Here is a 71,373-nt window from a genome sequence, read left to right on the forward strand (position 1 = left end):
TTAAAGGATTTAGTAGATTTGGGCGAAGGTGCTGCTATGCCTTCCAGTGGGGCTGGTAGGACCGCTGCGGGCTCTGCGAACGAAGCTACCGAAATTTCAGACAAAGTGGGAGACTGGCTTTGGGGCATCTACCACTTCAGCACCAATAAGAATGACTTCCAGAGGAACTTGTTCTTCAATTTGGGACTTTGCTGCTGGAGTTTGGCTGGCCAGGAATTCGAGTTACATTGACCAAATAGCATCTCAGCCTGGGATGTAACCACAAAGATACACGGAACCCCTGTGCTGTACTCGAACCTTCCAGAAATAGAGCCTTCAATCTGTGACCATCACAAGACTTGCCCTGATGGCAGCTGAAGCTTTATTCAGATGGGTACTTTTCATTCCCTGCCTGATTTACTTTTCTTTGTTGAGTCCACTCAGGACACCCACTGCAGGTCAGCGGGCAGGCTTCAGCTAAAGTGTCGTTCTCTGTTCTGTAAAGTTCTATACAACAAGGGTGTGATCCCTGGGTCGGGAAGATCCCCTGGAGGAGGGCACAGCTACCCAGTATTCTTGCCTGGAGAATCCCATGGACAGAGGAGCCTGGCGGGCTATAGTCCATAGCGTTGCAAAGAGTTGAACACAGCTGAAGCAACTTAACACAGATACATAGTTCCTAAGTTTTGTCAGCGGATGATTGCGGGGGACTGCCCGTGAAGGGTTAAGTCTTGGGAGCTGCTCGGCAGGTATGCAGAGCCTTAGGCATTGTTCCTAAGCTCCCTGTCCCGCCACCCTTGAAGAGTTTTTACAGCCCTTAAGGTCAGGGTGTCCTGCAACATGTCATAGAAGATAGATTACTTATTATACTCTGTACACAATGGTAAGGGTCTAGTGATTGTATCCTGAAGTTAAAAAATAATCCTGTACATGTCTTAAGTCACGTACATTATCCTATAAATACTATAGCCTAATAAAGAAAGGCATCAGCCATTTGTGGTCTGATCCTCTCAACCCCATCTTTTGTCTCTCTCTTATTTTTCTTAGCGGGGACGCTCCGTTCTCTCCCTGTGCAGGTGCAACTCTTGCTTGTGCTGGCCGCGGCAGATGATCTTTGTTCTCGTCCTGAAGAATAATTTATTTAACAAAGACTGTACATAAAGACAAAAAAAAAAAAAAACCCACAAAGATTTAGAAGATTTGGAGTCAAATTCATGCTCCAGCACTTATATGCAATATTCTGGGTCCCTAAATACCTTATGATTTAACTTCTCTGAATCTGGGTATCTTCACATGTAATTCTCACAACACCACTGGTAAAACCCACTATGCTTGTAATGACTTAATAATGATGAACATTTATTGAGAACTTAATGACTTATTACGCTCTCATTAAACCATTGGAGCAACCCTCTTCAGTGGGTACTAGCAGTATCTCATTTGAAGAGAAAAACACTCAGCAATTGTTGCGGTCTTCAGCTGATGAGGAGCACTTTGAGAAACCCACTGCAACCACTTTGGTTTTATCCCCTGCACTAGGCCTCTACATATTAACGTTCCAAGAGCAACTGCAGGTTCCCTAAGTTGGAACCTTGGCCCATGGCCCTCTCCCTAGAAGTGCACACCATGGGCACTCACAGAGCTTTATTGACTTACTGCTTGATGATGCTAAGAGTGGTGGAAAGGACTTCCCTATTGGTCCAGTGTTAAGAATCTGCCTGCCAATGCAGGGGACACGGGTTTGATCCCTGGTTTGGGAAGATTCCGCGTGCCTTGGGGCAGCTGAGCCCATGTGCCACAACTACTGAAGCCGGAGAGCTCTAGAGCCCATGCTCACTGAAAGCCTGTGCACAGCAACAAAGACCCAGTACAGCCAAAAATAAATAAATTAAAAAGTGACAGAGAGCCACTGATTCACTTTAGTACTTGAGAAAATACAGAATTTTCTGAGATAAGCAGCTATGGAGGGGAACTGGAAGATTACTAGTAGTAGTATCTGCTATGTGTTTAATCCTCAAAAGGTCGTGTATGAGAGCAGCCACCTCGTTCAGCTGAGAGAACTGCAGGCACTGGAGTAGGCATTTCTCCTCTTCACAAAAAGGAATTTATAGAGTGCACTTGAGTCATCTTCTCAGTTACTCTGCGACCCCATGGACTGCAGCCCACCAGCCTCCTCTGTCCATGGGATTTCCCAGGCAAGAATACTAAAGTGGGTTGCCATTTCCTTCTCTAGGGGATTTTCATGACCTAGGGATCAAACATGTAACTCTTGCATTGTCAGGCAGATTCTTTACCACTGAGTCATCTTGCTGCTGCTGCTGCTGTTAAGTCACTTCAGTCGTGTCCAACTCTGTGTGACCCCATAGACAGCAGCCCACCAGGCTCCCCGTCCCTGGGTTTCTCCAGGCAAGAACACTGGAGTGGGTTGCCATTTCCTTCTCCAATGCATGAAAGTGAAAAGTGAAATTGAAGTCTCTCAGTCGTGCCTGACTCACAGTGACCCCATGGACTGCAGCCTACCAGGCTCCTCTGCCCATGGGATTTTCCAGGCAAGAGCACTAGAGTGGGGAGCTTAGGGTATTCTGTGTACTCACTTTCTGAGACAACTTTCGAGCCCCTTGGCTTGGATAGGGTTGGGGGAAACACATGAGTAACAGAGTATAAACTCTTGACTAGTTACTCAAAATGTGCTTTGCAAGCCAGCAGTCCTGTCTACCAATACCAATCCAACAAGAAAAATGATTATACAAATATACTCACTTAACAATAGAGGTCTAAAATACAGTGAAATGAAACCAGACTTAACTGAAAGGAGAAATACATAATTCAACAATAAAAGTTGAAAACATCATGTCCCACTTTCAATAATAAAACAACTAGGCAAAAGAAAAGCCAGGAGCTCAGTCGTGTCCGATTCTTCAAGACCCCATGGACTATATCCTACCAGGCTCCTCTGTCATGGAATTTCCCAGGCAAGAGTACTGGAGCACATTGCCATTTCCTTCTCCAGAGGATCTTCCCTGATCCAGGGATTGAACCCAGGTCTCCCGCACTGCAGCCAGATGCTTTACCCTCTGAGCCACGAGGGAAGCCACTGGCTAGAACACCACTAAAACACAATTCAATCCAGCAGACGCCTGTAGGTAGCATGTGGTCTCTTCCTGGACCAGATTGAATGCGTGTCCCCTGCACTGCAAGACAGGTTCTTAACCACTGGACCACCAGGAAGTCCCTGTGATTACTGTTTTAATGATTTTTTTAGAGGAAATTTAAAAATTTTAGAACAGTTTTAGATTTACAGAAAAATCGCAACAATAATGCACCTTGCACATATTCACAACCCAGTTTCTTCTATTAACATTTTGTATTAGTATGGCACATCTACAATAATTAATAAATGAACATTGACACATTATTATTGACGGAAGTCAGTACTTCATTCAGATTTCCTTAGTTTTTACCGAATATGTTTTTCTTCTGTCCTAGTATTCTAAGATATCAAGTTCTATTTCGTTGTCACATCTCTTTAGCCTCCTCTTGGTTATGGGCTTCCCTTGTGGCTCAGCTGGTAAAGAATCAGCATGCAATGCAGGAGACCTGGGTTCGATCCCTGGGTTGGGAGATCCCCTGGAGAAGGGAACGTCTACCCACTCCAGTATTCTGCCCTGGAGAATTCATTCCATAGACTGTATAGTTCATGGGGTCACAAAGAATCGGACACAACTGAGTGAACTTCACTTGGCTATGGCAGTTTCTCAGACTTTCCTTGTTCTTGATGACCTTGCCAGTTTTGAGGAGTGTTGTTCACCTTTTTGTAGAATGGCCCGTGTTAGCAATTTGCATCATGTTTCCTCATGATTTGATAGAGATTATGGGATTTGGGAAGGAAGACACCAGAGTGCCATTCTTTCCACATACTATCAGCACGGCTTATCAGGCTTATCACTAGTAATAACCTTATCTCCTGACTGAGGTGGAGTCTTGTCAGATTTCTTCCCTGTATAGTATTTTTCATTTGATTTCACTTGATTTTCATTTCAGATGAGATGGGTGAATGGCAACACCAATGCAATGAACATGAACTTGGGCAAACTTCAGGAGATAGTGAGGAACAGGGAGTCCTGGCATGCTGCAGCCCATGGGGTCACAAAGAATTGAACATGACTGGGCCACTGAATGGCAATAATATAGTCTTTTTTATTAACTTTTCATACTGTCCTCTTTGACAGTATGACACGACATACAGCCAGCCGTTAAAAAGTGGGGAGCTATTCATGTACTGGAAAGAAAACAACTTACAGAAATGAAAATAGGTAACAGGGAGAGGGAGAGGGGAAGGGAGAGAAAAGTCCATATGTATTACAGGGACTCAGCCACACAATATATCACTAGAGTTTAATTTCCTTTAATTGTAGGGTCAGAAAAGATACTTAGGAATTGATTGATAGCCTAGATCCTGCAAAACCTGCTGTTTTGAGGGGAAGAGGCATCTGTAAATTTCAACAAAATTCCTGGAAAGAATTAATGCAAAATTTTCTGAAGCCACAGGAAAACATCAAAAGAAGCATTAAAATAACCCTAATATTAGGGTGACTAATATTGTGACTATGTGGATGACAACACACTGTGGAAAATTCTTCAAGAGATAGGAATACCAGACCACCTGACCTGCCTCCTGAGAAATCTGTATGCAGGTCAAGAAGCAACAGTTAGTACTGGACATGGAACAACAGACTGGTTCCAAACTGGGAAAGGAGTACGGCAACACTGTATATTGTCACCCTGCTTATTTAACTTCTATGCAGAGTACATCATGAGAAATGCTGAGCTAGATGAAGCACAAGCTGGGATCAAGATTGCCAGAAGAAATACCAATAACCTCAGATAAGCAGATAACACCACCCTTATGGCAGAAAGTGGAGAAGAACTAAAGAGCCTCTTGAAGAAAGTGAAAGAAGAGAGTGGAAAGCCTGGCTTAAAATTCAGCATTCAGAAAACTAAGATATGGCATCTGGTCCCATCACTTCATGGCAAACAGATGGGGAAACAATGGAAACAGTGAGAGACTTACTTTTCTTGGGCTCCAAAATCACTGCAGATGGTGATTGCAGCCATGAAATTAAAAGACACTTGCTCCTTGACCAACCTAGACAGCATATTAAAAAGCAGAGACATTACTTTGCCAACAAAGGTTTGTCTAGTCAAAGCTATGGTTTTTCCAGTAGTCACATATGGATGTGAGAGGTGAACCATAAATAAAGCTGAGCGCTGAAGAATTGATGCTTTTAAACTGTGGTGTTGGAGAAGACTCTTGAGAGGCCCTTGGACTGCAAGGAGATCCAACCAGTCCATTCTAAAGGAGATCAGCCCTGGGTGTTCTTTGGAATGAATGATGCTAAAGCTAAAACTCCAATACTTTGGCCACCTCATGTGAAGAGTTGACTCATTGGAAAAGACTCTGATTCTGGGAGGGATTGGAGGCAGGAGGAGAAGGGGACAACAGAGGATGAGATGGCTGGATAGCATCACTGACTCAATGGACATGAGTTTGAGTGAACTCCGGGAGTTGGTGATGGCCAGGGAGGCCTGGCATGCTGCGATTCATGGGGTTGCAAAAGTTGGACATGACTGAGCAACTGAACTGAACTGATGGCATTGATATTTTTAGAATAGTATTTAAACATGAATGAATTTAAATTTCATGATAAAATTTTATAATTATTGCAATTGTTTATATTTTATATGTTGTTTAAGGTCTTTGTAAATGTGTTGCCGTATAAGTTACTTGAGAGAAATTAATTGGAATCATTACTGATGTTTACACGTTTAAGAAAACAAACTTTCATAGCCTGCCAGGCTCCTCTGCCCATGGGATTCTCCAGGCAAGAATACCGGAGTGGGTTGCTATTCCTTTTTCCAGGGGATCTTCCCAACCCAGGAATCAAACCCAGGTCTCCTGTATTGCAGGGAGAGTCTTAACCATCTGAGTCACCAGGGAAGCCCAAGGTATTTGAGAGAAATTAATCACAATCATTACTGATGTTTACAAGTTTAAGAAAATGAACTTGCATAGTTTTATCTTTTAGATAATAAATTGAAAATTAAATTACAAAAAAAAAGTGGGGGATATGTTGCATCTCCTGAGAGCAGAGTACTTGCATAAGTTATCTGGAATTCTTCTGAACAGGATACTTTCTATTACCCTTTATTTATTTATCATTTATTTATTAATAGTGATTTATGGATATTTATTTTATACTTTTGGTTATAACCCAATACTACATGCTTGTTTTCCTGGTCAAATTGTTTCAGCTTTGGAAATTGGAAGCTCTTTCTGCTGGCTCATGTGCACCTTATTTTTTCTTCTTTTCTTTTAGCTGTTTCTTGCTTTCTGTTTTAAATATTATTTGTGAATATACTGAGAAACACTTCAAATAACACTATAATTTTTTTAATATCAAGCATAATTTTTGATAAAACCCCAGTGGGAGGATAACCTATTATCTTCACCAAAAAGTAACCCCTTCTCTTACTCATTTATGTATTTTTAAATTTATTTTTGGCTGCTCTGGATCTTCGTTTCTGCGAGGGCTTTTCTCTAGCTTTGGTGAACTGGAGCTCCTTTCTGAAATGTATCTGTTGGAGGAGATTCTAAAAGTGGGTCAAAGAGGATATACAGCTCCTTCTGCACAGGGTTCTCTCATTGTGGAGCATGGGCTCTAGGGCTGCTAAGTCACGTCAGTCGTGTCCGACTCTGTGAGACCCCATAGACAGCAGCCCACCAGGCTCCCCCGTCCCTGGGAATCTCCAAGCAAGAACACTGGAGTGGGTTGCCATTTCCTTCTCCAATGCAGGAAAGTGGAAAGTGAAAGTGAATTTGCTCAGTTGTGTCCAACTCTTAGCGACCCCATGGACTGCAGCCTACCAGGCTCCTCCATCCATGGGACCCTCCAGGCAAGAGTACGCGCTTGGGCTTCAGTAGTTGCAGAAGCTGTGATTCATAGGCTTAATTGCTCCTCTTCATGTTGAATCTTCCTGGCTAGGGATCAAACCTAAATCCCCTGCATTGGCCAGCGGACTCTTATCCACTTCGCCAACAAGTCAAGTCCAAATATTAACCCTTTCTATTCCTCTTTTTTGCTCCTGACATTCCATGTTTCCTTCTGTTATCATTCCCCTTCTCCTTTCAAGAACTTCCTTTAACAATTTTTTTATTAAGTTCAGTAAGAACAAATTCACACAATTTTCCTTCATCTGAGAATGGCTTCATTTTATTTTCATTCCTAAAGTATATTCTCACTGGATGTATAATTCTGTTAACAGTTCCTTTCTCTTAGCACTTGAAAAATGTGCTGTTTCCTTCTGGCCTCTATGGGTTCTAATGAGAAATCACAAGAATCAGAGACATTCTGCCCCAGTAGACAATGTATCATTTTTCTAGGACTGCTGGCCACATTCAAGAGTTGGTTTTTTGTTTTTTCTTTTAGTTTTCAGTAATTAGATTTATGATGTTTTGGGGCATTATGATATTTGGGGGCCTATTCTTCTGGGATTGACTCAACTTCTTCTAACTGTAGGTTACCTTCCCCAAATTTGTGAAGCTTTCAATCATTATCTATTCAAATATTTTTTTCAGCCCTTTCCTCTTCCACCTCTCCTAAATTTTAGATCTACTCTTAATGTCTTACCAGCCTTTCAGATTATGTTTATTTAAAAAATTTTTTTTAATTTAAAAAGGCTTATTTGTGGAAAATAACATGTAAAATTTACCATTTAAGAAATTTACTATCTGAACAATTTCTAACTGTTCAGTTCAGTGTTAAGCATGTTTACAGTACTGTGAAACCAATATCCAGAAGTTTTCATGTGGGAAAACAAACTCTATACCCATCAAACAACAGCACCCCATTTCTTCCTCCACCCATGCCCCAGCAACCATCAGTCTACTGTCTGTTGATATGAATTTGATTTCTCTACATACTTCATATAAGTGGAATCATACAGTATTTTTGTTTTTGTGACCAGTTTATTTCACTTAGCATAATGTCCTCAAGGTTCACTCACATTGTATCATGTGGCAGAATTTTCTTCCTTTTTAAGAATGAATAGTATTCCAGGACTTCCTTGGTGGTCCAGTGGTTAGGACTCTGTTTTTCCAAAGCTAGTGGCACAGGTTTCCTTGGTCAGGGAACTAAGATCCCACATATCATGCCGTTGAGTTTAAAAAAAAAAAAAGAGTAGTATTCCATTGTATGTATATATTGTATTTTGTTTATCCATTTATCTCTCTATGGACACTTAGGTTGCTTACTCCTCTTGCCTACCATGAACAATGCTACTATGAATATGGAAGTGCAAATATTTCTTCAAGGTCTTGCTGTTTTGATATATATTCAGAAGTAGAATTGCTGGATCACATAGTGATTCTATTTTTAATTTTTGAGGAACTGCCATACTGTTCTCCATAGCAGCTGCACCGTTTCATATTATTTTGTGTCTAGTTTCTTTGAACATTGTGCTTGAGATTCATCCATGTTGTTGCAAATGTTTTGTTTATTCTCATTACTATGTAGCACTCCATTAGGTGAAAAGTCCTGCAAATGTGAAGTCAAGTGGGCCTTAGAAAGCATCACTATGAACAAAGCTAGTGGAGGTGATGGAATTCCAGTGGAGCTATTTCAAATCCTGAAAGATGATGCTGTGAAAGTGCTGCACTCAATATGCCAGCAAACTTGGAAAACTCAGCAGTGGCCACAGGACTGGAAAAGCTCAGTTTTCATTCCAATCCCAAAGAAAGGCAATGCCAAAGAATGCTCAAACTACCACACAACTGCACTCATCTCACATGCTAGAGAAGTAATGCTCAAAGTTCTCCGAGCCAGGCTTCAGCAATACATGAACCGTGAACTTCCTGATGTTCAAGCTGGTTTTAGAAAAGGCAGAGGAACCAGAGATCAAATTGCAAACATCTGCTGGATCATGGAAAAAGCAAGCGAGTTCCGGAAAAACATCTATTTCTGCTTATTGACTATGCCAAAGCCTTTGACTGTGTGGATCACAATAAACTGTGGAAAATTCTGAAAGAGATGGGGATACCAGACCACCTGACCTGCCTCTTGAGAAATCTGTATGCAGGTCAGGAAGCAACAGTTAGAACTGGGCATGGAACAACAGACTGGTTCCAAATAGGAAAAGGAGTCCATCAAGCTTGTATATTGTCACCCTGCCTATTTAACTTATATGCAGAGTACATCATGAGAAACGTTGGACTGGAAGAAACACAAGCTGGAATCAAGATTGCCGGGAGAAATATCAATCACCTCAGATATGCAGATGACACCACCCTTATGGCAGAAAGTGAAGAGGAACTAAGAAGGCTCTTGATGAAAGTGAAAGAGAGTGAAAAAGTTGGCTTAAAGCTCAACATTCAGAAAACGAAGATTATGGGATCTGGCCCCATCACTTCATGGGAAATAGATGGGGAAACAGTGGAAACAGTGTCAGACTTTATTTTGGGGGGGCTCCAAAATCACTGCAGATGGTGACTTCAGCCATGAAATTAAAAGACACTTACTCCTTGGAAGAAAAGTTATGACCAACCTAGATAGCATATTCAAAAGCAGAGATATTACTTTGCCGACTAAGGTCCGTCTAGTCAAGGCTATGGTTTTTCCAGTAGTCATGTATGGATGTGAGAGTTGGACTGTGAAGAAGGCTGAGCACCGAAGAATTGATGCTTTTGAACTGTGGTGTTGGAGAAGACTCTTGAGAGTCCCTTGGACTGCAAGGAGATCCAACCAGTCCATTCTAAAGGAGATCGGCCCTGGGATTTCTTTGGAAGGAATGATGCTAAAGCTGAAACTCCAGTAATATTACTTTGCCGACTAAGGTCCGTCTAGTCAAGGCTATGGTTTTTCCAGTAGTCATGTATGGATGTGAGAGTTGGACTGTGAAGAAGGCTGAGCACCGAAGAATTGATGCTTTTGAACTGTGGTGTTGGAGAAGACTCTTGAGAGTCCCTTGGACTGCAAGGAGATCCAACCAGTCCATTCTAAAGGAGATCGGCCCTGGGATTTCTTTGGAAGGAATGATGCTAAAGCTGAAACTCCAGTACTTTGCCCACCTCATGCGAAGAGTTGACTCATTGGAAAAGACTCTGATGCTGGGAGGGTTTGGAGGCAGGAGGAGAAGGGGACAACCAAGGATGAGATGGCTGGATGGCATCTTGATGGACATGAGTTTGAGTGAACTCCCGGAGCTGGTGATGGACAGGGAGACCTGGTGTGCTGTGATTCATGGGGTCGCAAAGAGTCGGACACGATTGAGCGACTGAACTGAACTGAACCCAAAGTCATTAAAATATCATGTTTTCTTCTAAGAGCTTTATTGTTTATCTTTTATATTTAGGTCTGCAGTCCATCTGGAATCAATTTTTGTGTATACTTTGAGATCTGCTTCAATAGACATTTCTTCCTCATATGACTTTCCAAATGACCCAGTACCATTTTTTGAAGACCATCCTTTCCCATTTCACTGCTGTATTTACCCACACCTCTGTAATAGCTGTAAAGCATTCCATTCTAAGGCACTCTCATAACTTATTCACCATTCTTCCATGGGATATTTGACTTATTTTCTGGCCTCTGTCATCATCAAACAGGGTGAATATATCTGTATGGACATCAAGACCTTCTTCTGAAATTGTTAAAGTAGAGTACAATTTCTGAGCCAGAAAAATATTTATTTTTTTGAAGAATTAATAAATTATATGGTTCACATTTCAAAAAATCCAAAGAGGCCCAGTGAAAAGACCGCCTCCTACCTTGTCCCCAATCCTTCTGGTCCCTTCACCAGGTAAGCACAATCATGAAATCTTGAGCATTTTCCAGACACCTTGTAATACATGAACAAGCATTATTTATATTCTTTTCTTCTTTTCTTTTTACACAGCCAGTGGCACTCTATATACTTTGTTCTTTGTCTTGTCCCTATGACTTAATACATCTTAGAAATCTTCCCGTTAGTGTACACAGAAAAGCACCCTGGTTCATTTTTAAGGTAGCGTAATTGATGTGTGTATCACAATTTAGACAGTCTCCTATCGATGGATATCTATGCTGTTCCTAAGTTTTTGCAATTCATCTGAGCTTCAATGACCGACCTTGCACGTGTCATTCCACATGAGTGCAATGTATCTGTTGGAGGAGATTCTAGAAGTGAGTCAAAGAGGATACACAGCTGTGATGTGATTATTTTATTATGATGTTAGTTGTGATTAGATTATTTTACGGTTTATCTCATCGTGTATGAGATTGAACACTTTTTCAGAAGTTTTAAAAAGCTACTTGCTTTTATCAACATTCTTTGACGGTATGCACGTCTTAAAAATCCCTCAGTCTGCAAATTCGTCCAGTGTTTCCTCATTAGAAGTCCTCAGACATTGTCTTTCTGTATCAGAGTTTGCACTTTTTAAAAGTTGTCTTTAAATGCTGCCATTTGACTCTCCCTCCACACCGCAGACCGGAACCCGTCTTGCTTCAATCATCATTGACTCTGGGGCTTAAAGGCGGAAAATGGCACCTGTATGTTTTCCTAGGTGGACGCTCTAGGTAAGGGGGAGGAGGGATCCTGGCCTTCTGGGGGAGGAGCCCGCCCCACCCTGCAACTTTTCGGCCACGCCCTCGGCGCCGCAGTCACGCCCCCGGGTGGACGGCCCCGCCCCTCCCCGTCCCGTGCTCGCCTCCTCCCTGAAGAGCGGCTCCACCCTCCCGCCAATTTAGCGCCTTCCCACAGCCTCTCGGCTTTGCCCTCGGGCTGCGTGGCCCCGCCCCGTTGCGTAACCTGGCATCACTGGTCACGTGGTGCTCGGCAGAGGCGAGAGGGATCGGCGGTGACCATCGCTCCCGCCCGCACGGTCTGCGCTCGGATGACTTCTGCTAGTGAAGCGCACTGAGGCGTGATGGCGAGGTCCTAGGGAAAGGCACTGAGAGGCCCGGACGCCATTCCTAGTTGCCCTCGGCCTCCAGGCGCGGGCGCTCGTTTCCGCACCGTTGCTAGGCAGCCGCGTCTGGGGCGGGAGCCGGGGCGGGCTAACGCGGAAGGGTCAGGTGCCAGGGACAGGCTGTGACTGCGCAGGGTCAGGGTGCCGGGAAGAGGGCCATGGAGCAGTACTGCATCTTGGGGCGCATAGGGGAGGGTGCGCACGGCATCGTCTTCAAAGCCAAGCACGTGGAGGTGAGCATCCAGCCCTTCCTCCTTCGGTTCCATTGAGATCTCCCCGTCTTCCTGACCCATGCTTGGGCCATAGCTTCTGTCTCCCGGTAGTTCATCCTGGCGTGCGCCCGCCTCTTTTGCCCGCGGAGGGGAGGGCTTCCAAGTTGCGGCCAGCTACCAACTGCTTTCAGCGAGTTCCCCTAGGAGCCTGGCGTGGATATCTCTGAGTTGTTTGCCCAGCTCTGCGCCAGTTGGCCCTGATTTCCTTCCAGCACGGGTTGAGGGGTGCGTTCCACCCCCACGAGGACCTCAACCCTCGGCGTCGCACCCCTTTTCCCAGCCGGGACGGGCTGGCAGTGTCTGCGTTCTGTCCCAAACAGACTGGAGAGATCGTTGCCCTCAAGAAGGTGGCCCTGCGGCGGCTGGAGGATGGCATTCCCAACCAGGTCCTACGGGAGATCAAGGCCCTGCAGGAGATCGAAGACAGTCAGTATGTGAGTGGGGCTGGTGTTCTGCGGGGCTGTCCCACCCTCCTTGCTCACTCCCACTCTGAGGGCCTGCGGTCAGTGTGTTTCCTTATTTGCATCCTCACCCCTCAACTCACTGCCTTTCTTGTCCACATTCATTCACCCAGTTATTTCATTCCTCACTCCTTCCCTGTTGTTCACTCATTTATTTCTTGCCTACTTGTTCATTCATTGACTGACTTATCCTTTTTCTCAAAACATATAATGATTTCTAATGATAACGATTATTGCCACCTGTTGAGCTCCTGTTACGTTCTGCAGGCTGGGTTAACTGCTTTTATGTATACTGACCTTCTGAGTTTTCTCCTCCATACTGCAAGGTGGGTTTCAGGCTCTCCTTCTCTCAGGCCAGGGCCTGCTCATGGGCACTCAGCTGGCTCAGCTTGTCTGTGGAGGCTTTGGCCTGATTGCAGAATCAGCGTTTTAACATTAGGGTCTCCCATAGGCTCTGCCTTCTGCTGGGCACCGGCGACACAGCCCCTAACCTGCTCTTGAGAACTGAAGTGTGGTAGGGGAGACAGACAAAGGCTACAGGGTCCACTTGGCGTGATTTGTATGTGACAGGCATGAGAGGGGCTGTGGGCACTTGGGGAGAGACACCTCACACACCCAGGCTCATTGCGTGGTTTTCTCTCTTGTCCATGTCCTTCCTGAGTGGAGAATGTACCTAACTTCCTGGGTAGTGACAAGGCTAGGCCCACGCACCCAAGAGTAGGCAATACTCTGACTTGCTTCTTATTCTCTAGAGATGTCCAGATATTTTGTGACAAAAGCATGTTTTAGAACTGCATGTGTCATCCTGGTTTTGTATAAGAATATTTAGTGTATATATACATATACATATATATATAGGCTTCCCAGGTGGCTAAGATGGTAAATAATCTGCCTGTGATACCTGAGACCTGGGTTTGATCCCTGGGTCGGGAAGATCCGCTGGAGAAGGGCATGGCAGCCCACTCCAGTATTCTTGCCTGGAGAATCCCATGGACAGATAAGCCTGGGGGCTACAGTCCATGGGTTCACAAAGTCAGACATGACTGAGCGACTAACACATACAACACACACACACACACACGTATGAATATGTGTCTGTGTATGCCATGTCTCTTGTAAAGTCTGGTGGGATAGACTCCTACTGTTGACTATAGGTGGTAGGATTTTATTTTTGCTGCGGTTTTTTTGTTATAATTTTGTGTATTATCTGAATCTATGTTTGTCCCAATTTGTAAAATGACTGTCTGCTACCATCAAAATCAGAAAAATAGCACTACGGCCATTCTTGTTTTTTGAGGACAGTGAAAGGGCTTGTGTGAGCTGGTTGGAGGGCCCATGGGAAGCTGGTGATACAGTCCTATGTCCTGTGTAGCAGGCCTGAAGGGTCTATCTTTAAAACACTGCAGATATTCCCCTGGCCCAGGCCATCCTCACCTCTCATCAGAACTACTACAAGAGCTCCCCGTTCCCTCCTCCACCTTCCCTGCCACTACTCCCACTCCACAGTCAAAAACTGTAGATGAATCCACTCCCCAGCTTGAAAAGCTCCAGCAGCTTCTCTTCACTCTGAAAGAACCATCTCTATCTGCTCCGGCTCATGCCAGCCTTTTCATTCATTCATTCAGCAAAATATCTTCCATGTCTCTCCGAAAACAGCACTATCAAGACTCCAGGAATATAGAACAGAGCAGCCTCCTTCCTGTTCTTGCCTTCGGGCCTTGTGTTTGCTGACCCTTGCCCACAGCTCCCTCCCCAATCCCTGTATAACAGACCTCGCCCCATCTGTTCTCTTCTGTTTTCATCAGAATACCCTATAGGTTTGTTAGCTTCTGTCATTTGTCCCCCGAGCTCCTTAAAGTCCTTGGGAACCCACTGGCCCTCCCTCCTGTTCATTGCTGTGCAGCCAGCCCTTGTGACCTTGTGGGCCCTCAGTTTATATGGCATGTCTTCTGCGCCCAGTGCTGGGAGCTGTGATCACCTGTGTGGATGTGTGTTTCCAGATGACTTTCCAGTTCGTGGGCTGGGTGGGGGATCAGACACTGCCCTATGTGGCCTTTCTTAGACCTCCTTTCCCCTGAGGGTTTGCTAGAGCTAAATCATTTCAGTCATGTCTGACTCTTTGCGACCTCATGGACTGTGACCCGCCAGGCTTCTTGTCCATGGGATTCTCCAGGCAAGAATACTGGAGTGGGCTGCCCTGTCCTCCTCCAGGGGATCTTCCCAACCCAGGGGTCAAAGCCACATCTCTTACGTCTCTTGCATTGGCAGGCAGGTTCTTTACCACTAGCGCCAGCTGAGTGTTTACTACAGGATTCCAGTAGGGACTTGCCTTCTTCTGGGAGAAGGGAGCAAGAGAGCACCCAGCTCCCTGATGCTGAGCTCAGGTCTCTTGTCACCTTCTCTGCCTGCCTGGTCCTCTGTTGGCGCCAGGGCTGAGGATACAAGAGAGTCTGAGCCATGTGAGTCTGCAGGCTGACGGGGTACCCCATTGCAGGTTGTGCAGTTGAAGGCCGTGTTCCCACATGGTGCAGGCTTCGTGCTGGCCTTCGAGTTCATGCTGTCAGATCTGGCTGAGGTGGTGCGCCATACCCAGAGGCCACTGGCCCAGGCGCAGGTCAAGAGCTACTTACAGATGCTGCTCAAGGGCGTCGCCTTCTGCCATGCCAACAACATTGTGCATCGGGTCAGTACCACCATGGACTGGGGTGAACCTGTGGATGGCTGGGCTGGGAGTAAGCCAGCCCTTGATAAAGGCCATGGTTTGGGAGGGGACAGAACGGATAGGGCCTGGGGACAAGTGACTGGAGTTGTGGCCCTGGAGGAGACCAGGTCCTGAGCTCACCCAGGTGCCCAGCCTGCCGAGCCTTCCTGTCCTGAGGTCCACTGGGGGCTTTAGAGGAACTGATGCTTCTTTTGGTGCCCTCAGGACCTGAAACCAGCCAACCTGCTTATCAGTGCCTCAGGCCAGCTCAAGATAGCGGACTTTGGCCTGGCCCGGGTCTTTTCCCCAGATGGCAACCGCCTCTACACACACCAGGTGGCCACCAGGTAGGGAGGACCAGTTTCCAGGGCAGGATATGGCAAAGGATAGGCCCCCAGCCTTCCTACTGGGGAAGAGATGATTTGGACAGAGATGTTCTATTCAAACAAGTGCTCCTGGGGCTGGTATGGGGGTTAGGGTGACCTTCCAGGGCAGCTTCCTGACAGACCAGCGACCTACCTGTGACCCCCTGCCCTCCTCTCATAGGTGGTACCGAGCCCCCGAGCTCCTGTATGGTGCCCGCCAGTACGATCAAGGTGTCGACCTCTGGTGAGACTCCTATGGGCTAGACAAGGGGGGATGTGGGTAGCTGAGTCACCTCTCCTCCTGGACACTGAGGTCTCTAAGCCATTTGGGGGTTTTCCCTGCTGTGAGCTCTAGTTTGCCTTGGGAGTGTCCCCTCTGGTTAGAGTATCTCTGAGGAGTTTGGAATCAGTGATCCTCCCCATGACAGTTTTGAGCTGGGAGGGGTCAAGTGGGATTGGAGTGATTGTCCCTGTAGGAAGCTTCTGGGCTGAGGTTGGGAAGGCAGTCCGAGGCATGGGGTGTCTAAGCCGGTATACAGGGGGTGACACCCCAGGATGTAGTGTCCCTGAGTTATGCAGAGGCCTGGGTCCCTGGGTATGAAGCCCCTGAACCTTTATTTGGAGTTGGATGCATGGCAGCTCACTCTGGTATTCTTGCCTGGATAATTCCATGAACATAGGAGCCTTGCGGGCTACAGGCCATAGGCTCGCGGAGTCGGACATGACTGACTTACCTGGTAGCTCAGTTGGTAAAGAATCTGCCTGCAATGCAGGAGACCCTAGTTTGATTCCTGGGTCAGGAAGATCCGCTGGAGAAGGAATAGGCTACCCATTCCAGTATTCTTGGGCTTCCCTGGTGACTTAGATGGTAAAGAATCCTGCTGCAGTGCGGGAGACCTGGGTTCATTCCCTGGGTTGGGAAGATCCCCTGGAGAAGGGAAAGGCTACCTACTCCAGTATTCTTGCCTGGAGAATTCCATGGACAGAGGAGCCTGACAGGCTACAGTCCTTGGAATCGCAAAGAATCAGACACGACTGAGCGACTTTCACTTCCTAGAGTTCGAGGTCTGGGGGCTATTTTGGAGGTCTGCCCCAGAATGGGAGGGAGTGGCTGTGTATCCCAGAGTATGAATTTCTGAGAAGTGCCTGGAACTATTGGGTTGATGTGTGTTTCAGAGTTGAGCCCTGAGACCTATTTAAAGAAGGGGCTGTGCTCCGTATTCTAGGCTTGAAGCTTTGGACTGTGTGAAGCTGGGGATCTGTAGGCTACTTTGTGGGTGTCTTGACCACAGGGGGAGGTGTGGGTGCCGGTGTGGGGAAACCTGTGTCCCTGGTGTGAGATCTCTGAGATGTTTGGCTTCTCTACCTGCAGGGCCGTGGGCTGTATCCTGGGGGAGCTGTTGAACGGGTCCCCCCTTTTCCCAGGAGAGAATGACATCGAACAGCTTTGCTGTGTGCTTCGAATCTTGGGCACCCCCAGTCCTCAAGTCTGGCCGGTTTGCAGGGGCCTACCATTTGGAGGGGTGGGGGTGGGTGTCCTCTCTGCCCCCAGCAGCTTGTAACTCGCCTGCCCTGCATCTTCTGTCTTCTGCCTCATGGTCCCCACACCTCCTAGACGCTCCCAGACCTTGGTCCTGGCCCAGCATGGGATCTCCTCCATCCCTGATCTGCTGGAGGAGGAAGGACCAGGGTCCAGCCCCGAACCCTTCCTGCTAATCCCCAGCACACACGCAGCCCATACCAAGCTGGGCATGGAGCAGGCGCGTGAGATGTGCACATGTTCACTTACATCATGCTGTGAGCGCATGATGTCATGAGTAATGTGGTGCGAGCAGGGGCAGGTGGATGGGGGCTCTGTGAGTGAGTGGCAGCAGGTGGGTGACAGGAAGCAAGAACTGACTCCTGAGGGGGCTGACAGGTTGGGCGCCAGCCCTAATGAGCCCCCTTCTCCTCCAGGAGATCACTGAGCTGCCTGACTACAACAAGATCTCCTTCAAGGAGCAGGCGCCCGTGCCCCTGGAGGAGGTGCTGCCCGACGCCTCTCCCCAGGCCTTGGACCTGCTAGGGCGGTTCCTCCTCTACCCACCACAGCAGCGCATCTCTGCCTCCCAGGTAGGGAGACACCCATTGTCCTGACCCTCCTTGTTCATGCCCCTGTGACCTAGCAGGTTGAGGTCCTCAGAACCTGTGATGGGCTGGGAACAGCACCCCCAGAGACAGGGGTCATGGAGAAGGTGTGCCTCTCCTGAGCAGACCCTGGAGAGGCAGCAGGTGGCTAGGAGGAGCCATATTAAAAGGGCATGCCCACCTCCCTGAAGAGTGCATCTCACTTCTTCATCCCTTCATTCCTTCAATAAGAATTTACTAGCATCTGGCATGTGCCCAGCATTGTCTTGGGTCCTGATGCCGAGTGAACAGATGTGACTTGTTCCTCTGGGCTCTCCACTCTGTGGTGGGGCAGGGCAGCCAGTCTGTGGGCATCAAGGGGAGGGATGTTGGGACTGACTCTCGGATCATGCAGGTCTTCTGGAGAAGGGCAGGGGCGGGGTCTATTATCCCGAGAGAAATGATAAGCAGAGGCCTGGAGAGGAGGACCCAGAAGGGGTAGGTTGTGGCTGCAGGCGAGGGAGGAGGGGAGAACCATGGGCTGATGGCTCATGGTGTCAGGCCTCTGTCACACGTACCTGTCCATCTGGCCTCACGGCAGCCTTACCTCCCTGCCCTTGGAACAAGCAGTGTGTGTTTACATACACCCACTGTGAGTTCCAATGTCAGCAATGCCTTCAGGATGTACTGAAGCCAACTGAGGCTTCCCAGGTAGTGCTAGTGATAAAGAATTTGCCTGCCAGTGCAGGAGACATTAAAAAAAAAGATGCAGGTTCGATCCCTGGGTCAGGAAGATCCTCTGGAGAAGTGAATGGTACCTCACTCCAGTATTATTGCCTGGGAAATCCTAAGGACAGAGGAGCCTGGCGGGCAAAGTGTTGGACATGACTGAAGCGACTTAGCACACACACACAAAGCCAACCGACCACTTCTCAGCCCTGCACTGCTGCCTCCAGTCTAAGCGCCTCCTGCCTCCCCGCAAGTCCCCAATTGCCTCCCAGAGTCTGCTTCTCCTCCTGCCCATTCAATCTCTCCACCCGGCAGAGAGAGGGACCTTGTCCAGGCAGGCTGTCACATCTTCCCCTGCAGGGCTCTCTCCTCAGCCAAAAAGCCCAGGTCCTAGTGGCCCACAGGCATCACCCACGTGGGGCCGTCACGTCTGTGACCCTGCAGCTCCCTTCCCCTTGCTCACTCCCTGGGACCTCAGGCCTCCTCCAGGTCCTAAGGTCTGTGCACTTCTGTCCCAGAGCCTCACTCATTCAGCTTCAGATCTCTGCTCAAGTGCTACCTCTTGGGGCCTACCCTCCCGTTCTTCAGGCCTGCAGCTGCCCTAGTTTTCCTTGTCCACGCTCTGACTTTCTCTTTCCCACAGCACCAATCATCTGATGCACTGTTTATCTTACTTTATCTTGTTTATCCCCCCCGTGCTGTGCTGTGCTTAGTCGCTCAATCATGTCCAGCCCCTGACTATATGGAAGACTTGAAGACAGAGCTCTTTGTTCCGTTCACTGCTGCATCTCCTGTCTTTGGAGCAGTGCTGAAACAGTGAACACTCAGAGCTGTTGGGATCATCTTGAACGGAGAATGCGTGAATGAGAAAATTTCTTCCGGGGCATTCATATCCCCTGCTGCTCCCACAGAGGGAAATGAGCTGAGCCTGGAGGGCTGCAGTGACCGACTTCCTTTGGCTGTCTCCTTCTCACTCCCCTCAGGCCCTCCTGCACCACTGCTTCTTCACAGCTCCCCTGCCTGTCCACCCCTCGGCGCTGCCGATCCCCCAGCGCCCGGGGGGACCTGCACCCAAGGCCCACCCAGGACCCCCGCACGCCCATGACTTCCACGTGGACCGGCCTCTCGAGGAGTCACTGTTGAACCCGGAGCTGATTCGGCCTTTCATCCCGGAGGGCTGAGATGCAGGGCCAGGCCCTGTTGGCTTGTCCCCGCAACTTCCTGCCCCTCCCAAGGACTACCCAAGCCACCCTCTGCTCCAGCCTGATTTCAACCACAGTGGCCCTGGTCCTGGCCAGATGATGAGGCCATCCAGCCCCAGCAGAGGGCGCCTGCAACCTGTGCTGTCGGCCTCCCACCTGTGTGCTGAAGGAGGCAGTGAGTTCCACTGCTATGCCTGTCATCATCAGGGATTCCACCGGTCAGGGATTGTCCCAGTGGAACCATCTAAGGCAGCACTGAGTTTACCATGTCCTCATGTTGGAAACCCAAGTGAGAAGGAAAGTTTGGTTTGATTTTGTTCTCAGACATTAAACACTAGTTCAACTTTGAGATTTATTATAAAAACCCTGAATAGTTCTATGTGACGTACGCCCCTCTTCTGTAGTTCATATAGAGAGAAGTGGCCGAGGTGGCATCATCTCTTGACCCTTGTTTCTCTCTGGTCACTTGGAAAGTGGCCCCATTCATGGCTACTTTAGTCTTGGGGGCTTCCTAGGTTCTTCATGTAACAGAGCTCCTTTTAGAGGTGAGGTGGCAGAAGGCAAGGGCCAGGGATGGCTCAAGTGGGGGACCCGGTAGTGACCCTCCACACCTTAAACTGGTTTACCAGCATCACCCTCAGGATAAGGGTGAACCTTATCCTCTTCGCTCAGAGATATCTTGCAATAAGACAGACATTCCTGGAATTCATTTGTTAATTCAGTAAATATCAAAACAATCCGAACTTGCTTTTGTCTTTCTTATTTAATAATTTGGTAAGCCAACTCTAAAATATATATGTGGAAATGAAAAGGTTAAAAGGAGGGGGAAGCAGAAGAAAAGGAGAAAAGCAATGAAAGGATTTACCATATCAGATACATACCAAGACATATCACAGGGCTATAGTAAATAAGACTGTACTATTTGTTCATGGGCAGATTAAAAACAGACAAGTGAGAGAAACTTACTAGCAGTATTTTATTCAAAATGTACATTTTGTGCTCATATGTATAAACTTCTGCAAGCACTGAGGTTACAGAGGTGACTGCCACCATCAGTGCCCTCTCGGCTCTTTGAGGGTAAAGCACAGTAAACTCAGCTGTTGCTTGCAAGGATGAGTTTAAGTATCTCATGTGACTTTAAAGGTATTTTAAGGATCTGGCTTCTTCGTGTTTGTCCAGCCACATCTGAAGACTAAGTAAGCTTCAGTCTAGCTCAATTTCTGGTATCTCTCCCCTCCATATAAATGTGGGTCTAGACCCAAACCCTGATCACTGACACTCAGCCAGTTCTGCTCACAAAGACTCTATAAACCTTACCCCCACCCCCAACACAGACCCTAGCCTTGACCTTGAGCCTTAAATTTAACCTGACTCTATTACCCCTGACCCTGGCACATACCCTCACTCTCACCTTCACTCAGTTCTTTAGCAGCCCCTTCCCCACCCAACCCCCAGCCCAGGCACTGGCCTGACTTTGATCTTGCATTGACTCTGACCCTCATCCAAACTCTGACCTCATTTGACCTAAAGTTTAACCTTGTCCTTGAACTTGGCTCTCATTTTCACCTTAACCATGACTGTCTAATTGACATTTATCTTACTTTGTTTCTCATGTTGACCCTGGGATTGAACTCGGGTCTCCTGCATTGCAGGCAGATACTATACTGTCTGAGCCACTGTACTCAAGCTGAAACTGAAACTAGTCTGCACCCCAAACCTGATCATGACTCTGGTTCTGACATTCATCTTGCCATGGACTCACACTTGGCTGACACCACTGACACCCTAATCCCATCATGACCTTGAACTTGACCTAGACCTTAACCCTGAAATTGAACTTCAGGATGATATAGCCCTTCATGATTATGATGATTCTGATCCTCAGCCTAATCATCACCTCCATCTTGACCTATCCTCACGTTGAAACTTAAGCCTGATTTTGACTATAAGCCAAACTCTGTGGTAAGCAGACTAATGTTCCCCTAAAAATGCCCATGTCCTAAGCTATGAATATGCTGTTTTACACACAGAAGGGATTTTGCAAATGTAATTAAAGGAATGAGATGTAAAGAGTGTCCTGGATTATGCAGATTGGGCCAGTGTAATTGGGGGAGGGAAGGGAGAGTTGGAGGAGAACTTAATTCCTGCCAGCAGGAGTAGAAATGGAACCCCACCTTGACTTAATTGACCTTGACTTTCATAATGTCATGCTCACCCTGACACTGACATTATCCTCACATTGATCTTGACCCTGAATCCAACACTGATTCTAATTCTGAACATCAACCTCACCCTCAACTTGACCCTGAATCCTACTCAGAACTGGACATGCACTGTCAACCTGAACCCAACTTTTACTTTCATCCCCATTTCTTATCCTGACATTCATCCTCTCACTGACCCTCTGCAATGGAGGCACAACTTGATCTTGACTGTCGCACTGATCTCAAACTTGAACTGGATCTTGAAACTAACCCTGGATCTAAAATTTCCTTCACACTGATCTTGTCCTTGAACCTGATTCCAATGACATGACCTTGACCTTTTTCTGATCTTAACCCTTAACCTGACAGAATTTTACCTTGAACTGGACAGTCACCCTATCTCTGATCTTCATCAATCTGTCCCTGATCTTACCCTCATCCTGACTGTGACCCTAACTGCTCTGACACTGAGCTAGATCATGATCCTCACCCTCACACTAACTCTGATCTTTGATACGGTCATGACCAAGTCCAGAGTGAGGTCCGGGGTCAGGTCCAAGGCAGGGGTCATGACAAAGGAGACGCTAGGTGAGGACCAGTGCCAGGGTAAGAGGGAGGCTGGGGGTCTCTGTGAAGGTGATTGTGAAGGTGAGCGTCATGGCTAGGGCAAAATTCGGGGTGAAGGAATGTTAGGGTGTGTCAGGGTCAGGTGAGGGTAAGAATAGGGGTGGGGTAGATGTCAGATGCTAATGAGGTCAAGGGCAATGATTAGGGTGAGGCTGAAGAAAAGGGACAAGGTCTGGATACGGGCCAGCACCAGGGCAAGGGCTCAGGAGGTACTTGGTGCAGGGGCACCACAAGTTCCAGTGTAAGGGTCAGTGCAAGGGCGAAGGTCAGAACGAAGATGAATGTCAGTATAAGGGGGTGAGCGAGGTTCTGGGCTACTGTCAGGACAGGAGCAAGTGCCAAGGGGAAGCTCAAAAGCCAGCTGAAGACTAACAGAAGCGGAGCCGGCGTGCTATTACTGGAAGGAGTAACAGCACCGCGGCTGGCTAAGAATTATGCCAGCCGGCCGGAAGCCGGCGGGTTGGGCGGGGCGCGGCCTGCGGAAAGAGGTTCAGCTTGAGGGGCGGGGCTCGGCCTGCGGGGGCGGGGCTCGGCCTACGGGGGCGGAAGCGCAGCGAAGGCGTGGCCAAGCCCCGGCGTCCTGGGCGGCGGGCGCCATGGAACCGCAGTTGGGGTTGCATGAACTGTTGCATGTCTTTTCCTTCTTGGAGGCTCGCGACCTGCTCTGCGCCGCCCAAGTGGACAAGGTAGTGCGTCCTGTCCCAGGTGGGAGGCAGGGCTGGGTTCATGGTCACGGGTGTGTCCACGTTTGGTCCGTTCCCTCTAGGCCTCAGTTTCCCAAATCTGGGAGGGGGCGTGCGGCGGCCCTGAATCCGCCCGGAATCAGCAGAGGACGCTCGTGGCCCCCGGGGTGGTGACCTCCTCAGCGTTTGAAGGGGTCGCTCAGAAAGCCTCCTACTCCTCCGTCCCTCCATCTGTCTATAGTGTGTCCAGATCTCCTGTTGGTTTGACATGCTCTGGGTACCTGTGAACAGAGTTCACCCCAAGATTGACTTAGAGATCCCGCCTCTTCTGGAATGTTCTGAAAGTTCCCTTCTGGGGCCTGCCCGGAAATCCTTGCTCTCCCAGTGAGTGGCACCTCCTCCTGCAGGCTCGGGCTACCCCTTCTCAGCCAGTCGAACTCCCATACTGGCTGTGAAGCCTAAGTGCCTGTTGAATGTGGTAGTCTGGTCTGCGCTTCTGCGCATGTTACAGGTATTGTGAGCGCTTTCTCTTCTGTGTGCTCCCTCAGCACAGCTGTAACCAAATGATCGGACAGTGTTGTGTATTTGTTAAATATCTGCTCCTCACCCCCCACCCCCACTAGACTCATTTCTAAGAGTGGGGAATCTTGCATCACTGTGTATAAAATCACTGTATAATCATGGTATGCATACACTCCGTATATGGCTTGATATTTAATTGTTCAGTCACGCCAAGTCGTGTCCCACTCTTTGCGACCCCGTGGACTACAACACGCCGGGCCTCTCTGTTGCTTACCATCTCCCAGAGTTTGCCTAAATTCATGTCCGTTGAATCGGTGATGCCATTCAACCATCTCAACCCCCTTGATATTTAGGGTCCTCAGTAAATGTTGAGTGAAAGAATTTCTTCACTTTTAAAAATACATTATTGTATCACTTTATAAAAGGTAAACAGACCTTTACCTGCTTTGTGTAATTATAATTTAAATGTGTAGAGTAAAATCCTGGGTTGTTATCCCCAGTTGTACCCATAAGGTATTAGGGTGTCTTTTTGGTGCTCCAAAATTACTGCAGATGGTGACTGCAGCCATGAAATTAAAAGACGCTTACTCCTTGGAAGAAAAGTTATGACCAACTTAGATCGTATATTCAAAAGCAGAGACATTATTTTGCCAACAGAGGTCCGACTAGTCAAGGCTATGGTTTTTCCTGTGGTCATGTATGGATGTGAGAGTTGGACTGTGAAGAAAGCTGAGCGCCGAAGAATTGATGCTTTTAAACTGTGGTGTTGGAGAAGACTCTTGAGAGTCCCTTGGACTGCAAGGAGATCCAACCAGTCCATTCTGAAGGAGATCAGCCCTGGGATTTCTTTGGAAGGAATGATGCTAAAGCTGAAACTCCAGTACTTTGGCCACCTCATGAGAAGAGTTGACTCATTGGAAAAGACTCTGATGCTGGGAGGGATTGGGGGCAGGAGGAGAAGGGGACGACAGAGGATGAGATGGCTGGATGACATCACGGACTCGATGGACATGAGTCTGAGTGAACTCCAGGAGTTGGTGATGGACAGGGAGGCCTGGCGTGCTGCGATTCATGGGGTCGCAAAGAGTTGGTCGACTGAGCAACTGAACTGAACTGAGGTGGCATTAGTGGTAAAGAACCCGCCTAACAGTGCAAGTGACTGTATTTGGTCAGGGATGTGGGTTTCATCCCTGGGTCAGGAAGATCCCCTGGAGGAGGAAATGGCAACCCACTCCAGTATTCTTGTGGGGAGAATCCCATGGAGGAAGGAGCCTAGTGGGCTATGGTCCATGGGGTCACAAAGAGTCAGACACAACTGAAGCAGCTTAGCATGCATGCACACCAGTAAGGAAAATGAGTATCTGGTAGTGAGTGCGTTGGTTGAGGTCAACCAGGTAGTCCTCCAACAGATTTAGAAAGGGAGGTCCCTTTTACCCTTTGACAGTAGCAAATTCTGTAGGTTCTGGTTCCCCTGTTAGTTAAAATGAGGTCAGTAAACCCTGCCTCACAGTGTCATCATGAAGGTCAGGTTCTAACAGAGAGATTCTCAGAAGACTTGAAAGTGAAAATGTTAGTCGCTCAGTTGTGTCTACTCTTCTGCGACCCTATGGACTGTAGCCTGCCAGACTCCTCTGTCCGTGGAATTCTCCAGGCAAGAATACTGGAGTGGATAGCCATTCCCTTCTCCGGGGAATCTTCCTGACCCAGGGATCAAACCCAGGTCTCCAACCCAGGTCTCCTGCATTGCAGGTAGATTTTTTACCATCTGAGCCACCAGGGAAGCCCAAAGGTGGGTAGCATCTATTTTGTAGGTTCCATTACATTTTATAATTATTAAGGATTATAAGTATTAGGGAAATAAGATCTCAGTTGGGTTTTGAACTGGGAACTGTGTAAAAGGAAAATGGATAATCTTGCCAGGTTTGATTTTTGCAAAATATCAACTTTACATTCCTTCCAGCCAAAAATTCCTTTTTTTTTTTTAAATTTGTCTATACTGGTTCTCAGTTGTCACACACAGAATCTTCAGTTTTCACTGCAGCATGCAGGATCTAGTTCCCTGATCAGGGATCAAACCCAGGCTCCTGCATTGGCAGTACAGTGTGTTAACACCTGGACTACCAGGGAAGTCTCCAAAAAGACTTCTTAAGGGCTGAAATATTTTGAACTTGGATGAGTGAGGGCTGCAGAAGTAGGAGCCTGGGCTCAGACAGGATGGTTGTCATTTCTACCAGGGCCTGGTAAGCCACATATCTGGATGGGAGCCTCAGTAGGTCTGGGCCACAGAAAGCTCCCGAGTGGGTTCCATGAGGATGGGTAGGCCCCTGAATCCAGGGTGGCCCAGCTAGAGAGGCCAAGAGGTTCCAGGATGCAGGTGTGGCCTGAGGGAGAGGGAGGCATGGCACTCTGATCCTGTCCCAGGGCCACCTGAGCCTCTTCCAGACATTTCTGCAGAGAGCAGTTCGTGGGAATAGGGCCTATGTACCCTCCCCAGATAGGAGTTCCGTTCTGCCACCTTGACATCTCTGGGACATCTCTTTAGCCAGGGCCTTAATTTACTCCATTGCAGCAGGCTCCTTATGGGCCCTGCTGCTCTGCCTTCTTCAGTTCTTCCTTCTCCTAGCATCTAGTGACCTTCCTGAAACACAGTTTGGCTTGTCGCTCTGCCGTTTACAATTCTCAAGTGACGTCTCACTGTTTTTGCCCTTCCAAGAGTTGGTTTAAGCCTGTCTCCAGCTCCTTTCTCTGTGTTCTGATGAAGGCAGCCTGCTCATCATCTTTTTCACACTTATGAATCTCTGCCGAGGTGGATGTCTCTCCCTGAAATCGCTTCAGGCATTTTCTTAGAGGACAGCCACTCATCCTCAGGGTTTAATCCATCATTTCTTCTGAACCTCTTGGCCCCAGTTGAGTTGATCGTTCTTTGCTTCCTCGTTTGATGTTTGGTGGGTTTTATTTGATTGTCTGAGTATGTCACCTCAGGGTGAGTGTTCCTGAATGCCAGCGCTGGATCTCATTCAGCGCTCTGTTGCCTCCACAGGGCCTGGCAGGCTAGGCCCTGACTGCTTGCTGACTGAACAGATGACTGTCTTCTCTCCCCTCCTCTTTTAGGTCTGGAATGAGGCTTCAAGGACCAAGGAACTGTGGAGGTGAGTGAAGGAAAAACCAGGCCTCTCAGGAGAGAATATGCCTTGAAGGAGAGAGGGGTGGCCCTTTTCAGCATTCACTGCATTTCTGTTAAGGAGACAGGAACAGACAATCCACAGCCCCTATCAGCAGGAAACTCCTCCCTACTTGGAGAATAAGACTCTTCTTTAATAGTGAAGTGAAGCTCGCTCAGTCGTGTCCGACTCTCTGCGACCCCATGGACTGTAGCCTACCATGCTCCTCCGTCCGTGGGATTCTCCAGGCAAGAATACTGGAGTGGGTTGCCATTTCCTTCTCCAGGAGATCTTCCCAATCCAGGGATCGAACCCAGATCTCCCACATTGCAGGCAGATGCTTTACCATCTGAGCCACCAGGGAAGCTCATATAATATATAATAGTATATTGAAATAAAAGAGACTTTATTAATCAAGTGGAGGTTAATCTTAGGGGTGGGGGTATCAAACTCAGGGGCAGACGTGTATAGCAGATTGAATGCAGCTGGCTGATAGACAAATTGATGGACAGATAAGCCATTTTGATTTCATCTTTGCTGTAACGGCATTGTTCAGATGGGTATATCTTTCCTTTACTCCTTTGCTTTTCACTTCTCTTCTTTTCACAGCTATTTGTAAGGCCTCCTCAGACAGCCATTTTGCTTTTTTGCATTTCTTTTTCTTGGGGATGGTCTTGATTCCTGTCTCCTGTACAATGTCATGAACTTCTCTCCATAATTCATCAGGCATCATCAGGCACTCTGTCTATCAGATCTAGTCCTTTAAATCCGTGTCTCATTTCCACTGTATGGTCATAAGGGATTTGATTTAGGTCATACCTGAATGGTCTAGTGGTTTTCCCTACTTTCTTCAATTTAAATCTGAATTTGGCAATAAGGAGTTCATGATCTGAACCACAGTCAGCTCCTGGTCTTGTTTTTGCTGACTGTATAGAGCTTCTCGATCTTTGCCTGCAAAGAATATAATCCATCTGATTTCGATGTTGACCATCTGGTGATGTCCATGTGTAGAGTCTTCTCTTCTGGTGTTGGAAGATGGTGTTTGCTATGACCAGTGCGTTCTCTTGGCAAAACTCTATTAGCCTTTGCCCTGCTTCATTCTGTACTCTGAGGCCAGAATTGTGTGTGGTTTATTCTGTGTGGATCACAATAAACTGTGGAAAATTCTGAAAGAGATGGCAATACCAGACCACCTGACCTGCCTCTTGAGAAACCTGTCTGCAAGTTAGGAAGCAACAGTTAGAACTGGACATGGAAAAACAGACTGGTTCCAAATTGAAAAAGGAATACAGCAAGGCTGTATATTGTCACCCTGCTTATTTAACTTATATGCAGAGTACATCATGAGAAACGCTGTGCTGGAAGAAGTACAAGCTGGAATCAAGATTGTCGGGAGAAATATCAATAACCTCAGATATACAGATGACACCACCCTTATGGCAGAAGTGAAGAAGAACTGAAAAGCCTCTTGATGAAAGTGAAAGAGGAGAGTGAAAAAGTTGGCTTAAAACTCAACATTCAGAAAATTAAGATCATGGCATCCGGTCCCATCAGTTCATGGTAAATAGATGGGGAAACTGTAGAAACAGTGTCAGACTTTATTTTTTGGGGCTCCAAAATCACTGCAGATGGTGACTGCAGCCGTGAAATTAAAAGACGCTTGCTCCTTGGAAAAAAAGTTATGACCAACCTAGACAGCATGCTAAAAAGCAGAGACATTACTTTGCCAACAAAGGTCTGTCTAGTCAAAGCTATGGTTTTTCCACTAGTCATGTGTGGATGTGAGAGTTGGACTGTAAAGGAAGCTGAGTGCCGAGAAATTGATGCTTTTGCACTGTGGTGTTGGAGAAGACTCTTAAGAGTCCCTTAGACTGCAAGGAGATCCAACCAGTCCATCCTAAAGGAAATCAGTCCTGAATATTCATTGGAAAGCCTGATGCTGAAGCTGAAACACTAATACTTTGGCCATCTGACGCAAAGAATTGACTCATTTGAAAAGACCCTGATGCTGGGAAAGATTGAAGGTAGGAGGAGAAGGGAATGACAGAGGATGAGATGGTTGGATGGCATCACCGACTCAATGAACTTGAGTTTGGGTCAACTCCAGGAGTTGGTGATGGACAGGGAGGCCTGGTGTGCTGCAGCCCATGGGGTTGCAAAGAGTCGGACACCATTGAGCGACTGAACTGAACTGAACTTGTAGTACAGTGCTCACAATTGAAATGGGTAGAATGCCAGCCCTAAACCCTAGTATTTGTTTTCATTTTTACTGATAAGCTGGGGTAGAAATTTCCCTTTGAGTAACGCAAGTAAGTACATTTCTTGCAGCAATTCAAAAAAATCTCTGCAGCAGCTTATCACCTTAACCCCCACATGTGTGTCGTGTGTCACCATATTGTATGCACCTCCAGGTTCCTGAAGCAGATTGTTCAGCTTGCCAAGTCACAGATGGGTTTCCGGTTGATTATTATTTTTCAGTATCTGGTGTTAACTCTTTTTAGCATAAAGTCATTGCTTAAGATTGTACCTATGTTCATATAAAAACACTGGGTTTCTGTTTCTGGGACAACACATGCCAGGAGCGTTGTAACATGCACATATCATTTCTGATGCTGTTCCTGTGTGGATACCAGAGCCCAAAATTCCTCAGGCCCAGTGAAATTCTTATGGACACAGTCAGTGAACTTGATTAACTGATCATGTGTTTTTAATATGTACTCTAATTCTGATTTAAAATACTTCATGTTACTTCTTTAAAATGCTTCATGACCTTTTTTTCCCCTTTGACTTTTTAATTAAATTGTCCCATTTCTTTAACACACTAAGCATTAGTTTTTTGGTTAAAATAAAACTGCAAACATTTCCTTTTGTTTAAGGTACGTGATTTCTGTTGTGTACATTAGATTGTTTTGCTATCAGTTGGTATCTGAAAGGTTTTGATGCCCAGGGTTTTGATTTTTTCACTTGATACATCTTTGTATTTCAGAGATGTATATACTTTACCCGTACGCACACTTCAACCGTATTGACAGTGTGCCCTTTTTTAATCAGATCATTTGCTTTTATTTCTTCTGAATATTCATCATGGTTCCTACTTACAGTTTGATGTATAATGGCCTTAAAGATGTAGAAACAGGCTTCACTTCCTCAAAGAAACATGCTTTCTCTCTTTTTTTCTTAAAACTACATTGTCTTCTTGGTCTAGTTTTTATTTTCAAACTGTTTAAGTTGACGTATGTGTACAAGAAATTCCCCTTTGTGCTTATTTCACCTAAATGAAAATCAGCAACATGAGAGTAATGATGTGAGGCAGCTGACATTCAGCTGCTTAGTCCAGGAGATGACACAGATGGTGAAGGCTCTGGCGGAGCTGATTCTTTTTTTTTGTCGGTTGCCATTCAGCTTGTAGGATCCTTGTTCCCCACCCAGAGACTGAACTAAGGTCCTCAGCAGTGAAAGTGCAGAGCCCTAACCACTGGACTGCCAGGGAATTTCCTGAAAGCCCATTCTTATCTGAAGGGAACAGTTCTCTGTGGCCCCAGACAAGTTTTACCAGGTGGTAATTTGATTTCAGTATAGCTAAACCATTATCTTTTACCTGATTTGTGTGTGAAATTTGATTTTTAAGTGTGTGCAACTACTTCATGTAGGCCAGTCCTATGCAAAGGGATTCCCTAGTGGCTGAGATGGTAAAGAGTCTGCCTGCAATGCAGAAGACCCAGGTTCGATCCCTGGGTTGGGAAGATCTCTTGGAGAAGGAAATGGCAACCCACCCCAGTACTCTTGCTTGGAAAATCTTGCAGACAAAGGAGCCTGGCAGTCCATGGGGTTACAAAGAATTGGACATGACTGAGTGACTGCACTTGTGCTTTCAGTCCTAAGCAGACCAAACAAGGTAATCTGGATACCCATTCTGCCCACAGGCTGTAAGTATGCTACTTCTGGTAGAATAAGCAGAGTTTCAGTGAGTATAGGAAAACCTGCATCCCACCTCAGCACTGGATCCCTCAAAGGAGATTGAGGCCTGCATAGACAAAGCGAGTTGTCCAGGCTAATGTTAAGAGATGCTGAAACTGGGAATTGAAACTAGGCCTACTGATGCCAAAACACCTTCAAATGACTCCTCTTCTGCCTGGAACTGGGGCCTGTGTTTCAGGCAGCTGTGTCTGAGACGCTGGTCCTCCTGTAAAGCCTCCCAGATGACCCTGGGCACACAGACATGGAAACAGTACTATCTCCGCCGATCTGAGCTCGAGTTCCGAATGGCATCTGGGCGGCCAGAGGACTTTACCTGCAGAGCCCTTGCTGGGCACAAAGGTATGGGGTGACAAAGTGGTAACTCTGTACATTCCCACGGCTTCCCTGTCACGTCTCCAGGGATTTGGTCTTTCAGCCAGTTAGTTGGAAAGTACCACTTAATGAGGATATGCACTTGCTGGTTTCTATACTTGTTCTATATAATTTGATCCTCACAGAGATCATTATATCTGTTTCAGAGTAGAAAGAAGCTAACGTAAGGAAGTTGTTCACAGTTACATGACCAGTGGGATGACAGGCAGTCCTGGGCATGATACCCGGGTTGTAAGTCTGAAGTCCAAACTCTGTCTACCGCTGTGCCCTGAATCAGCACTGCTTCTGAGAGAGAAAGAGGGATGACTGTCCCACCTACCAAGCTGAGTGTTCATATCCTGAGCACCCATATGTGTGCTCAAGGCAAGTCTGTGTTCTCTTTCAGGAGAGATAGATGATCTGGCCTACATCTCAACCAGCGAGTTCCGGTTTGATGGTCGGGACAAGTCCGTGGTGTGCACCGTGTCCTCAGATGGCACCGTGCGTGCCTGGGATCTGCATGAGGTGAGCTGCCTGGGAGGGGGCCAGGATGAGCGCTATGGATTCTGCTGTGTCCTCAGTCTTGCAGCCCTTTGCCTTTATTCTCTTTAACCATCACAGTCAACTTGTGAGGTGTGGGAGTCCCATTGTACAGTGAAAAGTGTGAGCTGCAGGAGGCTCAGTCATTGTGCCAGGTCACTCTTCAAGCTTGAGTCTGATTGATTGCAGATGCCCTTAACTGTCTGCTGCCCTGCCTCAGGGAGATGGGCATTTTTACAGTGCCTGATGGAGGCTGTTCATGCAAGGGGATGGCAGCTGGCTTGCACAGTTTTGTGATGTCCACATTGGAGCTGATGCTGGCCTCTGGTTGGTTTTGCCCAGATAATGCAACTTTTACTCACCCATTTGCAAACTAAGTGTTAACAACTTCAATAACTATTAGTAATTTCAGACTTGGTTGGCACTTATGGTTAAAAAGTTTCCCTATCCATTTTCTCATTTGATTCCCACAGTAGCCAATATTCTTCACAGTATCCATTATTATTATCATCCTAATTTTATACAGGTTTAGACTGAGACAGAGAGGAGAAGCATCTGAGTTGAACCACATGGTCACTTGCAGATCCAGGGCTTCTGCCTGGGCCCATGGATCTTTTCCTGGAAAACTAGATAACTTGTGTTTTCAAACACCCTAGACAAGGAGAGGTCCCTCTAGAGCCTTGCATTATTAAGTAGACAGACTCGGTGAGGTGGTTGCTCATCTTGTGCTATTGTTCGGGTTTGCTGGACATGACAGTTTCCTTCCACGTGAACTTAGTGCAGAATGAGCAGAGGGCGAGCTCCTGAGTAGGGCACCAGGAAGCCCTACCTAACCCGCAGACTGCCCCCGTGAACAGGGCACGGTGGTCAGAGACCTGACTGTGATCTGTGGGCTTGACTTCTCAGTCCGTGTGGTAGCTGCATTCTAGAGTCCCTGTGCCTGCCTTGGGGGTTGCTCCTCTGCCCAGACTTCATGGTAGAAGCCGTGAGAGAGAATGGTGTGAAGCGTGTTAGGCGATGGGGGTGCTTGGCTGCCAGTGAGTGAGTGAGTCCGAAAGCCCTAGCTGGGCTCCAACCCAGGATTCAGCAGATACCAGATGACAAACCAGGCCGTCTGAGGGACTCTAGAAACTGGGATAGGAACTCAGAAAGGGAGGAAGGTTAGGGGCACTGGATGGGAGCAGTGAGAGGGCAAAGGGGCAGAGCAATTTGGGAATGAGTTTTGGGTAGTTCTAATTTACTTTGATTTTCATAAAACACTATCAACGCTTTTATATGAAAAGGAAAATGGGACTAATCAATAATTCATAAGTAAAAAAAATCGCCCTTCCTTCCGCTTTCCTAAGGTTATATTTCCAGAGGTAACCACTTTTTTATTCATTTCTGATTTTATTAAATTTTATATTTTATTAGTGGATTCTGTTTCTTGGTCTGTATACTTTAGAGAGTATCTGTTGACTGCTTTACAGAAACATTTTTAACTACTAGGAACCCTTTCATATTTGATTATAATTATTATTTTTGTTTAAAGGATACAGTTATTTGCATCGTATGTCTTTCCTCCATAGTTTTTCAGTTGTTTATCATGGATTTTTCTCTTCCATGTGCTTTATTTTCCTCATATATATGCCATGATGTTTGACATAATTCCCCATGAAGGTCCCTGGTGACCATGGGTGCATGTAGCTGGTTTCTGTCTCATTGCAGTTGTGTTGCCCTGAAAGAGACCTGCCTCAGGGTGTGGACATGAGACCTTGCAGGCTTAGTAGGTTAGGGATCTTGGGCAGGAATGAGACCCAAAGGCTGGGAGGTTCCATAGTTGCCAAAACAAAAAGATCTTGACTTGAAAGAGCTTTGGTGCCGGGGTCAAAGACCTTTCTGTAAGACCTTTTCTTTCTCTGGTCAGCAGACCAGAGAGCAAATATTTCAAGCATTGTAAACCATGTGATTCTGCAACAACTTAACTCTGTGGCTGTAATGCAAAAGCAGCCATAGATAACAGGTAAACAAAAGGGAGTGACTGTGTTCCAACATAACTATGGACACTCAGATGTGAGTTTCGTGTTGTTTTCAAGTGTCATGAAATGCTCTTTGTTTTTTTCCTTTAACTAAAATTCAAAAATGGGCAGTAGGCTGGGTTTGGGTACAGGCCGTGGTTGAACTCTACTGTGGTCTGTTTATTATAGGGCTAGACCACTCTGCATCCATTCTCCCTGCTTCCCTATCTTAATCCCTCTTGTGAGCACATCTCCAATCTTACTTTATTTTTAAAAAGTTCAGTCATTTGGTTGGAGTCATGCAATATGTAGCCTGTTTCCATGCTCTCTTCCCCTGGTCACTGCTTTCGATTCTGACATGAGAAGGGAAGTTTCACTGCTACTTTGCCTACTTCCATACCACTGGCCACTGGGGAGTAATGTGTGGTCTCCGAGATCTACTTGACATGAGCCAGTCACTGGTGCAGAGTTTCTACTAGTGATGGTCTTGTTAGCTGTTCCAGCAGCAGAAATCAGCTATTGATATGTTGATGTGAGGGGGAAGAAAGAAGAGAGAGGAAGAATACTGGGCTATCATAACTGGGAAAAGATTGTGCTAACAAGATAACACCTGATACAAAAAGGACCATAATAACTACAAATTGGAAGGAAAAAAAAAAAAAACTTCGTCACAGCTCTGGAAAACTCTGAAACAATGGCTAGAGGATTGGTTCTCTGATGCCCTTTGTTAATGTGCCATGGGCCTGCTCTTTACCTCACTCTTCTAGCTTTCAGAATCCTGGGGGGAGAGACCGGGGAGCTGGGAGTCAGCCCATCTGAGAGCAGTTGTTCTCTGTGCTAATGGCCATGACAGGGCGTGGACCTTGGCCAGGCCAGGCCCGTGGTAGCACCACTGGGCACCCCAATGGGAACGGCATGTCCCGAGCAGGGCAGCTGCAGTTATTCAACAGAAACTGTTTGCATCCATGAGCCTAAATTAGTTTATCTGTAAACTTGGGCTTCCTGGGGACGAGGTGGGATGCTCTGTATGGAAGTTCTCTGTATGCAGCCCTCTGGAACTCAGGTCCTGAGTACAGCTCCAGTCCAGGGCAGGGTGGAGGGTGGTGTTGGTCCTGCCTCCCTGCCCAGCCTTCCTCAGTTAAGCCATAGTTGACCACTGGTAGTGCTTCAGACATCCCAGTGTGGACCCCAGACCCCACCTTCAGTCCTCCTGGCCATGGCTCTAGCCCCAGGCACTCGCCGCACCCACGCTCAGCCACTGCTCTTCTCTAGGACAAATGTGTCCTTTGTGTAGAACATTACTTTTTTTTTTTTTTTTAATAAATATATTATTTATTTAGTTTATGGCTGTGCTGGGTCTTCATTGCTGCATGATCTTCTCTTGTTGCCAGGCAGGCTTTCTAAGGGTGCACAGGCTTCAGAAGTTGGGGCACGTGAGCTTAGTTTCCCTACGGCATGTGGAATCTTCTGGACCAGGAATCAAACCCATCTCCTCTGCATTGGCAAGCAGATTCTTAACCACTGGTCCACCAGGGAAGTCCAGGGGAACATTGCTTTTGTGTTGTATCCCATATCGTGCTGTGCATCCTGTGAGGATGGGGATCACACCCCTCATCCTGCATGTCCCCAGTGTGCCCTGGGTGATGGCTGAATCAATGAAACTAGTAAGTGTTGAGAAAATAATGAGCCCTTTGTGAGTTGTTACATTCATTTTGTTGTTGTGCAGGGCATGGAGCTCTGGTCGAGCCCTGTACAGTCTGCTGCTCTGGTGAATCTGGTGACCTACCCTCGACTGCAACTGGTTGTCACTGTGGATGAGCGGGGACTGATCAAAGTATGGGAAGCAGAGAATGGGTGTGAGCAAGCCGCCTTCTTGCTGCCCATGTATTCATCCACATTGGAGGCCTGTGACATTCCAGAGGGTCCCCTCTTGCTGGTGAGTAACCTGGCTCCTAGGAGCCTCTCCTGTTTTCCAGCATCTGTGGGCCTTGCACCAGACCGCCATGTCAGGTGGCACCTCAAGCCAGGCCCTCCATGTGGCAGACCAAGTTATTCTGCTGAGACCCCCTGCTCCTCCTTGCCTGCCGTGTGGAGGGCAGACTCCACATGCCCCTTCAGTTCTAACATGCCGCAGCCTGCTCCCTGGACCTGTCTCTGCAGCCTCTCACCCTCTCCCAGTGAGGTCCAGCCCCCTGGGCTGCTGGTGCTTTCTTGTCCACATGCCCCTGCTTTCCTGTCTCCTGGTCCTGCTCATAGTCTTTCTTTCCCTTCTGGTTACTTCTCTCTACTGCATTCTCACCCGTCTCTCCCCCTTTCAAGTCTCAGCAAGGGCCCAAATCAAAGGAAAAGTGAGGCATGTTCAACAGAATGCAAGCATTTGCCTGAGATGATGAAGGCCTTCTGTTGCCAGGACTTTTGGTTTGGAGGTGATTCTTGAGTATTGCGAGGGAGCATTTGACCAGAGAGAAAGGGTGAAAGTGGGTGTAAGTTGGCAGGTTGAGGATGTGGCTCTCGCCTGGCAGCAGTATCCTCCTCCTGGAGGGAAGGAGGTCTTGGAGAGTGTGGACAAGCTGGCCTCCCAAATACCAAGATGAGGACACCCCCAAGAACAGTTTCTTATGTAAACAGGACTAATTCTGTAAAGGAACTAAGCTCATGAACAAAAACAGTAAGACCTGATGAAACATATTTCATATAAATAACTCTGTAGTTGTTTAAAGGAGACTTTGGAATAAATGTAATTAATACCTCCAGAGCAATTTGAGAATATATTGAGGAAGAGGAAGCCACTGTAGTTCTCTCCGGGGAATGAGAGACCACATGATTCACACTTCATTGTCGGTGAAGGACAGTTAGGAAAGTTAGAATATATATCAAATCAGAGAGCTAAAAATAGCAAACAGTTTCTAGGCCAAGATTCAGAAGATGGCAGAAAGCAAAGTGCTGAGCCTAACACTGGGGCTGCTTTTGTTCTGGAGATGTTTACTCCAAGGCCAAGGAGCTAAGCAGGGAGATAGCCAAGTAGATAAAGGTTGGAGTGCAGGGCCATGAAGGGTTGGAGCCCTGTGAATCCTCTTGCATTGGATGTGTTATCGAATGTTGGAATCTGAGAGTTGTGGGGGAGGGTCTGAAAATAAACAGTCCCTGCAATGGCTGCAGCTGCCCAGTTACCTGGTGGTAGTAAATGAAAATCCTTTCTAGAGAAAGACTCCCCATGCCTCTCTTTTCAAGTACAGTGTTTAGCACTCCCTTAGAGATAAATAGGACTTCCCTGGTGGCTCAGACTGTAAAGCATCTGTCTACAATGTGGAAGACCTGAGTTTGATCCCTGAGTCGGGAAGATCTGCTAGAGAAGGAAATGGCAATCCACTCCAGTACTATTGCCTGGAAAATCCCATGGACAGAGGAGCCTGGTAGGCTACAGTCCATGGGGTCGCAAAGAGTCGGACACTGAGCAACTTCACTTCACTTAGAGATAAGTAGTGATAAGATAACATGACCTACCAAGGCAATATACAGATTCAGTGCAGTCCTTACCAAACTACCAATGGTGTATATTCTTGGGCTTCCTTTGTGGCTCAGCTGGTAAAGAATCCACCTGCAATGCAGGAGACCTGGGTTCAATCCCTGGGTTGGGAAGATCCCCTGGAGAAGGGAAAGGCTACCCACTCCAGCATTCTGGCCTAGAGAATTCCATGGACTGGATAGTGCATGGGGCCGCAAAGAGTGGGACATGACTGAGCAACTTTTACTTTCAGAGATAAGTAGAGATAAAATAATACGACCTACCCAAGGGAATCTACAGATTTGGTGCAGTCCTTATCAAACTACTACTTTTTCACAAAACCAGAGCAAAAAATTTTTAATTTATATAGAAACACAGAAGGCCTTGAAATAGTCAAAGTAATCTTGAAAAAGAGAAGGGAGCTGGAGGAATCAGATTCCCTGACTTTAGACTATACTGCAAAGCAACGGTAATCAAAATAGTATGGGACTTGCACAGAAACAGGAATATAGATTAATGGAAAATAGAAAGCCCAGAGATAAACCCATGCACCAGTGGTCAATTCATCTATGACAAAGGAGGCAAGAATATACAGTGGAAAAAAGACTGTCTCTTCAATAAGTGGTGTTGGGAAACCTAGACAGCTACATGTAAAATAATGAAATTAGAACACTCCCTAATACCATACACAAAAATAAACTGAAAATGGATCAAAGACCTAAATGTAAGGCCAAACCCTATAAAATTCTTAAGAGGAAAACATAGGCAGAACACTCTGACATAAATCTCAGCAAGATCCTTTTGGATTCACCTTCTAGAGTAATGAAAATAAAAACAACAATAAACAAATGGGACTAATTAAACTTAAAAGCTTCTGCGCAACAAAGGAAATTATCAACAGAATGAACAGACAGCCCACAGAATGGGAGAATAATCCCCCAAATATGCAGACAGCTCATGGAGCTTGCTGTCTGTCTGTCTCTCTCATATATATATAAACAATATAGATATAAAACAATCAAAAAATGAGCAGAAGACCTAAATAGACATTTCTCCAAAGAAGACATTCTAAAGGCCAAAAAGCACATGATAAGGTACTCAGTATCAGTAATTATCAGAGAAATAGAAATCAAAAGTACAGCGAGAGATCATCTCAAACCAGTCACAATAGTCATCATCAAAAAATCTACAAACAATGAATGCTGGAGAGGGTGTGGAGGAAAAGGAACCCTCCTACAGTACTGGTGGGAATGTAAATTGGCACAACCACTTTGGAGAACAGTATGGAGATTCCTTAAAAAACTTAAAAATACAACTTAAAATATGATCGAGTGATTCCACTCTTGGGCATACACCTGGAGAAAACCATTATCCAAAAGAATACATGTATCCTAATGTTCACTGCCGCACTGTTTACAATAACCAAGACATGGAAGCCATGGGTGGTGATATGAGTATTTACTTTGTAATGTTTTACAGAGCTCTAATGTTTATGCTTTGTGCAATTTTGTGTGTGTGTTACATACATCAATTAAGAAGCTAAGATTATAGAAGAATTAGTGAACTGGAAGATAAAAGTAGCTCTGTAGAATGCAGTGGGGATATCAGGAGTGGTGAATGTGGAAGAGAGGCTGAGAGACAGAGCCCAGTGCTTCTCAGACTTGAATGGGATGTTATTTGCCTGTGGACTCGTTTAAATGAAGATTCTGATTCAGTGGGTCCCTGGGAATACCTGAGATTCTGAGTTTTTTAGGAGCTTCTTGAGAATATTGATGCCGTCAGGTCACAGACCACACTTGGAGTAGCACGGCCATTAAAGGCCCCATGAAAAACTTTAGTATTTGTTTATTTGATATCTTAGGAGTAGCTGAGTCAGGGTGAAAGCATTTAGTGTCATTTCATGGGGCTCCAAAGAGCCCTGATCTTTTATGTCTCCATGCAGAAAGAATCCAGCGAAGGGTGAAGTGATAGATAAGTGATTTATTAGAATAGGGTGCTTGTGAGGCTTACAAGCAAATGGGCGAGAGAGCACTGTGTCCTGAGAACTTAGTGGGCTACAGTTTTATAATCAAAGGAAAAGTGAGGAGGAGGAGATCTTCTTTGTCTTCATTGAATAGATGTCACCCTTCCATATCAGTTCCTCCTCCAGGTTGAGCAGGGGAGTTTTCTTGTCCCTACATGGTCCAACCAGGTCCACAGGTTACTGTTTTCATGTATGCGGAGAGCATGTCCTGGGGGTCATCAGCTGACTGAGCTCCCTGGGCAGGATGTGGACTCATGCCACCACTGGTTTGCAGTTTGGGGGCATGACTCATGCTTCTGTCGCTAAGCAAGCCAGCTTGCTTTCGAGGTTAACCAAATTTGCTTTCTTGAGTGATCATTAACTCACAGGGGTCTCCCCAATTTTTAAAACTTACAATCCCCTAGTGGGAATTAACTATTTTATGACCTACTTTGTCTCTTTACTCTTTCCCTATCAAGCTGGGGGGGTGGGGTGGGAGCATAAGAAATGTGTGACAAGATGGTATATATTTTTCCAAAATAGACTGAGGACATTAATCCATGAAGGTCAAGAAGGTCCTACAAACCCCGAGTAAGGTAAATAAAAATAAATTTGCACATAGACCCATCAGAGTGAACTGAGATAATTGAAGACTAAGACAGATCTGTTTAACAGTAGTGAGGGGAACTACCTTAAGTGTAATAGTAATGAGACTGCTTCAGGCAGTGGGAGAATGATCACAGGTGAATTTTCAGAAGAAGCAGGAAAGATTGTTGAGCAAGAACGATGGTAAATCTTAGGAAATCTAAACAAATATCCTGTATAAAGCAGCAGCAACAATGCCTGGTGGATTTTATATGTAGAAATAAAATGAATGACTTCACCATTTAGGTTAGGAGAAGGTTATGAGGAACTAGGTCTACTAAGCTCCTTGAACTGTCCGAGGTTCAGTTCAGTCGCTCAGTCGTGTCCTACTCTTTGCGACCGCATGAATTGCAGCACGCCAGGCCTCCCTGCCCATCACCAACTCCCGGAGTTCACTCAAACTCAAGTCCATTGAGTCAGTGATGCCATCCAGCTTCTGTCGTCCCCTTTTCCTCCTACCCCCAATCCCTCCCAGCATCAGAGTCTTTTCCAGTGAGTCAGCTCTTCGCATGAGGTGGCCAAGGTACTGGAGTTTCAGCTTTAGCATCATTCCTTCCAAAGAAATCCCAGGACTGATCTCCTTTAGAATGGACTGGTTGGATCTCCTTGCAGTCCATGGGACTCTCGAGTCTTCCCCAACACCACAGTTCAAAAGCATCAATTCTTTGGTGCTCAGCTTTCTTCACAGTCCAACTCTCACATCTGTACATGACCACTGGAAAAACCATAGCCTTGACTAGACGGACCTTAGTCGGCAAAGTAATATCTCTGCTTTTGAATATACTATCTAGGTTGGTCATAACTTTCCTTCCAAGGAGTCAGTGTCTTTTAATTTCATGGCTGCAATCACCATCTGCAGTGATTTTGGAGCCCAAAAAAATAAAGTCTGACACTGTTTCCACTGTTTCCCCATCTATTTCCCATGAAGTGATGGGAATTAGTCATATACTTTACAAGGCAGTTTGCAAACAGTTATCTCTCACCTAACTCCCAAAATAGTATACAGCAAATAGCTTCTAAATCATAAGAGGAAGATCAATGTGTCTTGTGGTTTCCCTCTAGGGGCAGGATCAACCCGACCCAAAGTTTGGCTTGGTTATTGTCAACTGGAAAAAAAAAAAGCACAACCTAGAAGCTGAGAGCTTTGTTTTATTCAGCAGACTTTCAGATGATCTTAAGAAAACTGTTCCGAAGAGGCAAAGGTGGGGACCCAGGATATATAGGATTTTTTTGCAACAAATGACCAGGTGGTTGAAACATCAAAAGATTACTGTAAATTAAAGAAAACCAGATATGATATCTCAAGGAATTTAACACTCTTCTATGTATGGGGAAATGCAAGAGTCTGGGCTTACTGAATTGCTCCTTTGATATGTACCTTCCTTTGATGTGGGCTTCCCTTGTGGCTCAGCTGGTAAAGAATCTGCCTGCAATGTGGGAGACCTGGGTTCAATCCCTGGGTTGGGAAGATCCCCTGGAGAAGGGAAGGGCTACCCACTCCAGTGTTCTAGCCTGGAGAATTCCATGGACGGTATAGTCCACGAGGTCGCAAAGAGTTAGACACGACTGAGCAACTTACACTTTCATTTTATGAACTTTCACTGTCTGAGGCCACTATCCTATGTTTTCACATCCTGAGTCCCCTCAGAGCTCACCATTGGGAGTGGCGGTAATGTGCTGGCTTAACGGCCGCAACAGCCTTTGTTTACAGATATGGCAGGCAGCATTTTTAGTTTTCAGTTATCAAAACTCATGATGCCACACATGCTCTGAGGGGATGTGAAAAGATTCATTGGTTTCATTATCAGACTTCCCTGGGAGAGCAGGGTGGGCTTCTAGGAGTCAGCTCTGGAAATGGCTTGAGGGAGTAGGGAGGAGTGACTGGCTCTGGTCTTCCTTCAGAGGAAGCAGAGCCCTGCTGGCATCTTGATTTGGGCGCTCTGCCCTCCAGAACTGTGAGAGAATACATTTTTTGTTTTTATAAGCCACCCTGTCTTATTACTGCAGCCAAAGGAAACTAATATAAGACTCCTATAAGACAGAACACTTAAGGAAGGGTTGGAATTAAAATGATGGGAAAATGATAGGTATTAGAGATGTTACCAGAAGCAAGCTGATACAGCTAATAATGTTAGACGAGAAGACTGGAGGTGAAAGTCTTTCCTGGATCTTAGGGGTCTTATATCAGAATAGTAATTAGGTAAGCCTCCTGGGAAGATACAGCAAGACTGTTTTTTTTGGCCTCATTTTTTTGGTGTGGCTTTCGGGATCTTAGTTCCCCGACCAGGGATCAAACCTGTGCCCCTGGCATTAGGAGTACAGAATCCTAACTACTAGACCACCAGGAAAATCCCAGGGCTAATTTTGAATGCATTTTAGAATATGGTCTAAAATATATATTGAAAAATAATGTGTAGGATTTCAAGGAGAAATGGTCAAAGCTACATGCATCATGAGACACTTCTCTTTTTTATATAAATTTATTTTAATTGGAGGTTAATTACTTTGTAATATTGTATTGGTTTTGCCATACATCCATGAATCCACCACAGGTGTACATGTATTCCCCATCCTGAACCCCCCTCCCTCCTCCCTCCCCATACCATCCCTCTGGGTCATCCCAGTGCACCAGCCCCGAGCATCCAGTATCATGCATCAAACCTGGACTGGCGATTCATTTCACATATGATATTATACGTGTTTCAATGCCATTCTCCCAAATCATCCCACCCTCTCCCTCTCCCACAGAGTCCAAAAGGCTGTTCTATACATCTGTGTCTCTTTGGCTGTCTTGCATACAGGGTCATCATTACCATCTTTCTAAATTCCATATATATGCGTTAGTATACTGTATTGGTATTTTTCTTTCTGGCTTACTTCACTCTGTATACTCGGCTCCAGTTTCATCCACCTCATTAGAACTGATTCAAATGTATTCTTTTTAACGGCTGCATAATACTCGATTGTGTATACATACCACAGCTTTCTTATCCATTCATCTGCTGATGGACATCTAGGTTGCTTCCATGTCCTGGTTATTATAAACAGTGCTGCGATAAACATTGGGGTACACCTGTCTCTTTCAGTTCTGGTTTCCTCGGTATGTATGCCCAGCAGTGGGATTGCTGGGTCATAAGGCAGTTCTATTTCCAGTTTTTTAAGGAATCTCCACACTGTTCTCCGTAGTAGCTGTGCTAGTTTGCATTCCCACCAACAGTGTAAGAGGGTTCCCTTTTCTCCACACCCTCTCCAGCATTTATTGCTTGTAGACTTTTGGATCACAGCCATTCTGACTGGCATGAAATGGTACCTCATTGTGGTTTTGATTTGCATTTCTCTGATAATGAGTGATGATGAGCATCTTTTCTTGTGTTTGTTAGCCATCTGTATGATGAGACATTTCTGTTACCTGGTTAAAGAGAGATGATCTGGGTGGGCCCACTGTAGTTCCGTGGGTGCTGTAACGGCAGAGCATTTTCTCTGGCGGGTCACAGAAGAGGAAGTCAGAGACACAGCGGGTGAGCGCATGGGGGCCTCCTGTGCTGGCTGCCAGGTTGTTGGTGGGCCTGGAATGGGGATGGTCTCTGCTGCCAGCCAGTGGGCAGGGAAACCTCAGTCCTGCAGCCACAGTGACCTGAATGGGCGCTCAAATGAGAACCCAGTACCCTGACACCTTGACTCAGCTTTGTGTGACTTTTTATACATTCCACGGGTTATTTGGAAGTTGTTAGGTCAGTGGCTCATTTCAAGTTAAATTACATTTGTGTGCAGGGTCAGCATCAGGGTTCATTTTTACTTACAAGTGGTCATCCAAAACTTACAGGAAAGACCATACTTTCTTCATCGAATTACATTATCACCTTCGTTTTGTCAAAATATCAACTGACCAAATGTGTTATGGATGTTCTATGTCAAACCTGTGGGTCAGTCTCCACTGATCTGTATGTCTGTCCTGATGACAGTCACATGGGGTCTTGTTTCCCACAGATTTTAGTTAAGTCATGACCTCCCACATTTCCTTTCTTTGAAAATATATCCATTTTCCATAAAATTTTTCCAGTGAGCTCGTCAATTTCCATAAAATTTCCATAAAACTTTTCCAGTGAGCTCGTCAATTTCTGCAATACTGCTTCCTTAGTTTTTGGTTACTTTGAATCTGTACATTAATTTGGGAACAACTGACACCTTAGTATTCAGTCTTCTAAGCCATGAATATGGCATCAGTTCAGTTCAGTCGCTCAGTCGTGTCAGACTCTTTGTGACCCCATGAATTGCAGCACGCCAGGCCTCCCTGTCCATTACCAACTCCTGGAGTTCACTCAAACTCATGTGCATTGAGTTGTGATGCCATCTAGCCATCTCATCCTCTGTCGTCCCCTTCTCCTCCTGCCCCTGATCCCTCCCAGCATCAGAGTCTTTTCCAGTGAGTCAACTCTTCACATGAAGTGGCCAAAGTATTGGAGTTTCAGCCTCACACCAGTCCTTCCAATGAACACCCAGGACTGGTCTCCTTCAGAATGGACTGGTTTGACCTTCTTGCAGTCCAAGGGACTTGCAAGAGTCTTCTCCAACACCACAGTTCAAAAACATCAATTCTTTGGCACTCAGCTTTCTTCACAGTCCAACTCTCACATCCATACATGAGGGACGGGCTCCTCTGCTGGTTTCCCTGGTAACTGACAAGCCAGCCTGATGTCAGTTACCTCTGTAATTGGTCTCCCTCCTATATATGGACGTCACCAGATGGTCTATACCAAAATCAGATTGATTATATTCTTTGCAGCTGAAGATGGAGAAGCTCTATATAGTCAGCAAAAACAAGACCAGGAGCTGACTGTGGCTCAGATTATGAACTCCTAATTGTAAAACTCAGACTTAAATTGAAGAAAGTAGGGAAAACCACTAGGCATAAGGGTATGATCTAAATCAATTCCATAATTTTGACCATAAACTGGACCACAGACAGGAGGAGTTACAGGAGTATCGAGGGACAGAAACAGGCTTGAATGAAGCATGAGCCTCCTGAGCAGAGAGCACACGGGCTGATAATAAAGCCCTTCCTGGGAAAGTACAATCTTCAGCCAGGAGAAAAAAAGAAACGGGAAGGAAAGAGCAAGAAGTGGGATGCAAGAGGGCTGGAAAGCAGGGAAATGAGTAAACTGTTATTATTAAGTCTGAATAAAGGCAATCCTGGGCTTACCTGGTGGCTCAGACAGTAAAGAATCTGCCTTCAATGTGGGAGATGTGAGTTCGATCTCTGGGTCAGGAAGATCCCCTGGAGTAGGAAATAGCAATTCACTCCAGTATTCTTGCCTGGAGAACCCCATGGAGAGAGGAGTCTGGCAGGCTACAGTCCATGAGGTCGCAAAGAGTCTGACATGACTGAGAGACTAACACACTTTAAATCAAATCCCTTACAATTATACAGTGGGAAGTGACAAATAGATTCAAAGGATTAGAGCTGAGAGAGTGTCTGAAGAACTATGGACAGAGGTTTGTAACATTGTACAGGAAGCAGCGATCAACACCATCCCCAAGAAAAAGAAATGCAGAAAGGCACAATGGTTGTCTGAGGAGGTCTTACAAATAGCTGAGAAAAGAACAAAAGCAAAAGGCAGAGGAGAAAAGGGAAGACATACCCATCTGAATTCAGAGTTTCAAACAATAGCAAAGAGAGATAAGAAAGCCTTCCTCTGTGAACATTGCAAAGAAATAGAGAAAAACAATAGAATGGGAAAGACTAGAGATCTCTTCAAGAAAATTAGAGATACCAAAGGAACATTTCATGCAAAGATGGGCATAATAAAGGACAGAAATGGTATGAAACTAACAGAAGCTGAAGATACTAAGAAGAGGTGGCAAGAATATACAGAAGAACTATATAAAAAAGATCATAATGACCCAGATAACCATGATGGTCTGGTCACTCATCTAGATCTAAGCATCTTGGAGTGTGAAGTCAAGTGGGCCTTAGGAAGCATTACTATGAACAAAGCTAGTGGACGTGATGGAATTCCAGCTGAGCTATTTAAAATCCTAAAAGATGATACTGTTAAAGAACTGCAGTCATATGCCAGCAAATATGGAAAATTCAGCAGTGGCCACAGGACTGGAAAAGATCAGTTTTCATTCCAATCCCAAAGAAGGGCAATGTCAAAGAATTTCAGACTATCCCCACAGTTGCACTCATCTCACATGCTAGCAAAGTAATGCTCAAAATTCTCCAACCTAGGTTTCAGCAGTACGTGAACCGAGAATTTCCAGATGTTCAAGCTGGATTTAGAAAAGACAGGAACCAGACATCAAATTGCCAACATATGCTGGATCATAGAGAAAGAGAATTGCAGAAAAACATACTTCTGCTTCATTGACTATGCTAAAGCCTTTGACTGTGTAGATCACAACAAAACTATGGAAAATTCTTCAAGAGATGGAAATAACCAAACCACCTGACCTGCCTCTGAGAAATCTGGATGCAGGTCAAGAAGCAACAGTTAGAATTGGGCATGGAACAACAGACTGGTTCCAAATGGGAAAAGAAGTACATCAAGGCTGTATGTTGTCACCCTGCTTATTTAACTTATATGCAGAGTGCATCATGCGAAATGCTGGGCTAGATGAAGCAAAAGCTGGAATCAAGATTGCTGGGAGAAATATTAGTAACCTCAGATATGCAGATGACACCACCGTTATGGCAGAAAGTAAAGAGAAACTAAAGAGCTTCTTGATGAAAGTGAAAGAGGAGAGTGAAAAAGCTGGCTTAAAACTCAACATTCAAAAAACTAAGACCATGGCATCCAGTCCCATCACTTCATGGCAAATAGATGGGGAAACAGTGAGAGAATTTAGTTTCTTGGGCTCCAAAATCACTGCAGATGGTGACTGTAGCCACGAAATTAAGAGACACTTGCTCCTTGGAAGAAAAGCTGTGACCAACCTAGAAAGCATATTAAAAAGCAGAGACATTATTTTGCCAACAGTGGTCTGTGTAGTCAAAGGTATGGTTTTTTCCAGTAGTCATGCCATGTGAGAGTTGGACCATAAAGGCTGAACTCCAGAGATTGATGTTTTTGAACAGTGGTGTTGGAAAAGACTCTTGAGAGTTCCTTGGACTGCAAGGGGATCAAACCAGTCAGTCCTAAAGGACATTAATCTTGAATATTCATTGGAAGGACTGATGCTAAAACTGAAGCTCCAATACTTTGGCCACCTGATGGAAAGAACTGACTCATTAGAAAAGACTCCGATGCTGGGAAAGATTGAAGGCATTAGGAGAAGGGGATGACAGAGGACAAGATCGTTGGATTGCATCACTGATTCAATGGACGTGAGTTTGAGCAAACTCCAGGAGATGGTGAAGGAAAGGGAAGCCTGGCATACTGCAATCCATGGGGTCGTAAAGATTTGGACACAACTGAGCAACTGAACAACACCAACTGCCCCCTCGCTAGTGAAGACTGCTGCTATGTCCTGCCTGCTCCCTGCTGCATATGGTAGAATGTCACTTAAGGGCCTTGCTTCAGACATAAGCTCCCCCATCCACTAAACCATTGTTGACTCCAGACTCTTCTGTCTTGAGGCTGTGTAAGTGGGTAGGGTGCAGACCAAGAGTAATAGGAGAATGTATGGTTTTGTATTTATAAAGAAATTGCCATGCATCACTATGTAGCATACATAGAAATAATTTCTGTATAAATATACATAGAAGTGCATTTGACTTTTGTGTAGTTACGTGTATCCAACAGCCTTGCTAAATTTACCTATTAATTCTTTGGTAAAAAAGAAAAAATATTTTTATTATTTTTTGCCTGCACTGTGAGACTTGCGGGACCTTCCCCAACCAGGGATTCAACCTGTGCCCCTTGCACTAGCAGTGCAGAGTCTTAACCACTGGCTCACCAGGGAAGTTCCACCTATTAATTCTAACTGGTTTTGGGGGGAGTAGATTAGTAGAAAATTTTCAAAGGTAACAATTTCTTAGGACTCACAAAGGATTAGCTGTGTAATAAAAAATAAATTTGATTTCATCAAGTTCAGACCTTTTTAGAAGACGTTGTTAAGAAAAATAAAAGGCAAACTTCAGACTGGAATAATGTATTTCCCATGTTTAAACATGACACAGGACTGTGTCCGGAATATATAAAGAACTGGTACCACTCAGGAAAAAGGACACAGTGCAGCTTTTACATTACGCAAAGGATTTGAACACTCCTCAGTTCAGTTCAGTCACTCAGTTGTGTCCAACTCTTTGCGACCCCATGGACTGCAGCATGCCAGGCTCCCCTGTCCATCACCAACTCCTGGAGCTTATTCAAACTCATGTTCATCAAGTCAATGATGCCATCCAACCATCTCATCCTCTGTCATCCCCTTCTCCCGCCTTCAATCTTTTCCAGCATCAGGGTCTTTTTCAGTGAGTCAGTTCTTCACATCATGTAGCCATAGAATTGGAGTTTCAGCTTCAGCATCAGTCCTTCCAGTGAATATTCAGGACTGATTTCCTTTAAGATGGACTGGTTGTATCCCTTTATGTCCAGGGGACTCTCAAGTGTCTTCTCCAGTACCACAGTTCAAAAGCATCAATTCTTCAGCGTTCAGCTTTCTTTATAGTCCAACTCTCACAGCCATACATGACTACTGGGAAAACCGTAGCTTTGACTAGACGGACCTTTGTTGGCAAAGTAATGTCTGCTTTTTAGCATGATGTCTAGGTTGGTCATAATTTTTCTTCCAAGGAGCAAGCACCTTTTAATTTCATGGCTGCAGTCACCATCTGCAGTGATTTTGGAGCCCCCCAAAATAAAGTCTCTCACTATTTCCATTGTTTCCCCATCTATCTGCCATGAAGTGATGGGACCGGACGCCATGATGTGATGGGACCGGACGCCATGATCTTAGTTTTCTGAATGTTGAATTTTAAACCAGCTTTTTAACTGTCTTCTTTCACTTTCAGCAAAAGGCTCTTTAGTTCTTTTCACTTTCTGCCATAAGGTTGGTGTCATTTGCATATCTGAAGTTATTGATATTTCTCCCAGCAATCTTGATTCCAGCTTCTGCGTCATCCAGCCTAGTGTTTCTCGTGATGTACTCTGCATATAAGTTAAATAAGAAGGGTGACAGTATATACAGCCTTGATGTACTCCTTTTCCTATTTGGAACCAGTCTATTGTTCCATGTCCAGTTCTGTTACTTTTTGACCTGCATCCAGATGTCTCAGGAGGCAGGTCAGGTGGTCTGGTATTCCCATTTGTTTCAGAATTTTCCAGTTTGCTGTGATCCACACAAAGACTTTGGCATAGTCAGTTAAGCAGAAGTAGATGTTTTTGTGGAACTCTCTTGCTTTCTCAGTGATCCACTGGATGTTGGCAATTTGATCTCTGGTTTCTCTGCCTTTTCTAAATCCAGCTTGAACATCTGGAAGTTCATGGTTTATGTACCGCTGAAGCCTGGCTCGGAGAATTTTGAGCGTTACTTTGCTTGCGTGTGTGATGGGTGTAGTTGTGCAGTAGTTTCAGCATTCTCAAAAGCATACAGTCAGATGGTCATTAGCACATGGAGGGGCATTCCGCATGGTCAGGTCATCAGTAAAATGCAATGTTTTCTTTTATTTGGCTGCATGTGTTCAGTCATGTCCGGCTGTTTGTGACCCCATGAACTGTAGCCTGCCAGGCTCCTCTGTCCATGGGATTCTCAGGCAAGAATACTGGAGTGGGTTGCCACTTCCTATTCCAGAAGATCTTCCCGACCCAGGGATCACACCCAAGTCTCTTGTGTCTCCTGCATTGGCAAACGGATTCTTTACCCCTGCCCCACCTGGAAAGCCCTTACTTGGCTGCACCAAATCTTAGTTATGGCACTTCAGATCTTTAGTTGCAGCATGTGGACTCCTAGTTGAGGCATGCGGGATCTAGGGATCAAACCCAGGCCCTCTGCATTGGGAATGGGGATTCTTAGCCACTGGACCACCAAGGAAGCCCTGGGTTTCTTTACCTGAACACTTTCTCTGCTTTTTCCTTATTTAGGCCTGTCACCTGTCGTATTTGTTGTCTTTACTCCTTTACTCCCATGACAGTCAGTGAGTTATTCTGTTTTGATCCTCCTCACTTTTTAAAGATGTATTATTTCCAGCTTTTTGAGAACATAAAATATTTACACCCTGCTCTTCTCTTGTGTCTGCCTTTTTTTTAAGTAGCTCTTTGATTTACGGTTTAATGTATCTCATAACCACACTAGTTCTTTTGGTGGCATTTTCGTTGGATCTTGTGATTTGATGAAGCCCATCCCTGGTCAGGTCCCGAGGACGGGCCCACGATGCAGGTCCTGCCTTACCATTGTGTTCTGTAGTCGGGGGGCTGGAAGAGTGGCCTGGCTGGACGCTGCATCCCTGGCTCATGCTTTCCTTGAAATTTTTGGAGATACTATGCCACAGTGTTTCTGTTGGAGAAGTCTGCTGCCACCCTTACTTCTCTTGTTAGATACTGGAGTTTTAAACATCAAAGGCCTAAAGGATTTTTTGAAAGATTTAAAGCCTAGTAGTTAGTTGTATTGTGATGTGTCTGTGGTGGCCATCCCAGCTCAACTTCCCCAGGATTTATTTCCAGAAAGTTTTATTGCACATGAATTTTGTTTTTTTTGAGTGCGCCACGTGTTTATGGCAGCACATGGACTCAGTAGTTTTGGCGCTCAGGCGTAGTTGTTCAGGGGCATGTGGGATCATAGTTCCCCAGTCAGGGTTCAAACCCACGTCCCCTGCGAATTGGAAGGGGGATTCTTTACCATGGACCTCCAGGGAAGTCCTTGTACTTGGGTTTTCAGTGTTAGTCTGTTAATTATTTGACTTTTCTTCTGTAGGAACTTCCTCTCTGTGTTTCTTAGACCTTTGCTTATCTCCTTGGACACTTGCTGATTCTTTCTGGCTCTTGATCCCATTTTTGTTCTGTCGCTTGCAGGCCACCTGTGCTGAAGGGGCACTCTACACACTTACGGTGCCCTGGCTGCAGCTGCTCTCCAGAGTCAACGTGTTTCCCGGCAACCCCACCAGTCTCCTCTGCTCACCTAACCGGCAGTGGGTGTTAGCGTCCACCCAGAACTCAGACCTGAGCCCGGAGGTCAGTGGTGGGCTGTGTCCCTTGCCTCAGGGGTCTGGCTTTGTGCACAAGGGTGGTGGGTCCTGTGCCCTAGGCTTTTGGGGTGCATCTGGTGGGGGCAGCTTCTCATGTAGGACCAAACGCCGCAGCCTGCATGGGTGATGCTGAGTCATCTGTGACCTTTCACAGCAGTGACTGCCTTCTCAGGGCCACCAGCTGAGCTGAGAGCCATGGCAGCCTCACCCAGGAGCCTCTGTTCTTTCCAGGCTCCCGTGTTCCCCACAGGCTGGAGGGGGTCAGCTACCTTACTGGAGATGACAGAATTCAGTTTTGAAAAGGTTTGGGACTTCCTGGTGGAAATGCTCATGAGGTATTGGTGGCCTGAGAACAGGCTTCAACAAGAGTAAGGAAGACAGTGTCTGGGCCAGCATGGAGGAGATGCTGACAGCGTGGGGACGGTATCCATTACCTGGAGGCCCATACACAGCTTGCCTGTGAGAATGGTTGCCTCTGCCAGTGGTTCATGGGCTCAGAGATGCTCAGGCTGAGTGCCAGGGTGTGAATTGGAAAAGTGTGTGTGTGTGTGGGTGTGCAGATGGACCCATGAGCTCTATCGTTCCAGTTGTGTCCAACTCTGACGCCATGGACTGTAGCCTGCCAGGCTCCTCTGTTCATGGGATTTCCCAGGCAAGAATACTGGAGTGGGTTGTCATTTCCTACTCCGGAGGATTTACCCAACCCAGGGATCAAACCTGCATCTTCTGTGTCTCCTGCATTGGCAGGTGGATTCTTTACCACTGAGCCACCCGGAAAGCCTGAATTAGAAAATTAGACCAGAGTAAAAAACAGGCAGCTGAAGCGGGTCTTGAGACATACTGGAGTCGGCAAGCAAGGAGGGACAGAAAAAGAGAAGCAGTGGCCAAGCTGGACAGAACTGGCAGTGCCGGGACCTGAGAGTCAGGGGAGGCCAGGGGTGAGGAAGGGCAGCCAAAGGAGAGAGGCCATAGGATCGGTGGGCAGCCTCAGATCACTTCCAGGGACCAAGAAGGGGGTTGGAGGCAGACTGCAAGAAGATAGGAAAGGAATATGGAGGAAGACATTGGAGGCAGAAGCAAGATGGTGACAGGCGCTCAGGAAAAGAAAATCCATTTATTGGATTCACCCATTATGCTGACCTCACTGGGACTGGTGTGCCAAGATCTTTCCAGCAGGGCCAGACATGGGGCGGAGTTAACCTCTTTTCCCTGGTAAGGGCGTTTGAGAAAGGCGGGTCCACATGAGGCACCCTGTGAGACCCAGTACAGTCACGGTGGATGTGGTCTAGTGGGGGCTTTCAGAGTGCTCCTGGTTGGAGAAGTCTCCTCACTCACCGGCGATGAGACGTGCTATGCTGTTTCCCAGGTGTTCTACACTCAATCCTTGCTGTGCCGGTCGGAAGATGAGACTCCTGTCTCCACCACTCTCCCCATCTGGCTGACGTCCAGAGCCTGCTGGGCCCCCGACGAGGCAGCCAGGCTGATGGTGATGCACAGAAATGACAACGGCATGCAGTTGGTCATCACCACCTACGAGCTAGGGACCAGGAAGTCCAGGGATAGAGTGGAGATTCTTGGTAAGGATCCCCATGTCACCACCACTACCTTACAATGCTTCCTCATGTTTCCTTTGGGGCCCTTTTTCTTTCCTCTCAGTGCATCGTAGTGACCCACAGATGGTTTCTAGTGCTGTTGTGTGCTGGTGGAGTGGGTGAACACTTGCTGTGTGTTGGGGCCCTCTGCATGGCCGTGGGACTCAGAGGTTAACTGCTGTCCACTCTTCTCCCTTCTCTGCGTCCATTCATCCCCACCTCTCCTTTTACAGCTGTGTCAAAGTCACCACTCTCAGCACTGAGTGCACACAGAGATGAATAAAAGCCACAACTATCTCTTCCCTAAGGAGCTCCTAGTCCAGTAGGAAAATAAGACCCACATTTTTGTCCTTTCCTGTCTCCTCTGTTTTCCAAACCCCACATCACCCTGATAGGCCTTTTCTTTGTTCCTTAGCATTTTTTCCTTTGTATTATATTCATTTGTTTTCCTATCATCATTTGACCATAAATTTTACTCTGAGCTTCCTGGCAGCCGAGGAAAAAAAGGGAAACAGGATGTGTAATATAATCCCTTGTCTGATACGAGAAAACGCATGAACTCTTCAAAAGAGGTAATTTTGTTTTCCTGGTGCTAACTAAATTCCATAAGGAAATGATCGAATTAATTTTTTTTTTAACAAGGAATGCTGTACATATAAAAGAATCTTCAACAGTAGTTTTCAGCAGATGTCATAAACGTCATAGTTCTCATGTGGTCATGTCTTACATCCTCCTGTCATAGATGGGGAAGGGTAGAAAGCAGGGTGGAAGCCTCACCCCTGGATAGTACCATGGGCCAGATACTGTCACTTCCATGTGCGTATCACCTTGAACCTCACCAGCGTTTGACAGCTGATGACCAGTAGACTAGGGGAGTAAATGCATGGGTCAGACTGATTGCAGATGCAACACAAAGCTGTTGCTCTTTTCATTATTCCACATCCTCATAGGTGAGGCATGTCTATTCCAGACCCCCAGCTGCTACTAGGACATGACAATCTGTGTGCCTTTATTTCAAAAAGTACGACAGATTGCAAACTTCCTGCTACCAGACACCATGATGCCTCCTCACCTCATGAAGGGCCACGGCTCCCAGGTGATCCTGCTGGTGTCCGGCTCAGAGCTGGTGCTCTTCACCATTCACGGCCTGCAGCTGGTGGCCTTTCAGGACCACCAGAGGCCCATCACGTCCATGTGGGTGGTGAGTGTGGCCCCTTGCCCGCCTGCTGCCAGCCTCATAGCTCCGTACCTTGGAGCCCGCATCCCTGCCTCACTTGGTTTTTCGTTTCAAGGACCAGACTCGAGTCATCACCTCTTCCTTTGACCTCTCCCTGCGAGTCTACATGTGGAACAAGGAAAATAAATTTCCTGTCCTCAAGAGCTGCTATCATTTGCTTGGTGGGTCCCACAGATGGGCCAGGTAATTGCTTCTGACTTTTTAAATGTTACCTACACAATGGCCTCTCCTGGCCTCCCAGCAAGAGGATACCATTGGCAAGAATGAGAATGGGACTTGGGGTCTTAGCCCAGCCTACCCCTCCCTATGGGCAAGTCACTGTTCATATTTATCCTCTGGTTTTAAAAAAGACACTACACTATGCATCATGTGCCTTACCTCCTTTAATATACAAAGCCACCACCTGCAGTTAGCATCACCTACATTTCCCAGATGAAATCAGCCACGTGGGTTTTGCCCAAAGGCCCACGGGGATGCACAGTGAAGCCGGGGTCAGCCTGGATGCAGCCCTTAGCCCACCTCTGTAACCTGTACAATGCCAGGTCCATTTACCAAACCTAGGTGGCCGTAGGGGCAAGACTATAAAAGTTGAAAAGAATGTGATTTTTGTACTCTGGTTTACAATTAGAATTGGGGATGCTGTGCTTAGTCGCTCAGTTGTGTCTGACTCTTTGCAACTCCATGGACTGTAGCCCACCAGGCTCTTCTGTCCCTGGGGATTCTCCAGGCAAGAATACTAGAGTGGGTTGCCATGCCTCCTCCAGGGGATCTTTCAACCAGGGATCAAACCCAGGTCTCCCGCATTGCAGGTGAATTCTTCACTGCCTGAGCCACCAGGGAAGCCCAAGAATACTAGAGTGGGTAGCCTATCCCTTCCCCAGGGGATCTTCCAGACCCAGGAATGGAACCGGGGTCTCCTGCATTGCAGGTGGATTCTTCACCAGGTGACCTACCAGGGCAGCCCAGAATTGGGGGCTGACATGTTTTTTCTTTTTTTTTTTAATTTTTATTTTTACTTTATTTTACTTTACAATACTGTATTGGTTTTGCCATACATTGACATGAATCCACCACAGGTGTACCTGCGTTCCCAAACATGAACCCCCCTCCCACCTCCCTCCCCATAACATCTCTCTGGGTCATCACCATGCACCAGCCCAAAGCATGCTGTATCCTGCGTCGGACATAGACTGGCGATTCGATTCTTACATGATAGTATACATGTTACAATGTCATTCTCCCAAATCATCCCACCCTCTCCCTCTCCCTCTCCCTCTGAGTCCAAAAGTCCGTTATACACATCTGTGTCTTTTTTGCTGTCTTGCATACAGGGTCATCATTGCCATCTTTCTAAATTCCATATGTATGTGTTAGTGTACTGTATTGGTGTTTTTCTTTCTGGCTTGCTTCACTCTGTATAATCAGCTCCAGTTTCATCCATCTCATCAGAACTGATTCAAGTGTATTCTTTTTAATGGCTGAGTAATACTCCATTGTGTATATGTACCACAGCTTTCTTATCCATTCATCTGCTGATAGACATCTAGGTTGTTTCCATGTCCTGGCTATTATAAACAGTGCTGCGATGAACATTGGGGTACATGTGTCTCTTTCAATTGACATGTTTTTTCTTATCAGAGTAAGTCCTGCAAAGTAAGGACAGGGCTTCCAGATGGTCTGTTTCACTGGGTTACTTAAGGTAACACCTCCTACTTCATAACCATCAGTTACTTGTCATGAGTTACGGGATTAATTCAACCTCTTGTAGCAAACATCTTACAGTGTTAATTTAAAAAAATACAATGCCCCAAACTAAATATTTTTACAATTAAAGATTTCTGTAACAGACCTGCTTCCCTAGTAGCTCAGATGGTAAAGCTTCTGCCTGCAATGCAGGAGACCCAGGTTTGATCCCTGGGTGAGGAAGATACCCCCTGGAGAAGGAAATGGCAACTCATTCCAGTATAACAAACCTACCTAGTTGCTGAGTTTGAGAGCCGTAACATTCCATCTCCACAGTGCAGGCCATGAGGGGCTGTATATTTCCTACTCAAGACCCTAATATGTTGCTATCACCCTCCCCTGTGCTCAGGGGAGGTGGCCTTGCTCTGTTCTGTCTGTCATCCACTCATAACTCCTCAGTAATGATTTTTTTCCTCCAGTGGCAGGAGACGTGTGTGCGAACAAACACTTGTTGCCACTGGAAGGAGGCTACTGAAGAGCTTGCCAGCGATGCTGGTCTCCCAAGATGTGCCTTTTTTTTCCTTTCCTTTTTTATATGTGTCTTTAAAGAATTCCCTGTATCATTACTGAATGGTTAGAACATCTTTTCACTTAAATAACACTGTTGTCAGCTTAGTAAGCAAGTAGCACTTCTAGAAACTTTTTTTTTACACGTTTTTAAACACTGCTCTACATGCATCACACAAAGCAGAACACGTTTATTCACTGAAATATTCACTGTGCACGATCAGACACTCATTTTTTTAATTACTGTTTGTTTGCTTACCTCTGCTGGGTCCTCATTGCTGCACGCTGGCTTTATCCAGTTGTGGTGGCCTCTCGTTGCAGAGCTCAGGCTCTAGAGTATGGGCTTAGTAATTGTGGCACACAGGCTTTGTTGCCCTGTGGCATGTTGGATCTTCCTGGACCAGGGATCAAACGTGTCCCCTATATTGTTGGCAGGCATATTCTTAACCACTGAGCCACCAGGAAAGTTCCAGAAACTTCTGTTTTATATGTGTTTTTAAACTGTGCTATTCTGAGGCTTCCCTGGTGGCTCAGATGGTAAAGAATTCATCTGCATTACAGGATACCCAGATTCAATTCTTGGATCAGGAAGATTCCCTGGAGAAGGGAATGACTATTCTTGCCTGGAGGATTCCATGGATAGAGGACCTTGGCGAGCTACAGTCCATGAGGTCACAAGAGTCAGACATGACTGAGTGACTGACATACCCATTTTATAGGATGGTAAACCATTCACTGAAATGACATTTTCTCAATGAGCAGAGCACACTTAGTAACATAAATGTGCTTTAATCAGAACCCTGGAATGTATTACAACCTTGAATTCTGCTCTTTGCTAATTCATAACAGATTCCTCAGAAATCCTTGGTTAATGCAAGTGGTGATTTCCCTTTGAGGGCTTCATTTGGCAATGATAAACCCAGCAACCTAGCTCCTTGCTGATCCCCACAGGATGGGCAGCTATGGACTGCATTTCATCTATCTTCATTACTTTTTAGGAGCTTTTCAGTTTCCTAAAATGTTATAATGTGTAAACATATATTCTGATTCTCCAAAGAAAATGGGTATGTTAAATATAAATTTAATAGCAAACCTAGCAGCATACCCCTAGGAGAAATAAAACATGTCTACAAAGACTTGTACTTGAATGTTCTTAGCAGATTTATTCAGAAAACCCTAAAGGTGCAAACAGTGGAGATACCCATCAACTGGTAAATGGATAAATCCACTGTGGTGCATCCATACAGGGGAATGTTATTCAGCCATAAAGAGGAATGGCATATGACATACATGTGGGTGAACTGCCAACATATTGTGCTGGTGAAAGAAGCCAAATATGTAGGTCACATATTGAATGATTCCTTTAATATGGTACATATAGAAAAGGCAGGTCTATAGAAACAGAAGGTTAATTACTGCTGCCCAGGGTTGAGTGTAGGATGAGATTTACTGCAGATGGCTACAACAGATCTTTTTGGGCCAATGGAAATGTTCTTAAAACTGGGTTTTAGTGATAGTTACAGAGTTCTGCAAATTTACTAAAGATGAGTTGAGGGGGTGGGGGAAGACGAAGAGGAAAAAGAGAAAGAGAAAAAGAAAGAAGATAGGTGCTAGTTCAACCTTATTTGCAAACAAACCAAGGAGACTGCTGGCTGACTGCTTGTATCAGGGAGCAGTTGTTGCCCTGCTCAGCCCCACGCAGACCAGCCAGTCCTGCAATTTTCCAACCCAATCCTGCAGTTTTCTGACAGTCTGCAAACTGCCACATTCCACTCTTGTTATTAATCTCTTTGTTGTTGTTTGCACAAGATGCATTTTTTAAAATTAATTTATTTTAATTTGAGGCTAATTCCTTTACAGTATTGTAGTGGTTTATTAATCTCTTAAGTTTAGTAAGTCAGCATGGGATTTACTCTAAGCTGAAAGGTAGTTCATGAAAGCCAAAGCTTGTTTCAGAAGCAGTCTATATAGACAAAAACTGGGCTTCTGTGAGAAACTCAGCAAGTTCCTTCTGTGTGTGTTTTTTGGTTAGTTCTTTTTTTTTATTTGTTGGTTTGGTTCTCTACACACTTGCTCCATTTTTCTTTAGTGCAACAGAGCAGCATTGTGTTTTTGTGGAAACTGAAGGCCCCAGTTACATCTCCTTCACTGAGACTGGTTAGGAATTGATAGTAATTCTAAATTCTGGAGAAATGACTCTGACCTGCCCAGATTGGTTAAGGTACCCCCAACTCCTGCATCAGGAGAAGTTTCTAGAGTAGCTGGAATCATTGTGATTCAGGCAGCTACCATCAGGAGGACCTCAAACTGATCACACTCAAGAATGTGATGATTTTTGCTACTTGATACAAATGAACGCAGGTCCTCAAGTCAAAGCCTAGTATACTCAGAGATGGGGTGGACTGGGTGGAGAACGTACAAGGTTAAGCTCCATCTTTGTGTAAAAGCTTTGTGACTTAAACGTTTGTCCTTTTCCAAAGTTAACATACAGCATGTCCCTTCCTTCACAGTGGATTCACTCATGTGGAGAGTGACAGTATGAGCATTGTAGGCGTGGAAGCCAGAAACATCGGAACTAGTATTCTGAGGTCATATTACTTCCAAGTGCAGTGTGGCTAAGATGACTGCATCAGCTGGTGATTGTCACCACAGTTGGCGAGGGGCTTGTCTGCATACAGAGACTAAAGTAATTATTGTATCAACATCGGGAAAAGAAGGAATGATTCTCAAATACCTACTGTGGGCCACACAAGTGTGTGAGGTGACTTTATTTTTAAATCCTCAGCAGAAGCCAACGAAGTGTAGATATTACTGTCTGTATTTTTCAAAGAAGTTGAAATGTAGTAGAAGAGTAGTTAACCCACTGTTAGTCCATTTTCCAGCTATCAAACAAACTGTCCAAGGTTATTCAAATAGTAAGTAGCCAAGAAGAATAAATGCAAGACCTTGGGTGCTAGAAAACCCAGGTTTAAAGTACTCAGATTGTAATATAATTGTTTTTTGTTGTCCAAATATGTAATTAATGAAGTAAATTTTTTTTTATCTTCCTAGTCTGTGTTATGTGCTTTAGACACACATTAATAAATAGCTCTGGATGTCCTACGATGTTCTGTGGCACAACATTGCATGGCTGCAGGGCATCATTCTGTGCCTTGTGACAATGATGCCTCTGGAGTTGGTCCACTTGGAAGCCCTGACTGGGTTAGCGGGTCTGTCTTCAGAGTTCTTAATTGCAGACAATAGGAACAGCAGGCTGGATCACTAACACCAAAAAAGGAATTTATTAGAAAGAGTAGCATACAGGGGCAGTGTGCAGGCTTGAGAAGTAGGCCTGACACCATGGGAAGCTGGCAGCAGGTGACAACCAGGGCCGGCTCCAGCAAGGCCTGGCTCCCTAGCTCTGCTGCTCGTATCCCTGTTTCCCCTCCGGCTCCACCACATCTCTGCCACCATGCTCCCATCGCTGTCACTGAACAGGCATCACTGCCATTATCTGAAAACTTCCTTAAGGAAGTGTGACTCTTTGAGACTCAGTGGAGTGTGCGTATGGGATTTACTGGCCTGGGTCACACACCCACACCATCAAGTTGAGGATGGGAGAGTCTGGCCCATTCAGCTTTAATAGTAGGTACTCACAACCAAGATTCATACAGTGAAAAACTCCTCAAAAATAGAAAATAAAGATTAAAACGTTCTCTACTACATTCTGCTGTTGTGGCTGCCTAGTACCCAATATAGCCTACTTCCTATATTTGCCTTTTAACAATAGTTTTTTTGCCTAACACAGCACCTATATACTATGTAGCCAAGACCACATGCAGTCATTTCACCCAGAGGAGAAAATCTAAGGTTTTTCTCTTTTTTTAATTTTAAGATAAGGTTTATTTTGGAGTTATTTTAAATTTACAGAACATTCACAGAGATAGTACAGAGGGTTCCCATATGCCCTTTACCCAGCTTCTGTAATGCATTAAATCTTGCATAACTGGTACACTTAAAAACCCAAGGTCTTTGTTAGCTGTGGGAACCGGTTTCAAGTCAGAACTCTTAGGGGTGTGAATCTCTCTTTTAGTTCTATCACAATTTTGCTTGCTGTTCCAAAACTCATGAACTAAGTACTAATGCATCGTATATGCAGCATTGGGGACAGGGGAAGGAGATGAGAAATTAGCTGAAATAAATATACATACACACACACATGCGACACAGCAGGAAAGGAAATAGCTGTTCAGAGATGAAGGGAAAACTTCAGATAAATTGAGATATAGGAAGGTTTTCTGAAGACACAGGGAAAGGGGTTGGGGTGTCGACAATAGATTGGAGATCAGACAAGGGAACTCTTGAGTGTGTGGATCCACCTAAGAAACTTGACACGTGATGGCTAGGAAAGCAGTCGTGGCCATTTCTTAGGGGAAGCCAGCTAATCAGATCCAGGCACTCTGTCCTCAGCTGCTACATTAGGTATCATGTCTGGGAATGGCAGCCCTACCCAAGAACAGATGCAGTTCAAGGGGTCCCTGCTTTGGTTGTGTGTAGGAGGTTTGTAAGGGACTCTATGGGAACTTAGGGAACTCTGGGGATTTCTGTGGGTCTTGACAAGGGTAGGTCCTGAGTCTGGCAGATGGACTTTTGTCAGGAAAACATGGTCTACTGGGATGTGGTGCCATGGCCCCAGGAATAGGCACTTAGTATGTCATGCTCTAAAGTCCTTTAAGTCCAAGTCCTGAAGGCTTGTTTTACGAGGTGCAATGGGCACTGTTCCAGTTAAGGAGCGTAACTGGTCCTCCTTGAATCCTACAGAAGCATCCACATCTCTGTGAGACCTTCCATTAACTCCTATTATAGGCGTATGTATTCTCTATTAATTTTTTTAAAATTTCCCTAGTCATTGGCTACAGGTCAAGTCTTAACAAACTACAAAATACTGACTGCTAACCGTGTATTCTTGTCTATAGTCACACTGTCAGTCATAAAGATTCCTAGTCATTGACTACAAGTCAAGTCTTAAACTGCAAAATGGCTAATTGCTAACCATATATTTTTGCTATAGTCACATTATTGGTCATTGGTTCAAAGCACACACCATATCTTGTATTGGAAGATTGTATCCAAACCTCACTAAGTATTGTCTCCCTAGCCAGCACCTTAGCTGAGCCTTCAGTAGGCCATCCCATATTGTATCAGGTCAGTTACTTCTGGATGATGGATACATGACAAGATCAACGCATTACACAGTCATGAGCTCATCATCACCCCTCTGGTGTAAAATGGGTCCTTTGTTGTGAGGCAGTGTTGTGCAGGATGTCTGGATAAGGCATTTAGCAAGTTTGGGAGATGATGTGACAGAACTGTGGGCAATTATGACAAAGTAGGCAAGAATATACAATGGGGAACAGACAGTGTCTTCAATAATTGGTGTTGGGTAAACTGGACAGTCTCATGCCAAAGAAATGACTACTTTCCCACATCACTAAAAACCTCAAAATGGATTAAAGCTTAAGTCTAAGACTTGAAAACATAAAACTTCTAGAAAAGCATAGTACCTTCTTTGACATTGGTCTTGGCAATATTTTTTTTAATGTGTCTTTGGGCAAGAGAAAAGCAAAAATAAACAAACAGGACTACATCAAACCAAAAAGCTTTTGTACCACAAAGGAAACTTAACAAAACTAAAAACAGCATGCTGAATGGGAGAGGCATTTATTTGCAAATAATACATCAGATAAGGGGTTAATATCCAAAATACACAAAGAACTCATAGAACTCAACACCAGAAGGACTAACAATCCCACCAAGGAGCTGAATATAAACATTTTTTCCAAAGATATAGATACATATGACTAAGACACATGAAAAGATGCTCAACATAAAAAAGCTCCCATTAGTAAACATCAGGGGAATGCAACTGAAAATCAGAATGAGATAACACCTCACACATGTCAGAATAGCTATTACAAAAAGATAAGAAGTGTTGGTGAGGATATGGAGAAAACCCTTGTGCACAAGGTGGTACAAGTTGGCTCAAGCATTATGGAAAACAGTATGGAGATTCCTTAAAAGTAGAACTACCATCAGTTCAGTCGCTCAGTTGTGTCCAACTCTTTGTGACCCCGTGAACCGCAGCACGCCAGGCCTCCCTGTCCATCACCAACTCCCGGAGTTGACCGAAACTCATGTCCATCGAGCCAGTGATGCCATCCAGCCATCTCATCCTCTGACGTCCCCTTCTCCTCCTGCCCCCAATCCCTCCCAGCATCAGGGTCTTTTCCAATGAGTCAACTCTTTGCATGAGGTGGCCAAAGTATTGGAGTTTCAGCCTCAGCATCAGTCCTTCCAATGAACACCCAGGACTGATCTCCTTTAGGATGGACTGGTTGGATCTCCTTGCAGTCCAAGGGACTCTCAAGAGTCTTCTCCAACACCACAGTTCAAAAGCATCAATTCTTGCACTCACGTTTCTTCACAGTCCAACTCACATCCATACATGATCACTGGAAAAACCATAGCCTTGACTAGATGGACCTTTGTTGGCAAAGTAATGTCTCGGCTTTTTAATATGCTATCTAGGTGATCCAGCAATTCCACTTTGCATATTTTTTAAAAGGAAAAAAACACTGATTAGAAAAGATGTATGCATTCCTATGTTTATTGCAGCATTACTTAAAATGGGCAACGTATGGAAACCACCTGAATGTCCAGCAATAGATGAATGGATGAAGATGTGGTATATTATACATAGTGGAATATTAGCCATAAAAAGAAAAATCTTTTATGATTTCAGTGTGACAGCATGAATGATCCTAGAGGTTATTATGCTAAGTGAAATAAGTCAGAAAAATGAAGTGTGATTTTAACTTATATGTGGAATCTAAAAAAACAGCAAATGAAAAAAGGAAGACAGTAGATACAGAGAAGAAATAGTGATTTCCATAAGGGAGGGAGTGGTGGGTTGAATGCAATAGGTGGAGAGTAAGAGGTACAGACTTCCAGTTACAATATAAATGAGTCATGATGAAATATACAACATGTGGAATATACTCAGTAGTACTGTAATATCCTTGTATGGTGACAGATAACTAGACTTACCATAGTAAACATTTTGTAATGTATAGAAATACTGAATCACTATGTTGTGCCCCTAGAATTAACAAAGTATTACAGGTCAATTATGCTTCAGTTAAAAAAAAAAAAAAGATCTTTGAAAAGATCAGTAGAATTGATAAGCCTCTAGTCAAGCTAACTGAAAGAAAATACAAATTAGTAAGATCCAAAATAAAATAGGGACATTACTACAGATCCCATGGATATTAGAAGGATAATCAGGAAATACTGTAACAACCATATGTCCACCAATTTGGTAACCTAGATTAAATGGAGTAATTCCTTAAAAAATACATCTGCCAAAACTTAAGAAGAAAAAGACTGAATAGGCCTGTATCTAATAAGGATATTGAATCAATAATTAAAAAGCTTTCAGAACAGCAGCAGGCCCAGATAGGTTCACTGGTGAATTAAAACATTTAAGGAAGAATTTATGCCAATTCTATACAATCTCTTCCAGAAGATAAGATGCAGAAGGGAACCTCCTAACTCTTTATATGAGGCCAGCATTATTCTAAAACCAAAACCAGATAGTCTTTAAAACTATAGAGCAGTCTCTCTCATAAATGCAAAAGTTCTCAACAAAATATTAGCAAATCAAAATGAAAATGTATGCAAAGAAGTTATTCCAGGTATGCAAGTTTGGTTTACCATCTGGAAATCCATTAATGTACCACATCAACAGGCTAACAAAAATCACATTATATCAATACATACAGAAAAAATATTTGACAAAAGCCATCACTCATTTTTTATAAAATTAGTAAACTAGGCATAGAGGGGAACTCTCAACTTGATAACATCTACTGCTGATATCATAATGGCAAGAAACTAGAAGCTTTTCCACTAAGAGCAGGAACAAGGCCAATGTCCTCTCACCATTCCTTTTCAGTGTCATAGTAGAAGATCTAGGTAATGTGGTAACAACAAAAAAGGGAAATAAAAGTTACACAGGGTGGAAAAGAGGAAATAAAATGTTAATTTATTACATGATGGTCTATGTAGAATTTTAAAATTTCTGGAACTAATAAAGTTATTACAGCAAGTTTACAGGATACAAGGTTAATGTACAAAAGGTTATTAACACTTTTATTATACCAGCAATAAACATGTAGAATTTTAAATTTAGAATATGTTACCATTTACATTAACACTCAAAAAAATTAGTTATATGTAAATCTAAGAAAATACATATAAGATCTATATGGGGAAAACTACAAAACTCTGATGAGAGAAATTTTAAAAGAACTATAGGTAGAGAGATGTTCATGGATGGGAAAATTCAATTTTGTCAAGATGTTCATTCTTCACAACAATTTATAGGTTCAATGCAATTCCTATTAAAATGCCAGCATATTATTTTGTGGCTGTCAACTAAGTGATACTAAAGTATATCTGAAGTGACAAAAGACCCAGAATTGCCAGTACTGAAGTTGGAGGACCAACACTGCCTGACTTCACGACTTACAATAAAGCTACAGTAACCAAGTGTGGTATTGGATGAAAAAACAGTAATATAGATAATTGGAACAGAATGAAGAACCCTGAAAGAGACTCACATAAATATCACTGTATTTCTGTGAAAATGTCACTGATCTTGATGAAATACAAAGGCAGTAAAATGGAGGAAAGACGTGTGCTAAGTCACTTCAGTCGTGTCCGACTCTTTACGACCCCACGGACATATGTACAATTTAAAAATATAAGCAACTTAAAGTATACATGAAGGTATACAAATAGCTGACTGGGGCTCAGAGCATGAATTCCTTATTGCCAAATTCAGACTTAAATTGAAGAAAGTGGGGAAAACCACTAGACCATTCAGGTATGACCTACATCGAATCCCTTATGACTATAACAGTGGAAGTGAGAAACAGATTTAAGGGACTAGATCTGATACAGTGCCTGATGAACTATGGACGGAGGTTCGTGAAATTGTACAGGAGACAGGAATCAAGACCATCCCCAAGAAAAAGAAATGCAAAAAAGCAAAATGGCTGTCTGAGGAGGCCTTACAAATAGCTGAGAAAAGAAAAGCGAAAAGGAAAGGAGAAAAGGAAACATATACCCATTTGAATGCAGAGTTCGGAAGAATAGCAAGGAGAGATAAAGCCTTCCTCAGTGATCAGTGCAAAGAAATAGAGGAAAACAATAGAATGGGAAAGACTAGGGAATCTCTTCAAGAAAATTAGAGATACCAAGGGGACATTTCATGCAAAGATGGGCTCAATAAAGGACAGAAATGGTATGGACCTAACAGAAGCAGAAGATGTTAAGAAGAGGTGGCAAGAATACAGAGAAGAACTGTACAAAAGAGATCTTCACAACCCAGATCATCACGATGATGTGATCACTCACACCTAGAGCCAGACATCCTGGAATGTGAAGTCAAGTGGGCCTTAGGAAGTATCACTACAAACAAAGCTAGTGGAGGTGATGGAATTTCAGTTGAGTTCTTTCAAATCCTGAAAGATGATGCTGTGAAAGTGCTGCACTCAATATGCCAGCAAATTTGGAAAACTCAGCAGTGGCCACAGGACTGGAAAAGATCCGTTTTTATTCCAACCCCAAAGAAAGGCAATGCCAAAGAATGCTCCAACTACTGCACAATTGCACTCATCTCACACACTAGTAAAGTAATGCTCAAAATTCTCCAAGCCAGGCTTCAGCAATTCATGAACTGTGAACTCCAGATGTTCAAGCTGGTTTTAGAAAAGGCAGAGGAACCAGAGATCAAATTGCCAACATCTGCTGGATCATTGAAAACGCAAGAGACTTCCAGAAAAATATCTATTCCTGCCTTATTGATTACACCAAAGCCTTTGATTGTGTGGATCACCATAAACTATGGAAAATTCTGAAAGTGATGGGAATACCAGACCACCTGACCTGCCTCTTGAGAAACCTGTATGCAAGTCAGGAAGCAACAGTTGGAACTGGACATGGAAAAACAGACTGGTTCCAAATTGGTAAAGGAGTGTGTCAAGGCTGTATATTGCCATCCTGTTTATTTAACTTATATGCAGAGACATCATGAGAAACGCTGGGCTGGATGAAGCACAAACTGGAATCAAAATTGCTGGGAGAAATATCAATAACCTCAGATATGCAGATGACACCACCCTTATGGCAGAAAGTGAAGAAGAACTAAAGAGCCTCTTGACGAAAGTGAAAGAGGAGAGTGAAAAAGTTGGCTTAAAGCTCAACATTCAGAAAACTAAGATCATGGCATCCGGTCCCATCACTTCATGGCAAATAGATGGGGAAACAGTGGAAACAGTGTTTTTATTTTTTGCAGCTCCAAAAACACTGCAGATGGTGACTGCAGCCATGAAATTAAGATGCTTACTCCTTGGAAGGAAAGTTATGACCAACCTAGACAGCATATTAAAAAGCAGAGACATTACTTTGTCAACAAAGGCTATGGTTTTTCCAGTAGTCATGTATGGATGTGACTGTTGGACTATAAAGAAGGCTGAGCACTGAAGAATTGATGCTTTTGAACTGTGGTGTTGGAAAAGACTCGAGAGTCCCTTGGACAGCAAGAAGATCCAATCAGTCCATCCTAAGGGAGATCAGTCCTTGATGTTCATATCAAGGTGACTTCAAGGATCGATCCCTGGGTTGGAAAGATCCCCTGGAGAAGGAAATGGCAACGCACTCCAGTATTCTTGCCTGGAGAATCCCATGGACAGAGGAGCCTGGTGGACTACAGTCCACGGGGTCACAAAGAGTCGGACACAACTGAGCAACTTCACTCACTCAGTCCAGTTTTCACATTATAGCCCTGCAAAAACAAAGGCCTAGGAATGGAAACGGACTTGTTTGGAGACAGAATGTTAGTAGAAGAGCTAAGAAGAGAATCTGAGTTATAATTTAAACAAATTTAATTATATAGTCATAAAATAATATTTAAAACAAAATTAACTACAATGCCAACTATTACCACTTGGGGGTGTCTGCAGTATCCCCTGTACATATATTATCTCATTTAATCTATATATAGATTGGGGTTAAAGCAGTGTTTTGATATAAGTGTTATTATCTCTATCTTGGGTAAAAGAAAAGAGTTTCTAAATCCAGGATTACACAGGTAATGCATGGCCAAACCTAAATTTGATCAAGTTCCCTTAAAGAGTCAAATTATTTTACCAATAAAGATCCATATAATCAAAGTTATGGTTTTTCCAGTAGTCATGTATGGATGTGAGTGTTGGACCATAAAGAAGGCTTAGCACTGAAGAATTGGTGCTTTGAAACTGTGGTGTTGGAGAAGACTCTTGAGAGTCCCCTGGACTGCAAGGAGATCAAACCAGTCCATCCTAAAGGAAATCAATTCTGAATATTCACTGGAAGGACTGATGCTGAAGCTGAAACTCCAGTACCTTGGCCACCTGATACAAAGAGCAGACCCTGATGCTGGGAAAGATTGAAGGCAGGAGGAGAAGAGGGTGACAGAGGATGAGATGGTTGGATGGCATCACCAACTGAATGGATATAAGTTTGCGCGAGCTCTGGGAAATGATGAAGGACAGAAAGCCTGGTGTGCTGCAGTCCACGGGGTCACAAAGAGCTGAACATGACTGAGTGACGGAACAACAACAAACAACTAAAGAATCATGATTCTAGGTTTTTCCTACTATATCATTATTTTCAAACTAACTTTTAAAAAATTATTTTATTGTTCATATTTTATTTATTTTTATTTTCTGACCCTGCCACGTGGTATGTGGGATCTTCTTTCCCTGACCAGAGATCAAACCTGCATCCCCTGCATTGGAAGCATGAAGTCTTAACTACTGGATCATCAAGGAAGTTCCTCAAACTAACTTTTATTCATGCTATTAAAACTATAGAAAAACAATTGAAAATGACATCAATGAGAAAAAAACAGAATTAAGACAAATATATGCATGCTACCATCAATATCAGAAAGATCTCTACAATGGCTAAGCTTTATTCTGGTCTCAAGGAAAAGTTTGAATGGAAATAATATATGCACTGAATATTACCACTTCAAGTTGTAAATATATGGAATCATCTGCAAAAATAATGCTCTAGTCTCTTCAAGTTGTAAATATATGGAATCATCTGGAAAAAATAATGCTGTAGTCTCTCTTTCATAGAAGATACTTGTTGATTTTCTTCTAGACATTTCATTTTTATGTTCAATTGTATAGTCTTTTTTTTTTTTTTTAACTTGTCCCAATGGTTTTTTATAATGCTTTCTTGGGTCACAGCGATAACAGAAGGAGACGCAGATGTGTTTTGTATTGGACCTTTCACGGGACTCCTCACCTACACTGGCATTGGTCACCAGAAGGGCGTTTGAGGAAAATACCCAGTTGTCTGCTGAAGCTTAACCAAAAACTTCTTCAAGGCTGCTTTCTCTTTATCGATCTCCCTGAACCGCATATTTAAAGTCTGCTGAAGTTTTTGAATGTGGATCCTGGTTCTTTTCTCCTCTCCAAGGTTGTACACAAGGGCCTTCCGCAGGTATACAGGATCTCCTGTTTTCCTTGTGCCCTTCTTCACTGTGTAGCTCATTCCACCCATGTTCAAACTTCGGTAGAAGAAGTCCAAAACAAGAGAGTAGGGCTGCCTGTTAATGTCTCAGTAAAATGATTCTCCTCTGGTTTGGAATATTAGAACCATGGCACCATGGGAACAGAGGCTCACAGAATCTTGGAGCTAAGTGGCATCAGAGATACACTTAGCTCAAACCTTATATTTATTGATCAGAAGTTTTTAAGCTTGCATATATTCTTGGTTTAGAAATACAAATGAATACTTCAGTAGACCAGAATGGCAACAGGATGGCTGCTGTTATTTTGTGCTTACACTTAGGTTGAATGGTAAGTGCCTTTCAGTTCAGTTCAGTCACTCAGTCGTGTCTGACTCTTTGTGATCCCATGGACTGCAGCACACCAGCCTTCCCTGTCCATCACCACTCCTGGAGTTTACCCAAACTCATGTCCATTGAGTCGGTGATGCCATCCAGCCATCTCATTGCTGCTGTTGCTGCTGCTGCTAAGTCGCTTCAGTCATGTCCGACTCTTTGCGACCCCATGGACTGCAGCCTACCAGGCTCCTCCGTCCCTGGGATTTTCCAGGCACGAGTACTGGAGTGGGGTGCCATTGCCTTCTCCAAACCATCTCATTAGGTGTTTCCTAATTAGGACTTTAGGGCTTCCCCAGTAGCTCAGTGGTAAAGAACCCTTCTGCAATGCTGGAGCTACAGGAGACATGGGTTCGACCCCTGGGTCAGGAAGAGTCCCTAGAGGAGGGCATGACAACCTACTATAATATTCTTACCTGGAGAGTCCCATGGAAACAGAGGAGCCTTGAGGGCTACAGTCCATAGGGTCGCAGAGTCAGACACCACTGAAGTGACTTAGCACGCACGCCATCAGGACCAGAATGGACAAAGAAAAAAAGGAAAACTCAATAATTCAGTTTAGTTTCTAAAGCTATTTGTCATTTCTTTATATACCCACTTGAAGTTGCTAAATAATTGAGATTTTATCATTTGTTTAGGTATTAGATTAGACTTAAAGATAAGAACTTCCTCACGAACTGTCTACTTTTAGTATAAGGACAGGAAACAGCAAAATATACATAAAGTGCCAAAAAAAAAAACAACACAGAAAATATAAACTAAAAGCGAATGAGGTGACAGAGATGGGAAGGGGTAAGTGGAAAGGATGGGGAAATGGTAATAGAGGAATAGGAACAGGAAGAGAGGCGCGCTTTAAATATAAGTTATTAATTGTTCTTACATTTAGAAATGTGTTAACTTTATGTGTTCAAAAATAATTAGAAGAGGATTGGAGGTGGTGCCAACATATGTGTATTCTAGGAGTGAGTAAGAAGTGAATATGTTACAGATAAAGAAACCCTCATTCTCTCTGTTTGAGAAAGAAACTAAAAATAAAGGAAGAAGGCTATAATGTACTCTGTGGTGCTGGATTAAGAATTAGAGATGCATATATATTTATAATTGTTATATCTTCTTCTTGGATTGATCCTTTGATCATTATGTAGTGGCCTTCTTTGTCTCTTTTCACAGCCTTTGTTTTAAAGTCTATTTTATCGGATATGAGTATTGCCACTCCTGCTTTCTTTTGATCTCTATTTGCGTGGAATATCTTTTTCCAGCCCTTCACTTTCAGTCTGTATGTGTCCCTTGTTTTGAGGTGGGTCTCTTGTAGGCAGCATATAGAGGGGTCTTGTTTTTGTATCCATTCGGCCAGTCTTTGCCTTGTGGTATAAGCACCCAATATAGGAGCACCACAATATGTAAGACAAATGCTAACAAGTATGAAAGGGGAAATTAACAATAACACAATAATAGTGGGAGACTTTAATACCCCACTCACACCTATGGACAGATCAACTGAACAGAAAATTAACAAAGAAATGCAAACTTTAAATGATACATTAGACCAGTTAGACCTAATTGATATCTATAGGACATTTCACCCCAAAACAATGAATTTCACCTTTTTCTCAAGTGCTCATGGAACCTTCTCCAGGATAGATCATATCCTAGGCCATAAATCTAACCTTGATAAATTTAAAAACATTGAAATCATTCCAAGCATCTTTTCTGACCATAATGCATTAAGATTAGATCTCAATTACAGGAGAAAAACTATTAAAAATTCCAACATATGGAGGCTGAACAACACACTTCTGAATAACCAACAGATCACAGAAGAAATCAAAAAAAAAATCAAAATATGCATAGAAACTAATGAAAATGAAAACACAACAACCCAAAACCTGTGGGACACTATAAAAGCAGTGCTTAGAGGAAAGTTCATAGCAATACAGGCATACCTCAAGAAACAAGAAAAAAGTCAATAAATAACCTAACTCTACACCTAAAGCAACTAGAAAAGGAAGAATTGGAGAACCCCAGAGTTAGTAGAAGGAAAGAAATCTTAAAAATTAGGGCAGAAATAAATGCAAAAGAAACAAAAGAGACCATAGCAAAAATCAACAAAGCCAAAAGCTGGTTCTTTGAAAGGATAAATA

At 44.7% G+C, this 71,373-nt stretch overlaps 2 protein-coding genes and 1 non-coding gene across 5 annotated transcripts; all 3 read left to right on the plus strand.

Moving 5' to 3' along the window:
* The first annotated feature begins 12,053 nt into the window (after positions 1–12,053).
* On the plus strand, positions 12,054–20,195 carry CDK20 (cyclin dependent kinase 20). Of its 2 annotated transcripts, XM_068974246.1 has the most exons (8): positions 12,054–12,213; positions 12,573–12,686; positions 15,208–15,396; positions 15,640–15,761; positions 15,961–16,023; positions 17,152–17,275; positions 17,736–17,891; positions 19,598–20,195. In XM_068974246.1, exons 1-8 carry the CDS (start codon positions 12,139–12,141, stop codon positions 19,793–19,795), a joined length of 1,041 nt encoding a protein of 346 aa, XP_068830347.1. In that variant the 5' UTR covers positions 12,054–12,138; the 3' UTR covers positions 19,796–20,195. The 2 variants fall into 2 exon arrangements, with proteins under 2 accessions (XP_068830347.1, XP_068830348.1); XM_068974247.1 differs by lacking the exon at positions 15,961–16,023.
* Positions 20,196–23,228: 3,033 nt separating this feature from the next.
* FBXW12 (F-box and WD repeat domain containing 12) lies at positions 23,229–59,226 on the plus strand. 2 transcript variants are annotated; one of them, XM_068974167.1, is made up of 10 exons: positions 23,229–23,333; positions 26,964–27,001; positions 31,170–31,330; positions 31,749–31,867; positions 35,606–35,815; positions 50,981–51,139; positions 52,520–52,730; positions 53,768–53,946; positions 54,038–54,165; positions 58,743–59,226. In XM_068974167.1, the coding sequence occupies exons 1-10, from the start codon at positions 23,244–23,246 to the stop codon at positions 58,849–58,851; spliced, it is 1,404 nt and encodes a 467-aa protein (XP_068830268.1). In that variant the 5' UTR covers positions 23,229–23,243; the 3' UTR covers positions 58,852–59,226. The 2 variants fall into 2 exon arrangements, with proteins under 2 accessions (XP_068830268.1, XP_068830269.1); XM_068974168.1 differs by having other exon boundaries at positions 31,205–31,330.
* Positions 30,685–30,756, plus strand: TRNAC-GCA (transfer RNA cysteine (anticodon GCA)). Its single transcript has one exon. It is a non-coding gene; the product is annotated as a tRNA-Cys (tRNA).
* Positions 59,227–71,373: the final 12,147 nt, after the last annotated feature.

Source organism: Capricornis sumatraensis, chromosome 6 (assembly GCF_032405125.1).
Source record: "Capricornis sumatraensis isolate serow.1 chromosome 6, serow.2, whole genome shotgun sequence".
Classification (NCBI taxonomy): Eukaryota; Metazoa; Chordata; class Mammalia; order Artiodactyla; family Bovidae; genus Capricornis; species Capricornis sumatraensis.

What these genes read in the sequence shown, in the direction of transcription:
- FBXW12 (XM_068974167.1), top strand. Translation starts at nt 23,244, where the DNA reads ATGGAACCGCAGTTGGGGTTGCATGAACTGTTGCATGTCTTTTCCTTC. An exon ending in CAGAGGGTCCCCTCTTGCTG is followed by an intron (nt 35,816 to 50,980) that starts GTGAGTAACCTG and finishes TGTCGCTTGCAG; the next exon opens with GCCACCTGTGCTGAAGGGGC. An exon ending in GGGTCCCACAGATGGGCCAG is followed by an intron (nt 54,166 to 58,742) that starts GTAATTGCTTCT and finishes CTTCCTTCACAG; the next exon opens with TGGATTCACTCATGTGGAGA.
- CDK20 (XM_068974246.1), top strand. Translation starts at nt 12,139, where the DNA reads ATGGAGCAGTACTGCATCTTGGGGCGCATAGGGGAGGGTGCGCACGGC. An exon ending in AGATCGAAGACAGTCAGTAT is followed by an intron (nt 12,687 to 15,207) that starts GTGAGTGGGGCT and finishes ACCCCATTGCAG; the next exon opens with GTTGTGCAGTTGAAGGCCGT. An exon ending in GATCAAGGTGTCGACCTCTG is followed by an intron (nt 16,024 to 17,151) that starts GTGAGACTCCTA and finishes CTCTACCTGCAG; the next exon opens with GGCCGTGGGCTGTATCCTGG.